Source organism: Taudactylus pleione, unplaced genomic scaffold, assembly GCF_031769625.1.
Source record: "Taudactylus pleione unplaced genomic scaffold, aTauple2 ptg000085l, whole genome shotgun sequence".
NCBI lineage: Eukaryota > Metazoa > Chordata > Amphibia > Anura > Myobatrachidae > Taudactylus > Taudactylus pleione.
In genome coordinates, this window is record NW_028284487.1 from 3,317,442 (window position 1) to 3,389,530 (window position 72,089).

The 72,089-nt window shown below is 46.3% G+C and overlaps 1 protein-coding gene across 4 annotated transcripts; it reads left to right on the top strand.

Moving 5' to 3' along the window:
* Window positions 1–9,721: 9,721 nt before the first annotated feature.
* On the top strand, window positions 9,722–58,679 carry LOC148529658 (transmembrane protein 272-like). 4 transcript variants are annotated; one of them, XM_088468413.1, is made up of 6 exons: window positions 9,722–9,788; window positions 47,516–47,545; window positions 54,526–54,585; window positions 54,692–54,868; window positions 55,387–55,541; window positions 58,491–58,679. In XM_088468413.1, the coding sequence occupies exons 2-6, from the start codon at window positions 47,521–47,523 to the stop codon at window positions 58,548–58,550; spliced, it is 477 nt and encodes a 158-aa protein (XP_088324539.1). In that variant the 5' UTR covers window positions 9,722–9,788; window positions 47,516–47,520; the 3' UTR covers window positions 58,551–58,679. The 4 variants fall into 4 exon arrangements, with proteins under 4 accessions (XP_088324539.1, XP_088324537.1, XP_088324538.1 ...); XM_088468411.1 differs by lacking the exon at window positions 9,722–9,788 and adding an exon at window positions 10,681–10,881; XM_088468412.1 differs by lacking the exon at window positions 9,722–9,788 and adding an exon at window positions 11,427–11,484.
* Window positions 58,680–72,089: the final 13,410 nt, after the last annotated feature.

The window sequence follows — 72,089 nt, forward strand, 5'->3', positions numbered from 1 at the left end:
TCCATAAAACCGCCTCCCAGCGTGACAAGCAGTTTGTGAACTCCACCGCTGCACCACGGTCGGCATCTCTGAACACATGCCGGGCACTGAGGATTCCTTTGCCGGATGCTTTTAGGAGAGGCCTCTCCCAAGATCTATGCTGCAAAGCAGCAATACGGTACCAGTTCTATCGGTTACACAGAAAGGGTCCATTGCTGCTTCAGGGATATACAGGGGGGGGCCTATGTTTTTTCTTCCCCCTGTATTTCCAGAACCAGGACCGACTCAGAGCCCAGTGCTGGTTGCGCTAAATACGGGGGACCCCTACGTCATTTGTCCTCTGTATTTTGGCAACCAGGACTGGTTCTCATAAGCCTGGTGCTGGCTGTACCTCATACGGGGGACCCCTACGTCGTTTGTCCCCTGTATGTAGCACAACCAGTACTGGGGCTCCAAAGGTTGTCTTCTAGGGGGCGGGGCTAGGGGGTGGGGCTACGTCTGTTTTTTTTTTTTTTTTTACAAATTCAATTTTTAACAGATGCGTAGATGTATCTCACTGCTGTATTCGTGCATCTGTGACTTATTGATTTGATTTTCTCAGGTGGATACGCACTACCAGTGAGCCCTCTGTCACCCACTGATGCCCCCTTTGCACTGCACCGCTGCCACTGTTCTGCACCACCGCTGCTGCCACTACCCCACATGCCTACAGCCATCTCACACTCTGCACCTCCCAAACCAACCTCCTGTGTGCTGACCCCTTTTCCACCTGTGTTAGTGTACCATTAGGTTTCCCTTCTCCCCTGCAGGTGGCCCGGTTTGCTCATCCAAACCCTGATAGTTACTACATTTTAAAAAAGCTATGAAATTCCATAGACAAAAAACCTTATGGTTTCACATGTCCCATTAAGGCTGCTTAGACATGCTCTGAAAATTCACAAAACCTATTGATTTTCTGCCACTCAAACTTCAAAAAGCAGTGAAATTATGATCATTAAGGCTGATGCCTTAATGGATGTGTTCCTTGTGCAATACAGATTTGGTATGCCATCACACCCTGTGGTTAACTGCAGGTTTAGCACTCTCACAGAAAGAGATTGCTGTTACTCACAAAATGGTGGAGCTGCTAATTCACAGAATTGTGTGCTCATTGGAATACACACATGCAGTCTATACAACTGAGGTTTGAGCAGTTATGTGGCTCCCACATCCCACTCAGTGCCCACAATCTTCCTATTTGATCACCAAAACAATCTCACTGGCTTCCAACATCCTTCTCACTGCATACATTTATCTCATTTAGAATACATGTTCAGCTCCCTTATTTTTAAAAATATCATACTCTGTCTATGCATGTACACTTTCTTCCCCTATATGCCTCCATGCTGCTATATATTCCCCAATCCCTACTGCTGTGTGGTCTCCCAACTGTGATAGTTTGTGTTCCCATATCCGCACCAATGTTTTTCCCCAGTCGCACCGTCCTGCATCCATGCCTTCTCCACAGCCACGTTGCTGTCTTTATCTCATCTGTGGAACTCTTTCTTCCTCCATCTGCAGTACTCTGGTCCTCCAACCGTGCAACTCTGTCTCCCCTAACCATCTGCACCACTCTGTCTTCCTTCCCATCCACACCACTCTGTCTTCCCCAATCCCTACTGCTGTGTGGTCTCTGAACTATGGTAGTCTGTGTTCTCTCATATGCACCAATCTGTCTTTCTCCATCTGTACTGCCCTGCATCCGTGCCACTCTGTTTCCTTCTGCACCACTGCCTTCCCCTAAGCCACGCTGCTGTCTTCCTTTCCTCTGTGGCACTCTTTCTTCCTCCATCTGCACTACTCTGTCCCCCCCAACTGTGCAACTCTGTCTCCTCCCCCCACCCGCACTACTCTGTCTTCCTGCCCATCCACACTAATCTGTCTTCCCCAATCCCTACTGTTGTGTGTTCACCTATTAGTGCTAGTCTGTATTCCCTTATCCGCACCAATCTGTTTTTACCCATCTGCACTGCTCTGTCTTCCCATCTCCATGCCACTCTCTTCCCCCATCCACATCGCTGTCCCCCCAAACTGTGCCACTCTGTATCCCTCCATCTGCACCACTGATTTCCACCCATCTGCATTACTTTGACTCCCCCCCCCGTCCCCCTCTGTACTCAGGGCTGCCACCAGAAATCGTGGGGCCCGGTACTGACTAAGAAAGCTGGGCCCCCGGGGGATTGCGCAGAGGTGGGTGGAGCTATGTATAATATGGGAGGAGCTACACAGGAGGGAGGGGTTTGGACATCAATTGTGCATAACCCAGTTTAAAAATTCTCAAAGGTTGGGGTGGGGAAGGCAGGATGGGTATGGGGGGCACAGGGCTGGGAAGGATGGACTGGGGGTGCACAAGGCAAGACCTTAATTGGGGGGCACAGGGCAGGGAAAGCTGGCTGGACAAGGGGGGAGGGAAGGCTAGGTACACTAGGGGGGAGGCACATGGAAGGGAAGGCTGGACTGGGGAGGGGGATAGGGCAGGGAAGGCTTGCTGCACTAGGTGGAGGGGCACAGGGCAGGGACTCCTACCTTGTTTCTTCAGCGGCCCGGGAGACAGAAGTGCAGAATATATGAATCGACAGCCGGGGAGACACAGCACCGCTGGGGGTATTTGAAACCCCCACTCACTCAACATCGACAGCACGCCCCCTTTGGTACGAAACTCAGAGCGACGGCTTGGCCGTCGCTAGCCGGGTATCGCACATGTGCACGACGGAGCCGGCTCCATCGTGCGCATGCGCTCTGGGCCACCATCGACCCGGTTGCGAGCGCTCAGCGCTTGCAACCGGGTCTGAATCAGGCCCTTAATGCGCTATGGGTGCATAGTACAATATAAAATACAGACTCCTGGTTCCACCTTTTATGAACGTACCTTTCATTTATGCTCACATAAGCCACTCTCTCTTTTTTTTATCCTCATTAGAATGGTTTTACTTTGTATGAAATATCTTTGTGTTTTTTACTATGTATATGTTTTTTATTGGAGATTTTATATACACTGCCCTATGTTTTTAGGGTCAGATCTGTGTTCTAAATAAAATCCCACTTTTTTATACTTTTACAACTAGTTTGAATATTTTGGTAATCTCATTGTCATGAATTGTTTTACACTTTGAATCACATTATTTATTCATATTTATATATGGATTGTATATTTTATTGCACTATGCACCCATAGCGCACTATAGTATTTGTATTTATTATATAGATATTTATTTATTTCAGTTGCTATGCACTTTAAATAATAGAATGTTACACACTGGGTTTTAGATTATTGTATTATATCAGCACATTGAGCGCTCTATATCAATTTTGATATTCACACATATATATTTAGATTTATTTATGTCAGGCCTTGTTCCCTTACTACATACAGCTGCATTGTAGTCAAGTCAGTAAAGAGGGCGTGATGTAGTCCCTCAGTAACAGGCTGTAACAGTAGACGGCACCAGGGACGGATTTACCACTAGGCAACCTAAGCGGTTGCCTAGGGCCCGGCGGGTCCCAAGGGGCCCGCAGCCAGGCCCCCCTGAAATCCGGCCCTGGAGAGCGCAACAGCCGGGGAGAGAAGGAGCGGAAGCAGTATGGTACTGCAGCAACAGCACGAGGGAGGGGGCGGGGGAAGGAAGCGGAGTTGCAAGCCTGGGCCGGCCCATCTCTTTCATTAGCAGGATGTGTAAAGGCAGCATCAGTGAGTCTCTCACTTGGCCCCCAGCCCCACCCCTCTCCCTGCGCTTTTAGGAGGCTTGGCCCTGCTGAGTTGCGGCGTGAGGTCCAGGGCCGCATTAAGGGCGGGCGCAGGAGGCTCATACTGTCGGGCTCCCCTCTTTCAGTGGGCCCCCCGACTCTGGCACTGCTGTCTGGGAAAGATTTGCTCATCCCCAGCCTCCACCACCCTGCGCTCCTGCCGGCGGTGGAGGCTGGAGACTAGCAGAATTTCCTCTCCGGCCAGTGCGATGTCTCTAGCACCTGACCTTTCAGTGTCCTCCGGCGGTGACGAATTTGGGATGAGACGTCTTATGCCCCAAGAAGAGGACTGGAGCAGGATGCTGAAAACTCTGGTGCAGCCAGACAGCTGGGACTCTGGGAGGATTTAGGTAAGTGACAAAAACTGTCAGGATATGAGATTGAGGAATCATCAAATATATAATTCCTAGGGCTGAGGGGGGTTCATTTTATTTATATATATATCTATATATATATATATATATATATGTGTATATATATATATATACTGGGGTGAGGGGGGTTCATTATATATATATATATATATATATTTAGATTGGCTGGGGGGTGAGGGGGGTTAATATAGTGGCTGGGGGGTGAGGGGGGTTAATATAGTGGCTGGGGGTGAGGGGGGTTAATTATATAGTGGCTGGGGGGAGAGGGATTCATTAAATATACAATGGCTGTGGGTTTTCATTAAATATATAATGAGGGGGCTGGTTCATTAAATATATTATATAAGGGGTGGTTCATTAAATATATTATATAAGGGGGGAAATCCTTAAATATATAATAAGGGTGGGAGTGATGAGTTGTTGGGAGGTGGAAATAGTCAAAATTGTAATATACGTGTATATATATATATATATATATATATATATATATATATTAGGGGTGTGCACCGGCCACTTTTCGTGTTTTGTGTTTTGGTTTTGGATCTGGATCTTTCTTCGTGTTTTGGATCTGGATTGGTTTTGCCAAAACCACCCTTCCGTGTTTTGGGTTCTGGGTTTTGTGTTTTGGATCTGTATTTTTTTTAAAAAAAAGCATAAAAACAGCTAAAATCACAGAATTTGTAGGTTTTTCTGCTCCTATGCTATTATTAACCTCAATAACCTTAATTTCCACTCATTTCCAGTCTATTCTGAACACCTCACACCTCACAATAGTGTTTTTATGTCCAAAAGGTTGCACCGAGGTAGCTGGATGACTATGCTAAGCGACACGAGTGGGCGGCACAAACACGTGACCCATCTAGGAGTGACACTGCAGTGGCAGACAGGATGGCAGTTAGAAAAACTAGGCCCCAAACTGTACATAATGCAAAGAAAAAAAAGAGGTGCAAGATGGAATTGTCCTTGGGCCCTCCCACCCACCCTTATGTTGTATAAACAGGACATGCACACTTTAACAAATCAATCATTTCAGCGCCAGGGTCTGCCACACAACTGTGGCTAAAATGATTGGTTTGTTTGGGCCCCCACAAAACAAGCTGGCAATTAATGTGTCCCTGCACAAACTGGCTCTACGGAGGCAAGATGTCATCCTCATCCTCCTCATCCACCGATTCCTCACCCTCTTCAGTGTGTACATCATCATCCTCACAAAGTATTAACTCGTCCCCACTTGAATCCACCACCACAGGTCCCTCTGTACGTTCTGGAGGCTGGTCTCCCTGGAAGAGCTGAACTTGACAGTAACTTTTTATGAACGCGCTGCAGGTGCCGTATAAGGGAGGATGTTCCTAGGTGGTTGACGTCCCTACCCCTACTTATTTCACCTTTACATATGGTACATATGGCAAGACAGTTGTTGTCCGGATTTGGATAGAAATATTGCCAGACCAAAGAGGTGGAATGTTTGGTCTTCTGCCCAGGCATGACCGTGATGGGCTTTTTCATCCCACGGACAACAACTGTCTCCCCCGGAGCCTGATTTAAACAAACCACATCACCATCAGAATCCTCCTCGCCAACTTCCTCCTCAGCGCCAGCTACACCAGTATCCTCATCCTGTTGTACTTCAACAGTGACATCTTCAATTTGCATATCAGCAAGTGGACTGTGGATGCTCCTTTCAGCACTTGCAGGGGGCGTGCAAATGGTGGAAAGAGCCACCTCTTCCCGTCCAGTGCTGGGAAGGTCAGGCATCGCAACCACCACCACACTTGGACTCTCCTTGGGGATTTGTGATATCTTCTTAGAAAGCACAGTTCTTCGCTGTGCTTTTGCCAGCTTAACTCTTTTGATTTTTTTAGTGGGAGGAGGGCTTCCATCGTCATGTGAAGCTGAACCACTAGTCATGAACATACTAGGGATCGACCTTAGCCGTTCCTTGCCACTCCGTGTCGTAAATGGCATATTGGCAAGTTTATGTTTCTCTTCAGCTGATTTAAATGTCTTTTTCAAGGTCATTTTCCTGAACTTTGCCATTTGGGATTGTATGTGCCCTCTACTATGACATTGGGCATCGGCCTTGGCAGACGACGTTGATGGCATGTTATCGTCTATGTCATGACTAGTGGCAGCAGCTTCAGCACTAGGAGGAAGTGGTTCTTGATCTTTCTCTATTTTATTTTTATCGGAGAAAGTTTGGTCCTCCATTTATGTTATATCGATTTGATATATACGTGCGGCTAAACACAGAAAATAATTTTTTTTTTGGTTTGGACTGGAGTGTACTTTGGGGGTTACAGCACCCTTTAACGGTCAAGCCAGCCGGCCCTTTACTTATGACACAGGCGCACGCTTGGCACTACTTTGTTGATGCACGTGCGGCTACTGCGCACACAATTCACAAACACAGAAAATAATTTTTTTTTTGGTTTGGACTGGAGTGTACTTTGGGGGTTACAGCACCCTTTAACGGTCAAGCCAGCCGGCCCTTTACTTATGACACAGGCGCACGCTTGGCACTACTTTGTTGATGCACGTGCGGCTACTGCGCACACAATGCACAAACACAGAAAATAATTTTTTTTTTGGTTTGGACTGGAGTGTACTTTGGGGGTTACAGCACCCTTAACGGTCAAGCCAGCCGGCCCTTTACTTATGACACAGGCGCACGCTTGGCACTACTTTGTTGATGCACGTGCGGCTACTGCGCACACAATTCACAAACACAGAAAATAATTTTTTTTTTGGTTTGGGCTGGAGTGTACTTTCGGGGGTTACAGCACCCTTTAACGGTCAAGCCAGCCGGCCCTTTACTTATGACACAGGCGCACGCTTGGCACTACTTTGTTGATGCACGTGCGGCTACTGCGCACACAATTCACAAACACAGAAAATAATTTTTTTTTTGGTTTGGGCTGGAGTGTACTTTCGGGGGTTACAGCACCCTTTAACGGTCAAGCCAGCCGGCCCTTTACTTATGACACAGGCGCACGCTTGGCACTACTTTGTTGATGCACGTGCGGCTACTGCGCACACAATTCACAAACACAGAAAATAATTTTTTTTTTGGTTTGGGCTGGAGTGTACTTTCGGGGGTTACAGCACCCTTTAACGGTCAAGCCAGCCGGCTGTTTACTTATGACACAGGCGCACGCTTGGCACTACTTTGTTGATGCACGTGCGGCTACTGCGCACACAATTCACAAACACAGAAAATAATTTTTTTTTTGGTTTGGGCTGGAGTGTACTTTCGGGGGTTACAGCACCCTTTAACGGTCAAGCCAGCCGGCCCTTTACTTATGACACAGGCGCACGCTTGGCACTACTTTGTTGATGCACGTGCGGCTACTGCGCACACAATTCACAAACACAGAAAATATATTATTTTTTTAGCACTTGGGGGGAGCACCCCTGATGGACAGAGCACCCCCTGGACAACACTACAGCACCCCTTTAGGACTGGGACACTGCACAGGACTTTGGAGTGGACACAGCCCCTATGGAGAACTGACTGCACAACACAGTCCAGCCAGCCCCTATGGACTTTGAAGTAGTGGACACAGCCCCTATTAACAACAGCGGCACAGCACAACACAGCCAGCCCCTATGGACTTTGAAGTAGTGGACAACAGCAGCACTACACTACACTACACTACACAGCCCTAACTCCCATCCTCCCTCTTCACTGTCCACAGCCGAGTGAGAAAATGGCGCCGACGCGGGTACCTTATATAGGATCCAAAACCCGCGAGACTCGGAAGGCGGGATGATGACGTTTTGCCTCGATTTCAGATCCGAGTCAGGCGGGAAAAGTCGAGCCTGACTCGGATCGGACTCGGATCGGGGGGGTTCGGATTTCAGAATCCGAACCCGCTCACTCCTAATATATATATATATATATATATATATATATATATATATATATATAAATAAATATGTGTAGGACCTGTGTTGCTGCCTGGTGGAGGCGTGTGGGGAGGAGGATGACACTCAGCTGGCACAGCAAGGGGAAGTGGTGCTGACAAAAGGGAGAGGGTCCCGCAGTCTTCCGGGCCCCCAGAAGGCTTAATCCGGCCCTGGTGACATCATTACGTCACTTCACAATTACACTTACTGACTGGGGAGAGGCAGAGGGTGAGCCACTTGAGGAGCCATGCAGGTCCACTGCAAAAATACAAACGGTCCCGCAGGTAAGTTAGAAGGGGGGAAGGGAGAAATATGTTGTGAGGGGATAGGAGGGAGGTTTGTGCTGTGAGTGCAGAGGGTGAGGGAGTCTGTGCTATGAAGGCAAATGGTGGGTCTGTGCTGTGGGGGCCCTGTGCTGTGAGGGCAGAAGGGGTTCTGTGCTGTGAGGGCAGAGGGGGGGGGGGTTCTGAGCTGAGAGGGCAGATGCAGAGAACTGTGCTGAGAGGGCAGAGGGGGGAACTGTGTTGAGCGGGCAGAGGGGGGGAATCTGTGGTGAGAGGGTGGATCTGTGCTGTGAGGGGAGGGAGCCTGTGCTGTGAGGAGAGAGGTGCTTTGAGGGGAGGGGGGCTCTGTGCTGTGAAGGAGGAGGGTTTGTGCTGAGAGGGGAGAGTGGTCTGTGCTGTGAGTAGAGGGGTGCTCAGATGGGAAAGGGGTCAGTGCTGAGAGGAGTTCTGTGCTGTGAGACAGGCAGTGAAGGGGGCAGTATGTGGTGCTGTGAAGTGGGCAGTAACTGGGTCAGTGTGTGTGCTGTGGGGGCTCGATGTGCTATAGGGGGGGGGCAATAAGTGAGCTGGGATGGATGTCAGTGTGCTGAGTGAGTGATTGCTGTGAGAGGGCAGTGAGTCAGTGTGATATGGACTGGCAATGAGAGCTATAGAGGGGGCAATCAGAGGGGTCAACTCAGAAAAGCTTAGCGAAAGCTAGCAAAAAAGTGTATTATACATAGCTGACTTTTCAAGGCTGCGGCAGACTTTTTCTTCAGGGTGCTGTACAGTGGCATGAATTGGGAAAAAAAGTATTGTGCTATGAACTGTTTGAGGGAGGTGGGGCCCAGAACCAGGATCTTGCCTAGGGCCCCATGAGGTCTAAATCCGGCTCTGGACGGCACACAGAGTGACAGAACAGCTGATACATTGTATCTGTCACTCACCTGGAGCAACAGCAGCAGCCACAGGTAGTAGCAAGGTTCTGGGTAGCTCATCCTGCAGCTTAGCTGGGACCACATTCCGAGCATCTGGGGCCACACTCTGATCTATCCGCATAGCTCCACAAAGGGGTAATTCCAGAAGAGAGGGTCCAAGGATGGGGTTTGGTCTCTAGGGAGGGGGCAACACACCCCAGTCTCACTCACTGTTCGCTGTCTCATTCACTCACACAGATTATCCCTTGTACAACTCTCACGCAGCTTAACCCTCACAGCTCTTCCACCTAACACAGTGTTTTTTTAACTCCGGTCCTCAAATACCCCCCCCAACAGATCATGTTTTCTGGATTTCTTTAATCATGCACAGATGAGTTAATCTATTTTGCTGGGTCAGTAATTATCCCACCTGTTTCCACAGACAAAAATCCTGAAAACATGAGCTGTTAGGGCAGTCCTCAAGTATCCCCAACAGCTCTCCCCCCTCACAGCTCTCCCAACAGATGTTTCCTTTCACATAGATCTGCTGAGGAGGAGGCAGCCAGGTCAGTACTGTGGGAGTCGGGGCTAGGCAGAGATGGGTGGGTTTGGGGGTGCGACAATGTGATCACGTCATCATAGCCCAGCCCCCTCTATGCAATGCCGAGATTATGGCATTGTGGAAGTGTGCGGCAGTGGCCCCAGCCCCCAGGAGACTTGCCACTTTACCGAGCGGCCAGGAGTGCCCCGGCGATTCCCGGAGAGTAGGCAAGTATGCTCACAGCTCTAACCCCCAGATCTCCCCTTATACAGATATGCCCCCTCACAGCTCTCCCCCCTAAGAAGTGGTTCCCCTCACACAGATCTGTCCCATAAGATCTCCACCCTCAGCTATCTCCCTAGCAGATCTCATACCTCACAGCTCTCACCCCTAACAGATCTTCCATCACACAGATCTGCCCCTCAACAGATCTGCCCTCATACGTAGCAACCGCATCCCCCAGCACCCATGGTAGCTACGTCCCTAATAATACATTAAGGAGCATTTGTAAAACTGTTTCATTTAGCACCTGAGATTGGACACAAAAGAAGGGGGATTACTGATAAAGACGCTGAGCTTATGGACAGGACCATCAAGAAAACATTTACAGAAAGTACAGTATGTAGCGGTTTGCAAAATAAAATATGGGGACACTTATCTTGCCATTTAGAGAACATTTATAGTACAGTATTGGTTTTAAAATCACAAAATTTCTGCCTATTTACTTTCAATGGCTTTTGTTTGCATGATGTTACAGGTGTATGTGCATTTATACATGTACCAAGGGTGATCATGTTTTTATGGAGAAACTAGTTTCATTTTTGTTTTGAAACTTTCTCTAAAGGAGATCTCCGCCCATAATTGTGATCATGTGATCACATGTCAAAGTTCTGTTATACATAGGAAGTTATGTTCCTCATTAGTACAAGGACAGGGTGTGGAAAGCAGCGCAGCTGAAAACAAAGCCTTGCAGATTCAGGAGGATTTTAAACTTATTTGCATATTTGAGATCACTGGCAAATAACCCCATTTGCTACAATAAGGAGGAGCCCCAGAAATATTGAACATATCACTGCAGACGCTCAAGAGCCTAGGAGAGAACTTCCCAACCTGAGAAAGTGAGAACTGAAGGCAATTTCTCTTTCACTTGCTTTGCTAACTTACCATGCAAATGCTGACTCATTTTAGGAACGTTTCAGTGGGAAATATGTGGAATAATCTATTAGACAATATGTAGTTTTGCTAAATATAAAATATATTTTAGAAATAGTGTTTATTTCAGCAGAACTGCTACCTGGGTATTAGCGACAATTGGAAGATGATCCAATTATACATTGAAATAATAATAATAATAATGGGATCATAACACATAGAGGTATATTTACTAAGTGGTGTGTTCTCAAAACTCAAACCAATCTTGATTTGCTTTAAATATTATTGCCCTTTCTGGTAGGTGAATTCCTGAAAAATGGGGAGGGAGTTGAAAATTCACTGCTTAGTAAATATACCCCATAAAGCCGTACCTACCAACATGACCCATTCCAGGAGGGACAAAATGCTCTGTTCCCAGACTTTCCTCTTCATTTATGATTGCCATTGTCCGTGGTGAAACGCCTTTCTTATCAATTAACTAGTTCAACACAGGTGACGGCAGTCTTACATTAAGAGGAACGTCCAGGAACCGAGCATTTTGTCCCTCCTGGAATGGGTCATGTCGTGAGGTATGTTATAAAGCTATACTACCACCTATAATAAATCTGTACAGGCCTGCAACCATAGGCACAGAAATTATTCTGAGATTGTACTTATGAATTTTTCAACGCTTCTGCTATAGTGGTCAATTGATACAAATATATCTCACATATGTATAAAAATAGCAATATTGGTTACTGAATATAATAAAATGTGTTTATTAAAAACACTTTATATATTCATCATGATAAAAGTAACCAAGCCTTACAGAATTGCAAATGAAAATATCATAGCTAAAAGTATCCAATACTAATGGTGGTTATATAAAAATGTTTGATGGGATTCCTTTTAGTCAACAACTTCATTAGAACAGGGATTCTCAGCCAGTATCATCAAGTACCACTAATACCCCTTTTCCACTAGCTCCAATAACCCGGGTTATTGTGCTGTGTGAAAGGGCAGGGTTGAAATAAACTGGGTTGAGTGAGTCGGCATTTCAACCCTGGTAACGAGAAGGGTTGACCGCATGTTCAACCCTGCTCATGATGCAGTGTGAACGGATAACTTGGGTCGATGCGACCCGGGTCCTGTTTTCTGCATAGGAAGAGACGGTGCTTGGAGATGAGATCATCCCCAAGCGACCGAGGGCATCATGGACCCGGGTCGGGCCGCCTGTCTGACAGGGGTCTCAGCTGGGTCACGTCCTGGGTGGATGCGTGAATATAATCCCGGGTACAACCCGGCAATCTAGTGGAAAAGGGGTATAACAGTAACAGGTCATGTTTTGAGGATTTCTGTCTGTGGAAGCAGGTGGGATATTTACTGACCAATAAAACAGATTCATCTGCATGACTAAAATGTAGTTAATATACCGGCGGCCGACGTTAGAATCCCATCACGGGCCTAAAGATAAGCGTCGAAATACCAACACCTATGTTTAGCCCAATGACGAAATCCCGACAGCCGGCATCCCGACCAAAGGTAAGCATGGCTTAGTAGCTGTTAGCCGTGTGGGGGGGGGGGGGGGTTAGTCTTAGGCACCCTCGGGGAGACTTAGGGTTAGGCACCCCCCGAGAGGGTTCGTTTTAGGCTAGGAGAAGGGGAGGAATAGGTTTATGCACCCCCGGGGTGAGGTTAGGGTTAGGTACTAGGGTGGGAGGTTAGCATTAGTCACCACTAAAGGAGGGTTAGGTTTTAGGAGGGGGAGAGGGGTAGGGATAGGGTACTTACCTGCCCTGTCGGGATCTTCTCCCTCCGGGCTTCCGGCTATTCAGCCACCGGGACTTCATACCCATTCCGACTAAAACATCCTCAAAACATGACATGTTGTTGGCACTTGGGGAGCAGGGTTGAGTACCCCTGCATTAGCACACTAAGGACATTTATCCGGCAGGTTTTTCATAAACTTTTGCAGACTCTACAATTTCTTCATAAACTAATATATCCAGACTATGTAACAGTCTAATGCAGGAGATTTCACGGAAATCTGCTGCAAAAGGCTTACTACTGCTGCATATCACAGTCCCTATTTTTTGTAAATGGGAACTACGGTCTGATCCCTATCTACCAAACTACAAAAAACTTTGCTTTTTGGAGTTTTACCCCATTGGTTTACACCATCCTCAGATGACATAAACTGCATTATGTTTATGGAGGTACCTAAGATCCCTCTCCTGCAGTCTCCGTCCGGCTCCATAATTTGACACCGTGCACAGTGGTATAATTACTAAAGTGAGAGTTTTTAGAAGTGGAGATGTTTCCCATAGCAACCAACCAGATTCTACTTTAACATTTGACTAGCACCTTCTATAAGATAGTAGCTAGAAACTGGTTGCTATGGGCAACATCTCCACTTCTAAAAACTCTCACTTTAGTAAATTTTCCCCCGCAGTGTCAGTTTCTATGAAGAAGTCTTTTGAGGATGTGTAACTTGCAAGGACAGCAGTTATTTCAGGTTACAGTTAGTATATAGTGTGGATAATCATGTAAAAAGTGCCACACATCTAAATCTTATATTTGTAATAATTTGCTGGTTGAAAAAAAAATTGGGCATTTATGGGAGCAAACCACAATCGTCCTTTTGCTCCCAAATGCTGGGAAACGGTTGTTCAGACAAGTTGGTTGAACCAAATAGAACACAGGTTCTCCAACTTTGTCCTCAGGACCCCAAACAGTGCAGGTTTTCCAGGTCTCTTCACAGAATCACAAATGAAATAATTAGCTCCACTTGTGAATTATTTCAAATGTCAGTGAGTAATGACTACACCTGTACTCCTGCTAGGTGACCTGGAAAACGTGAACTATGTGGGGTCCTGAGGACTAAGTTTGAGAACCACTGAAATACTGTACTTCAATTGTCGTTTGTTTCCATGCAATACCAGATTTTCATTCCAACTAAAACCCCTTTTACACCAGGGCAAAAACCTGTTTTTTTTTTGGGTCTACCCGGGTCGCAGCTCAGTGTAAAAGAGTCCTTGAAAAATAACCCAGGTCAAGTGACCCTACAATCTAACCCAGGTAGCTACCAGGGTTGGACCCAGGATGGACCCAGGTAATGGTACAGTGTAAACGGTGCAACCCAGGTTATCTGACCTGGATCATGCCTAAAATGAGCGGATTGGTGGTTGTCGAGCATTCACCTCCCACTTTTTATGACCTCACAGGTTTAGCAGGGCAGACCTGAGTTCAGTGTGAACAGGGCTGACCTGGGAGTAACCCAGATCAAAGGTGCAGTGTAAATGGGTCTGACCTGGGTTGGAACCAGGGGCGGATTGGGCCGCCGGGCCGTTTCCCGCTGGGCCGGTCCCTATATATGTCTTTAGGGGCCGGCGGCCGCCTGGCACGCTTCCGTCACTCACCACGCATATGATCCGCCCCAGCTGCCGCGATCGGAGCTGTCCAGCTCCGATCAGGCAGTGTTACAACCGCGCATGCGCAGCAGCTTACTGTGGAGGGCGCTGCTGAGTCCCCCTGCAAAAAAATGAAGAATGTCTCTAATAGACATCCTTCATCTCTATGGCATTGGCAGCAGCTGCGTGTCCACTCTGCCGCTGCTGCCGCCGCCCCCGCTGCTGCCATTTTCCGAGACCTCTCCACTAAACATCACCCCCGCCCACACTGACTACTCCCGGTCCGTCTGACACCCGGGCAGTCACAGCACTGACATCCGCTCCGCTGTGACACCAGGGCGGGCACCTGTATCCAGCACCTCCCCTTCTTTCTCCTCCTCACCATGACTGATATTACTGACGAGGAGCGAGCTGCCAGGCCTGCGGTGAGAATTAAAAGCTTGCATTGCACTACTGTGGTATGTACCTACCTATATACTGTATATGTACATCTGGTATTTGTATGTATGTGTTATGTGTGTATTTATGTATCTGTATGCATGTAACTATGTATATCTGGTGTATGTATGTACCTATGTATTTGCGCATCTTGTATCTGTATATGTGTTATGCTGGCCATACACGCTGCAATTATCAGGACGATCCGCCCGATATCGGCGGATCGCCGCGATAATTGTAGCGTGGGGGGGGGGCGACCGAGGGTTAAATATTGCTCGGTCGGGCATGCTGGATTGTCCAGCATGCCCGTCCGATGCAATATTTACCCGGTAACTGTCGGCCGCATCGGGCAGTGTATGCCCAGCGCAGCCGACAGACGGACATTTCCTGTGTTCCTTCCTACGGAAGGAACAGGGAAATGTCTCCTCCCCGGGGGCGGAGCGCAGATGTCGGGCTATACACTGTGAGATTTCTCTCACAGTGTATGCCGCGGACATCTGCGGCTGGCAGCCGGCCAGATAAAATGTCTGTCGGTCTGACAGGCATTTTATCTTGCCGTGTATGCCCAGCATTAGATATATATCTGGTATATGTATGTCTGTATGCATGTATGTACCTATAATATGAGCATCTAGTATACGAGTATATTGAGTATGTACTTACTGTATGTATCTGTATGTGTGTATATACCGTATGTACCTATGTAATGTGTATCTACTTATAAATATATGTGTATGTATGTAATACAGTATAAATAAACAAGAGGCAGCATGTTTTCTTTTAGGAAAGGGAATATATATTATGTATATGTGAATTTCTATGTATATGACTGTACAGTATATGTACCTATGTATCTGTGTATATACGTGTCCCTATGTATGTTAGGGCCTGTGTGTGTTTATTTATGTATACATGTACCTATGTAATAATGAATGAACAGCATAAATAAACAAAAGGCATAAATAAATAAACAGTATGTTTTCCACTCTAAAAGGGAGTATATTTGCACATGAGTATGTATGTATACGAGTGTATGTATCTATGCATAGGTTTCCGGGGAACAGCAGTACTGCGCATGCGCGAGTCACCAGGAAAATGGCCGCCGTCATATTCCCAGTGATTTTTTTTTTTTTTTGCTGCTCTGCAGCGCCAACCCGGTCAGAGCAGCACTCTGGAGACTCCGGACAGGTAAGTATGAAACTAAGGACCTCATTCAGAGTCGGTCGTTGCGGCCGCTCGGTCGTACGCAGCCGATGTTCGCTAAACTGCGCATGCGTAAAATTCGCAACGCGCGTGCGCAAACTAGCCGCTATGATCAGAAATTTCTCTCTCCTTGAACACAGCCAGGTCGTTAGTTTGAGTGACAAAATCAACTGTTTGTGGGTGGTAACAGGGGAAGGTGCTTGAAAACGGGGGAGTGGAGATCCGAACGCAGGCGTGCCTGACTATGCGAACGGCGTTTAGTGGGAGTGCATAATTAACAAAGTAGTGTCATGGCACATGTGACATGGGAGGTTTTTACACTGACCTGATCGTAGTGCTTAAGAGAGGGTATGGTCAGCCTTAAGCTCTGCGATCAGCTCCGATGGGTCCCGATGGTCGCGATTAATCCTTATATCCCAGGAGATGACGTGTGTTGTGATCGAGAAAGGGGCGTGATTTAGTCTTACGACCACTTCTTACCCTCGGTCGTTCAGCTAACGATCTCATCTTAGCGACGCAACTTGCGAACACTTCATTTGCATATCCAGCCCCTTTCCCCTACGACCGTGCGGCTGCAACGACCGACTCTGAATGAGGTCCTAAATGTGTGCAGTTTGGGCCCCCTTGGACCCAGGGGTCCATGTGCACCCTGCACCCAATATAGATATGCCCCTGCATCCATAACTATGCACAAGGGATGTGTGGCATATACTAACTGTTTTATGCTTGTGGGATGCACGTGACTATAGCACATGCGCTGGGGAAAGCAGGGGCTTTTGAGTGAAGCTTTGAATAGGGTGCCTAGAATCCTAGCACCGGCCCTGAGTGCACCACTCACAGCTCCGGCTCCGGGACAACAAGCAGCAGGCACACACACAGTACAAGACGGCACAGTAGCATCCTGCACACAGGAGCCGGCAGCCTAAAGTTTCTAACTGTCACAGTCTGTATGACAGTAAGCTGATGTACTATATTTAAAATATGTCTGCCTGTCTGAATATATATATATATATATATATATATATATATTCTCCTATCCACTTGCTATATACTGTGTGTGTGTATGTGTGTGTGTGTATATATATATATATATATATATATATATATATATTAGTAAGACATTATATATATATATATATATATATATATATTTATTAATTATAATACATATCTGTATTATATACATCACTGCAATGCTCTCTGCATTATTTGGTGGTGACTATGACTCGCTCTGCATTATATAGTGGTTGCTGCGATGTTCTCTGTATTTGGTGGTCGCTGTGATGCTCTCTGCATTATATGGTGGTTGCTACAATGTTCTCTGTATTATGTGGTGGCAGCTGTGATACTATTATAGGCTGGTAGCTGTGATGTTCCCTGTGTTATCTTCCATCAACAGACCCGCCCTTTCAAGAGAGCCCGCCCCCATTAGGGCTGCTTTCAAAAATTTCCCGGGCTGGTTTACAATCCCAATCCGCCCCTGGTTGGAACCATGTCTGAAAACCCAGGTCGGACCCGGGTTTTTGGTGGAAAAGAGGTAATAGTGTGTCCCTCCGCAATTACTCTCTGCTGTTATTGCAGTGAGAGTTACCTTGCGGTCAGCTTAATTGGCTGGTTGGAAAGATGATCTTTTAATGTTTGGCCAGTTTTAGTAGTCATTTATGATACAATGTTAATAATCCAATTGTTTTCTTTTTACTTTATTTTTTTTTTCTGTAGCTGGAATAGGTTGTTGCTTCTATTTCAAATGTTTGTTCTTGTGCGTTATCCCAACCTGTGGAGCAGGCTGGGATTTTTACATGTTGAAGACACAATTTTCTGTTGCAGATGTAGAATAGGTCTATTATAATCTTAGTGGAGCATCTGTACTGTCTGTTTACTAGTTCAGTCGCTGTTTGAGCTGCTATAGCAGTGTTTCCCAACCTCGGTCTATAAGGCATACCAACAGTCCTGGCTTTAGTGACATCCATGATGGTTAAATCAAAATAAGTGCAGTACTAATTAAGAGGACCGTGGTTGGGAACCACTGTGCTGTAGTAATAAATGGATGGTGACTGTGTTTTCTCGTCTTCCGTTTTCGTTAATTAGGCTAGCTGTCATTCAAAACTTTTTGAACTGTTGACCCATCTTCTCAAGTTCTTCAGGCAAAAAAAGATGCCCAGGACTACTGCTAAATAGCATTGGTCCCTTCCTGTTACTGCTGCCTGACGGGCTGCCAAATCACTGTGGACCTGGAAGAGAAATGGGACAAATCCAAATTCTGCGAGGAATGGTCACGTCCTTTCAGTAAAAATATAATGCAAAATTCGATGCTTGCCAGCGCGAAGCTGCACAGGTGAACATTTCTCCTTGTCCATAACTCAGTGGGTCCCCACAAGCAATGGCAGGCCTGGACATTTAGTACCCAGCCCCTCTCTCGGTTCTCCTGAACTCAGCAGCTTAAAGAGACTCCTTTAGCCATTTTCATCAGCCCCTGCCTCCAGTGGCACTTACAATCTATATTGCCTAACACGCAAGCGCACACACTAGAGTTTAGTTTTGCCAGAAGCCTACCAGCATGTTTTTGAGTAGTGTGAGAAGAAACTGGAGCACAATGGATGAAACACACAGGGGGAGATCATACAAACTCCACACAACCCTGGTTGTAATTGAGTTCATGATAACAATGTCATATTAAAATATTTTCAGTAAGTGGTAGTGCAGCTTTAAAATGAAAAGTTTCAATAAACATTTCTAGAAGGTGAAACGTTCCTGCCTGTACATCATTAAAGCCAGGTAACGTACTCTGGGGGAGATGTACTAAGCTCTGGAAATTGATAAATTAGAAAGTGATAAACTACCAGCCATTCAGCTCCTAACTGTCATGTTATGGGCTTTGTTTGAAAAATGACAGTTAGGAGCTGATTGGCTGGTAGCTTATCACTCTCCAATCTATCACTTTCCAGAGCTTAGCACATCTGCCCCTCTAAACTCAGGCTGCCAGGTTATCTTAACCTGGGAGTGTGGAATGAATATTCTCAATAGTCCACATATATGCTCAATGTCCACAGAGTAGGAATTTTTACATACACATTAACTAGTTGCAGTGCTCTTGAACCACATTTATGTTCAATGTTGTCTGACCTGACAAAACTGCTACAAAGGGACAAAGAAACACTGTTCTATAACCATACTTGCCTACTTTTGGAAACTAGTTTTAGGGTGATTCTAGATTAGGGGTGGGCAATAAGCGGCCCCCAAGCATGCCCTGACACAGATTTGCTATTTGGGCATACTAAAACTGTTGCAAGGCATGCTGGGATTTGTAGTTCAAACAGCTGGAAGGCCGCTTAATGCCCACTCCTATTCTAGATGGTAAGAGAGTTTGCATAGCACGCCGCTGAGGAGGCATGTCATGCTCCGCCTAAAGGGCATGTCTAGCTCCATCTATGGGCGTGTCCGACCTAGGTTTTCAGATATGGGGCCTGATTCAGGTTAGTTTGCACGGAAGCGATCGCACGCACCATAATTAATCCATTCGCACTGCCGTCGCAGCACAAGTTGCAGATGCCTACACTACATAATGCCGTCCCCTTACCCTCTACTAACATCTGTACTAATGTGCAAATATGTGAAATCATCGGTAACATTGGAGCTCCACACACACTTGTGGTTGCCGCAGAATTTGCTAAACTTCCTGCATGCAGTGAGAATTTATGCACTCCCTTGCAACAGCGTTGCAACGCACTGACACGCCTGCGTTCGCACGACCACCCCCCCCCCCCGTCACCACCCACAAACGGCACTTCCTATCAATCACTGAGTGCTGGGTCTGTGTACTGCATGTGATTGCATTCCCGATTGCAGCGCCTGGTTCACGCACGCGCACTGCGTCTTATACACATGTGCAGAATGCAAATATCGGATGGCTGTGTACGAGCGCAGCCTTGCGACCGGGTCTGAATCGGGCCCATGGTCCCAACCTAGGTCAGACCCTGTTTACACAGCACCATCGATCTGGTTTATTCTCAGGTCAGCCCCGTTCACACTGAACCTGGGTCTGCCCTACTAAACTTGTGAGGTCATAAAAAGTGGGAGGTGACTGCACCACAACCACCAATCAGCTCATTTTAGGCATGACCCAGGTCGGAGAACCTGGGTTGCGCCGTTTACACTGCACCATTACCCAGGTCCATCCTGGGTCCGACCCTGGTAGCTACCTGGGTTGGATTGCCAGGTCACTTGACCCGGGTTAGTTTTCAGGGACCCTTTTACTCTGTGCTGCGACCTGGTTAGACCCAGCAAAAACCCAGATTTTTGCTGTGGTGTAAAAGGGGTATTACTAAGTGCAGCATGCTGCCAGATGGGTTTTGTTTATGGATTGCATGTGCAGTCTCAAAATATCGCTAATTTACATGATGATTGTCTCAAAATGAGACTCTGGTTAACTGTTTTAATTACCTCCACTGTTACACAGTGGAGGTTATAGCACTGGCACACAGGGGTCAGTGTACACACACACATGGCCGACAAGAGCCGGGTCTAATTGCGGGAGGTGTGGCCACGCCCCCTTAGGAAAACAAAGAAAAAAATAATTTCAGCACTTGGGAGAGGGGGGGGTGGTTGGGGGGCGCTGTGTGCCCCTCAGCCCGGCACACTGCCAATGGGGGGCGCAATTAGCGTGATCGCTACCACCATAGGCATAGGAAATTGTGCCGACTGCGGCTTTAGCAGCCACGAGCAGTCTCCCAGTGCGCTGCTGTGACTAAAGAGGGAGAAGGAGCGGTGCCAGACCCAGGGGCGCCGAGAGGAGTGGGGGAGCGGGTACAGTTTGCCCGGGCTTCCAGAGGGGCCCGGCGGGGGCCCGGGTCTGGCGCCGTCCCCCCCCCTCGCTTCCTCCCTCCCTCTGCAGCAGCCCAGCACACAGCGTGTGCTGGGCTGCAGCGGGAGATTGCTTGCGGCTGCTAAGTAGCAGCCACAGCAATCTCCTATGCCTGAAGGGGGGAGCGATCACACTGATCGCGCCCCCCACTGGCTTTGCGCCGGGCTGAGGGGCTCACAGCGCCCCCTGCACGCAGCGCCGCTTCGCGGCGCTGCAAAACACTGTTTTTTTTCAAGGGGGCGTGGCCATGCCTTCTGAAATTAGGCCACGCCCCCTCTTTACCGGGGCCCCCGCGTGGCTCTCTACGTCCCTGGCCGGACCCGGGCCCCTGCAGCAAGCACATACTGTGACTCTCACACACACACACATGTGTCACAGGGGGAGAGGGATTTGCTACTGTCGCTGGAGACAGACGCTATGGTGTGTGGTCTCCATGCCTGCACTGGTGACTGGCTGCTCACAGGCTCTGCTGGTTGGCCGACGTTGCCCAAGAACCTGCGGTGCGTAGCCGGCCTATTTTGCATGCTTGCACCAAGCTCCACCCCCGTCACAGGCAGGCTCGTGCATGCGCGCTCCAGACTTCAGATGGGGCTGGGGGATTTGGAAGGCTTTGCGGGGCAGTGGGAGACTGGTTGGTGGAACAGAAGCGTCACGCTGTACGCGGGAGTGTTGGAAAGTATTACTATAACCTTCATCACTTTTGGACATTAAACGTTCCATATTCCAATGGTCTAACAGAAAACAGGCAAAAATTCTTTGTGGTATCTATATCCGAATTATCCATAAGAATGTCATCTAATTAAAGTTTTATTTCGCATTTGTTGTTTTTATTGTTGCAGTGAAGCAGAATGTAGGGTAGGGTTCCCTAACATAACAGAATAACTATATTTACTAATTTTCTGCGGAGACGGTATGTAGCTGTGGATTTATTTATCAAAATAACATTTATTTAGAGAGTTTGGGGATCTTTGTAGCCCTAGTGAATCTCCTTTAGCAAATATTCTAAAATTACTTGTAGTCACTACCAACCAATCTACCAGCTTTTTTATTTGAGCCTATTTTTCAGCCGCCCCCTTTTCCTTCGCAGCACACGTTATCTCCAGGAAGTGTATAAGACCATCGGTAACATCAAGAACCATCGAAGGCAAACACAGTGCTTGATGTAGACCCTACCGCATGCACTGCGAATGCTTCAGCTAAAAAAAGAGCCTGGTGATGTGTACAATGATGCTACACTGTAATTATGGACGCCCTTTAGTTGGTGTAAAAACGCCCAGCCACGCCTGTGCTAGTGCAAGCACACCCCGTATACACTGACCTGCCCCAGCCCCCACCCCCACACGCCCTGTCCTGTTACTCAAACTACCGCTCTTGAAATGTGCTAGAGAGCGTTTGCTTCCCGATCGCAGTGACTGGTTTGCGCATGCATATATTGACTAGAGATGAGCGGGTTCGGTTCCCAGAGAACTGAACCCACCCGAATTTAGCATATCCGAGTCGGATCCAAGCAGGCTCGGAGGTTCCCGCCTTACTCGGTTCTCGAAACCGAGGCAAAACCATAGAGACGGAAATCTCACGGTTCGCAAGCTTTCGTCTCTATGATCAATGTAGTATATACAGACCACGGGACAGATGCCATTTCACTCCGGCTCTGGAGACTGAACAGGGAGGGCGGGTAGTGTAGGGCTGGGAGAGGTGCTGGTGCTATCTGTTGTGTCCTGGGCTGGTGCTGATCCATTTTGGTCTCTGGTCATGGTGCTGTCACTGTCACTGTGCTGTCTCCTGAGTCCTGATCCATTCCGGTCTCTGGTCACGGTGCTGTCACTGTCTCTGTGCTGTCTGCTGATACATCAGGGCTTTCTGCTGTGTCCTGGGCTTGTGCTGTGTTCATCTCTGGACCCAAGTTCTGGACTCCAAACAAAAAAAAAGTCAAAAAAAAAAAAAAAAAATCAAATTGTCTTTTATTATATTTTTCTGTGTGTGCATGGGTGTTCGGCTGAACCACATTAGTGCACAAGATCCAGCGACTCCAGTCATGCTCAATCAAAAAAAAACAATACAAGTGTCTTTATATAGTTATATTTTTTTCTTCTGTGTGTGCTCGTGGGTGTTAGGCTTATCCGCAGTAGCGCACAAGAGCCAGCCAGCAACGCAAGTTGCAACCTTGTGCTGCCTGACTACAGTCGTGCTCCAAACAAAGCTCTGGGGCCAAGTTCTTCTGGAGCTGACAAAAAATAAAAATCATCATTTGTCTTTTTTTCTAATATTTTTGTGTGTGCGCACGACTGCACGTGTGTGAATTTTGTAACCGCACCTTTGCTACACTATTGGTGATTGTGACACTGCTTCTAGACTGCAGAAAAATTATGGAGGGCTGTCACATGACAGGAGAGCAAGGCCAAGAACCACATGTTGTAGCTGCCGCCAGCAGTGCAAGAGCGTCAACTTCCTCGACCTCTAGGAGGGCCCATGCCCCAGGGCTTAAGTCACGCCATCGATATGGTAAAGCAAGTTTTACTGAAATTAAGAAAAAAAAAATTAACAGATATTTGCCTTTAGATAAACAAAAAGTTGGCAATATGCCATTCACTACACGAAGTGGAAAGGAAAGGATAAGGCCTTGGCCCTTTCTTTATGAAGACTGCTGATAGCCCTTCTAGTAGTGGTGGTGGTGGTCCAATTAAAAATGTGAAAGTTGTTAAGACCGCTTCGGAAAAACCAACTGTGTGCCCTGAGAAATCGAAATCACAAATCCCAGAGGAGAGTGCAAGTGTGTCCGCGGTTGCCATGTGTGAGCCCGACCTAAATAGTGTACTGGAGGATCCTCCAAGTTCCAACATTTGTGTGCCCTCTGTAAATGTGGGGAAGGGCAGTCAACATCTTGCACACGTAGTCATTGAGGATGCTTCTGTGGAATTGCACATGGAGGAGGAGGATATTTTGGTGGATGAAGGTGCTAAGGATGATGAGTATGTGATGATGAAGATGTTGGTGATGAATATGTTGATGCCGAGGATGTCCTTTGTGTAAGTAAGGCAACAGCTGTTGCCCATGGTTTGAAAAAGCCAAAGCCCATTGTTGTCATGCCGGGACAAAAGACAAAAAAATCTACTTCTCACGTGTGGAATTATTTCCATCCTGATCCGGACAACAGTTGTCAAGCCATATGTGCCCGTTACCATGCAAGAGGGAGGGACCTAAACCACCTTGGAACCTCCTCCTTGTTACGTCACTTGGCGCGCATTCATCAAATATCAGAGTGTATGTCGCCAAGTTCCAAAACTCACCTACCTGCTCCCTCTCTGTGAGATCCAATCGCCTTCGATCTCCAACACCAACATGTACATCCTCATTCGTGATCGGAAGTAATTTAAAAAAACAATTGGCTATTAAACAGTCCTTTGATAGAGGAAGTAAGTATAACAGCTGTCACCCAGTTTCACAGCGGATCACTGATGCCATGACGGCTGTGCTAGTATTAGATGGTGAAATAATAAAAAATAAGGATGATAGTGTGGAGGAAGTGCAAAAGGAGGATGAGGGGGAAATTTGTATCCTATCTGACGATAATGTGGATGTTGATGATAAGGATGTGGTTTGCGTAAATCAGCCACCAGTGGCAGCAGTTCTTGCTAATGATAAAAAGAAAGTCAGAAAAGCAACGTCTTGGGTGTGGAATTATTTTAATCTAAATTCTGACAATAGTGGTGAAGGCATCTGTTCCATTTCTGAAGCCAAAGTCCGCAGAGGAAGGGACGTTAACCATCTAGGCACCTCCTCCCTGTTACATCATTTGCAGCGAGTTCATGCAATTTGTTTAACAAAATTATAATTTGTAAATTAATAGCAAGCAGTCCAGTATCAGCTACCAGCAGTTTGGGCCGTCACATGCAATCTCCACCACCAACACCCTCATCATCAACCTCCTCCTTAATAATTGAAGGTAGTCCTTCCAAAAAATATTTTGTGGGGCCAAACAAACCAAGGAGTTCAGCCACGAAAGTGTCAGTCCTAGTGGCTAAAGTGCTTAGTTTGTTAAACCGTGCATGTCCTTTTTAATATCCCACATAAGAGTGGGTGGGAGGGACATTTCCATGTTGCTCCTCTTTCCTTTACATTTGGCACAATTTGGGGCAATGCCGACTGACATTTATTATAGTTTATTAAACTGCCATCCAGTCTGCCACTGCTGTGTGGTAATGTTTCATAGATATCCTATATTTTTTTAAACTGCCATGCATTTGTGCTGCTGCTCTGTTGCTTACTTTAGCTAGCCAGCTCGCTGCAGCCTTTGGCCTATATTGGTGAAAAATAGTGAAATCAGTATTGTGAGCTGTGAGGTGGTTAAACATGCCTAGAAATGCCTGAAAATCATTGTTATTAAGGTTAATAATTCTGTAGGAACAAAAACAGGCCCAAATTATGTGGTTATAGCTGTTTTTATGATTTTTTTAAAGAAAAAATCCAGATCCAAAACACGAAAACAAAACCGGGAGGGAAAAAAATCCAAAACCAGATCCAGATCCAAAACATGGGGGTCGGCACACATCTCTAATATTGACGCTTGCGCAGACGGCGACAATCGCCCATAGCGAGCGATCGCGGCTTAGCATACGGGTCTGAATCCGCTCCTGCATGAGCAGGTTATTTTCCTGGCCAATAGATTATGGATACAGGATCACTCATTGTCAGAGCTGTTGAGTAGTTTGACAGACTCTCACTAGTGTAGTGCAAGGCATTCTTGCTAGGCAATCACCAACAAACCACTGAGCGTTTGGTCATTATGTTTATTTTATCCTATTTAAACGTAGGCATGTGCAGCATATTACATTAGGGGGTGCACCACCGTAAAAATCTTTCTAGCTCTGCTTATGGTGTCAAGAACCAGTCAGGGTGCTAGTCTAGCATTACCTTTTAAAATCATCAATTCACTTCTTATCATAATTAAACCCAATCATTCAAATATCATGTCCCACACAATATTCCCACATTATTCCACATCTTGCTTATCCATGACCTTTCAAACGGCTACTGCTCTCTTCTACTGCAACAGATGTGTACACTTTGCATCATACTTGCCTACTTTCAGGGAGATTACAGTCGGTTGTAGTAATATGAGCCATGCTCCCATGGGCGGGTCTAGCTTCACCCATGGGCGTATCTATTGCCACTCAGGGGTGTCAGTCCTATGCTATGTGCAGGATCTCTGTCAAAGTATAGCTCCAATGTGCACAGTTAAGTGTCTAAGGGGTCTGTTTATTAAGCTTTGTTAGGAAATAAAGGGGTCTTTTAAATAGGGAGATAACACACCCGAAAAAGGGCCATGGCCGCATGGGGAAGGGCCAGGGAAGAGATAGGAGAGGCTAGGAGATGCTGGGGATAAAATAAGAGGAAGCTACAAGCAAGAATGATAATAAACAGAAAATTGGCAGGCCCAAACCGTGCCCCCTGCCCTCGGGGCCCTGTGCCTTGGCACAGGTCGCACTACCCTAGTTACGGCCCTGGTCCTAACTACCATGTCACAGGCTGTTTTAAAATGACAGTTGGGAGCTGATTGGCTGGTACCTTATCTCCGTTCACTTTATCTCCTAACAAAGCTTAGTAAATAGACCCCTTAGTCCAAAACCACTCCTGTGACACTTCAATAATGTGAACCAAGCACTTGCCTATGGTAACTAAATGTCAGTGGTAGCTGGAGGGAGAATATACAATAGCAAAATATGCAATGAAAACATATAATGAGTAATAGGATGAACACGGTGAATAGTAAGGTGGATAAAAACAGATTAACTTTTATTCAACTCGGTGTAATGGTTAGCATTACTGCCTCACAGCACTGAGGTCATAGGTTCGATTCCCACTATGACCCTAACTGTGTGTAGTTTGTATATTCGTCCTGTGCAGGGCCGGTTCTATAATTACGCATGGTACGCGGCCGCGTAGGGCGCCACACAGTGAAAGGCGCCGCGGCCGCGACCATGCTGATTTATAACTTAATTAAATACAACCAGCAGCTGAGGCAGACCGCGGGCAGACTGTGTCACTGTGACACAGCTGCACCGCGGTTGTAATGGGCGGCCGTCTGATGGCTTGTATTGGTGCGACGTGACATCATGACGTCACATCATAGGACGCCGTGGCTGTTGAGTCCACTGTCCAGTGTCCACCTGAGGTAAGGGGCGGGCGTTTTGTGAATGGGAGCGGGCGGCAGGGGCGGATTGGAAATTTAATTTAGCGGGCATATTCCCGGCTAGCCTGTGAAGCCGACTCGACAGCCAGCCGAGGCAATTTTTTTTGCCCCGCCCCAATGCATGACAGGCAGCTTGCCTGCACTTGGGTAGAGCGGCCCGCGGAGGAGCTCTTAGCATCATGAGGCTTTCAGGCCATGTCTAGCAAGACGCAGCTCTTTCCCAGCCCCATCACTCTGACGGATGGTGAGTCAGCTGCACCAGAGAATGGAGGAAGCAAAGGAATGGATTGGCTGCTGGCAGTCGTCCCTACACACACAGAGCAGCGCATACAGCCCTCACACCCAGCTAGAGGCAGGTAACCGGCTTAGGGGTTCGTGGGCACTGGACCCAGGGGTGCTACTTCTAAAAATGATAAGTCTCTCCATCCTTTGCTGTGCATGACATCCTTTGCCCCCACCCTCCACCTGCGTGTGACAGCCTAGCCCTTTCTGCAAGTGACAGCCTGCCTCCCCCTCTCTCTCGCGTTAGCCAGCCTCTCTTCCCTTTTCATAATTCAGTGACAGCCCGTCTCCCTCCCCTGCGTGGCCGTGTGATGACCTGCTGCCTGTCTCCCTCTCCGTTGTAAGTAACAGCCTCCTCCTCCTGTGTGTGGCAGCCCGTCTCCTCTCCTACCCCTGTGTGTGACAGCCCGTCTCCTCTCCTACCCCTGTGTGTGACAGCCCGTCTCCTCTCCTACCCCTGTGTGTGACAGCCCGTCTCCTCTCCTACCCCTGTGTGTGACAGCCCGTCTCCTCTCCTACCCCTGTGTGTGACAGCCCGTCTCCTCTCCTACCCCTGTGTGTGACAGCCCGTCTCCTCTCCTACCCCTGTGTGTGACAGCCCGTCTCCTCTCCTACCCCTGTGTGTGACAGCCCGTCTCCTCTCCTACCCCTGTGTGTGACAGCCCGTCTCCTCTCCTACCCCTGTGTGTGACAGCCCGTCTCCTCTCCTACCCCTGTGTGTGACAGCCCGTCTCCTCTCCTACCCCTGTGTGTGACAGCCCGTCTCCTCTCCTACCCCTGTGTGTGACAGCCCGTCTCCTCTCCTACCCCTGTGTGTGACAGCCCGTCTCCTCTCCTACCCCTGTGTGTGACAGCCCGTCTCCTCTCCTACCCCTGTGTGTGACAGCCCGTCTCCTCTCCTACCCCTGTGTGTGACAGCCCGTCTCCTCTCCTACCCCTGTGTGTGACAGCCCGTCTCCTCTCCTACCCCTGTGTGTGACAGCCCGTCTCCTCTCCTACCCCTGTGTGTGACAGCCCGTCTCCTCTCCTACCCCTGTGTGTGACAGCCCGTCTCCTCTCCTACCCCTGTGTGTGACAGCCCGTCTCCTCTCCTACCCCTGTGTGTGACAGCCCGTCTCCTCTCCTACCCCTGTGTGTGACAGCCCGTCTCCTCTCCTACCCCTGTGTGTGACAGCCCGTCTCCTCTCCTACCCCTGTGTGTGACAGCCTGTCTCCCCCCCCTCCACCATCCCTTTTGTGCAACAGTCTGTCTCCCCCCTCTTCCCTGCTAATGACAGCATGACACCCCCTACCTTCCCTGCATGTTATCATGTACCCTCTCCCCCAGTGTATGACAGCATTTGATATTTTCTATCTCTGACCCCCCATATGTCTCCTTCCCTTTCGTTGTGACAGCGTCTGCCTCCTCCCCTCTCCCCTGTGTTGACAGTAATGGTGCGTACACACTGGGCGATTAAAGCGGACGACTGAACGATAACGATATCATTATCGTTCAGTCGTCCACTTTATCGTCCATTTTTTACAGAAAAACGATGAACGATACCGACGATGCGCGTTCCCGCGGGTCGTTCGTCATTATCGTTCATCGGGTTAACATGCAGGCCAACCTGACGATGTCGTCGGGTTGCTACATGTTGGGGTATGGGGGAGAGCCCGGCGCTGAACGATATCGTTAATGATATCGTTCAGCGGGTGTGCTCAATGTCATGAACGACATTGAGCACACCCTGTCGGGGACACACTAGTGTGTACGCACCTTTAGTCTCTTCCCTTCCCTCTGAGTATTGTGACAGCTGCTGTTTCTTCCCCTCCCAATGTGTTGTAAGTTTTGGGGTCTATTCACTATCACATAATTTCTTCAAAAGCAGGTGATCATGCACATTTTCACCTACTTTTGGAGAAATACATTTTTGGAGCCATTCATCATAAAGGTAATGGAGGAGATATCACTGATATCTCCTACTTACCTCTCTCTACCGATGTGGCCACTGTCCCCATAAACTAGTATGGGGACCTAAATTCATCATGCTCCGAAAACACAATATATTCGAAGTCTGGCAATTGCCATCTACAAATGGTCTTTGCTCCCGCACACCCAGTCCTTCCCTATGGGAAGGAGTCCCGGGTTGTGAACAGGGATCCTTTCAGATCCCTCCTCCCCTGTCTAGCTCCTTCTGCCGGATGCTGGGGCTTAGTGTGTCTGCGTGAACTCTAGTTCACGCAGCTGCCTAAGCACTGCTGAGTCTTCACTGCTCCAGACCCCGATAATTAACAAAATGAATAGACCCCTGTGTCTCTTATCCCCCTCTGTATTGTGGCTAGTGCTAACTACAATCCTGCCTATATTTGTGTTGGACCCCTCCTACATTTTATTTGGTCCACCTACATGAGGCCAATTTCAGAGTTTTTTTTCCAGGGCCACTTTAAGTTCACAATTCGCTCCTGGCGGGCGTGTATGGTTCCGTAGAAAGCGGGGAGTGGAAGTATGCCTCCATGACAGGAGGAAGGCACGTTTGGCACACTTTGTGTTTGTGTTTGTAGGGGGAGTGCAGTCACACTTTAAATTTCTGTTTATGTGGTGGGTGCTGTCACACTGTTCCTGTGTGTTTAGGGGTATGTTGTCACACTTTTCTATGTGTGTAGTGGGTGTGCTCTCACACTTTGTGTGTTTAAGGGAGGGGGTGCAGTCACACTTTGTGTAGAGGGGGTGGGGGTCCTGTTACACTTTGTGTAGAGGGGGTGGGGGTACTGTTACACTTTGTGTAGAGGGGGTGGGGGTAGTATCACATTTTGTGTATAGGGGATGGGGCTATGCATTACTTGTATATGACAGGGGCTATTTCGATCTTAATTTATGTAACTTTAAACAGTTGCACATTTCCATATTGTTATGAGTGTTCATGACATGTTTTTTTATTTTTATATAAAACTGGTCTTTTGATCTAAAGCAGTGATTCCCAACCTCGGTCCTCAAGGCACACTAACAGTCCTGGTTTTAATGATATCCATGATTGAGCACAGATTGTTAAATCAAAATAACTGAGGTACTGATTAAATCACCTGTGCTCAAGTATGGCTATCCTTAAAACCTGGACTGTTAGGGTGCATTGAGAACCGTGGTTGGGAATCCCTGATCTAAAGATTCACCTTGTGTATTGTCACATTATTATCCAGAACCTGGGGCATAACTGGGGCACCTTTATCAACTACTTGCATCTTTTGTAGCTATGTGTTACAGAGCAGGATGTAGTGCCAGACCCTACATCATTTATCCTTACCTCTCATTTACATGAAGTTAAGGGCCTGATTCAGACCCACTCGCGAGCGGCTGTCCGCTCGCAAGTGGGTCGATGGTCTGCACTGAGCATGCGCACGACGGAGGGAGCTCCGTCGTGCGCATGCGCCAGACACGACGAGCGAAGGAAAGTCCTTCGCTCGTTGTGTCCGATCAAAGGGGGCGTGCTGTCAATGTTGATTGACAGCACGCCCCCTTTGGTGGGCGTGCCGGGGGCGTGCCTCCCTGACGGGGGCGTTCCCACGGGAACGCCTCCCGTCAGAAGCCGGCCCACTGACATCACTAGTGATGTCAGTGGGAGTGATTTTGGCTCTGATAGAGCCAAAATCACTCCGGAGCTTGCGGTTGAAAACCTCAATCGCAGGCTCCGGCTCGCAATTTCGATGGTCGCGATGGTCTCGACCATCGCGGCCATCAAAAAGCACGTTCGTATAGCCTGTGGGTGGTGACCCACAGCTATACGAGCGTCCAGGAGGACGCTCCATGAAAATGGAGCCCGGCCCTCATTCAGAGCGTGCGCTGTGCTCAGAGCGTACGGCTCTGAATGAGGGCCTAAATTTTATAATTTTCTCAGCTTTACCTGTCTCCCACCCACAATGCCTAAGGCTACATCTGGCATTATTGGAAGTCTTCTGAAAATGAAACCCATAAATCTAATTCTAGTCCATATAGAGCTAGATTATTTCAAATTATACAATTATTATCAAGTGAGCCTGGAGTCCGGGACCAATATTTGATCTAAATTTAAATCACACAATTACCATACATATAAGGGGTGCCAAAATCTGTATTCGCTTACCAAAAAATTTAGGCTTGGGCCAGCCCTGTTCCTGTGCTTGAGTGGGTTTCCTCTGGTTACCCTGGTCTCCTCCCACACTCCAAAAATATACTGGTAGGTTAATTGGCCCTCAACAAATATTAACCCTAGTGTGCAGGGCATACTTGCCAACTTTTGAAAACTAGTTTCAGCGAGATTATATTTGTTAGTAGAATGCGCTGCGCGGTGCGCCATTGAGGGGACGTGTCATGCTCCGCCCCACATGTGTATCTAGCTCCGCCTATGGGTATATAGATTTCCACTCAGGGGTGTGTCCTGTATTGGTAGGTAAAAAGTGTAGTACTAAGAGCAGCTGGGCAGGGTAGAGGGGTATGGAGGGGCAGTAGAATGCTGGTAGCTGATCTTAGTAGTATTATGGTGTAATAGTTTAACATGGGCACCAGCAAGGTGATAATTATAGTTCCAGCAATGACTCTCTTGCATGGTGAGGTGATCCCTGGCATTGGTGGGGAGGGGGGCATAGGGGGTGCTGGAGGGAGCTGGCAGCTGACCTCAGTATAGTTGGATTTAATAGGTCTAACATGGTATAAGCAGGATAACAATCACAGCTGCCAGCACTGCCTCCTGCTGGGTGAGGTGATCCTGGCATGGGGGGGGGGGTTGTATATAGGATGCTTCCTCTCAGTGTTATTGGGGGTGTAACAGTGTGACATGGGCACCAAAAGGGTAATAATTACAGCTGCCATCAATGCCTGCTGCTTTGCAGGGTGAGGTGACCCCTAGCATTGGGGGGATAGAGAGGCAGTCACACACATATTAATACAGTCACACACTTCCACACGTACTGTCACACACACTTATACACAGTGTCCCCCCTCCCTTTTAGTCCCTTACACAGTGCACACTTTCTGCAGTGCTCCTCTCCCTCATACTGCTTGTATCCTGCTGCAGTGTCTGTAGACCCGCCCCCTGCCGTGTAGCCACGCCCCTCCTGCTCCGAATTCTTCCTTTCACTTTTAAATTGTTGAAAGATTCTAAGTTGAATAATCAAAGGTTGGTGGGGCCCTGGAACACTTACTTCCTTTGCTCTGCCCTCCCCCTCTCCCGCTCAATCCGTCTGTTATAGCTGCAGTACTGCTCTCCTGTCCTGCTCCCCATCACCTCCCCTGCCCGGTTATCTCTATGCCAGCCCGCAGCGCAGCTCCCATCACAGGTCACACACCACCTGAGCACTACTACTATTACTTACTTGTTTAGGCAGGTGGGAGAAGATGTAACAGCTGCTGTCCCCGCTGTAGCAAGTGAGAACTGATGTCTCTCCCTGCACTGACAGTCACACAGGCGGCTCTGCTTGCTGGAGGAGGCGGCCAACATTACCCACAACCCTGCGGTGCAACTGCATGGCCAGGCAGGCATACTCCTAGCGCGAAGGGCTGAAATAGTCATGTGACTCATGTCCTGTCCCTGACACATCCGGACCTGCGCATGCGCAGTCCGGGTTTCACACACAGCTGTGGGGAATGCGGGGGATTCATTAGTTTTGCGGGGCAGCGGGAGGCTTGTCAGAAAAACGGGAGCCTCCCGCAAGATGCGGGAGGGTTGGCAAGTATGGTGCAGGGACTAATGTGAGTGGCCAAATATTCTCTGCAAAGCGCTGCAGAATATGTGTGTGCTATATAAATAACTGGTAATAAATAAATCTTGATAAATACAGCTGTATATTAGCATTTTAAGTACACTATGGTTCGTGTGGCTGTATATGGTATTTAGCGATCAGCTGTGAACAGGAAGTATGATGTCCCTAATGCCCAGTTTGTATCAGAATGATCCCGGCCATGGTGTGTAACAATGTGAGGAACCAATGAACATGAAACAGTAACATAGGATGGGGTGAGGGAAGGTGACCAGACAGGGACAAGCCCGTGTATAGAAGGTGGCAGGGGCAAACACAGTATTTGAACGGGGGAGTTACTGTATTTGCGGTGTGTATATATATATATATATATATATATATATAATTAGGGGTGTGCACCGGCCACTTTTCGTGTTTTGGATCTGGATTGGTTTTGCCATAACCACCCTTCCGTGTTTTGGGTTCTGGGTTTTGTGTTTTGGATCTGTAGTTTTTTGAAAAAAAGCATAAAAACAGCTAAAATCACAGAATTTGTAGGTTTTTCTGCTCCTATGCTATTATTAACCTCAATAACCTTAATTTCCACTCATTTCCAGTCTATTCTGAACACCTCACACCTCACAATAGTGTTTTTATGTCCAAAAGGTTGCACCGAGGTAGCTGGATGACTATGCTAAGCGACACGAGTGGGCGGCACAAACACGTGACCCATCTAGGTGTGATACTGCAGTGGCAGACAGGATGGCAGTTTGAAAAACTAGGCCCCAAACTGTACATAATGCAAAGAAAAAAAAGAGGTGCAAGATGGAATTGTCCTTGGGCCCTCCCACCCACCCTTATGTTGTATAAACAGGACATGCACACTTTAACAAACCAATCATTTCAGCGCCAGGGTCTGCCACACAACTGTGGCTGAAATGATTGGTTCGTTTGGGCCCCCACAAAACAAGCTGGCAATTAATGTGTCCCTGCACAAACTGGCTCTACGGAGGCAAGATGTCATCCTCATCCTCCTCATCCACCGATTCCTCACCCTCTTCAGTGTGTACATCCTCATCCTCACAAAGTATTAACTCGTCCCCACTTGAATCCACCACCACAGGTCCCTCTGTACGTTCTGGAGGCTGGTCTCCCTGGAAGAGCTGATAATTCATTTTGATGAACATCATCTTCTCCACATTCTGTGGAAGCAACCTCCTACGCCTTTCGCTGACAAGGTTCCCGGCTGCACTAAACACTCTTTCGGAGTACACACTGGAGGGGGGGCAACTCAGGTAAAATAGAGCCAGTTTGTACAGTGGCCTCCAAATTGCCTCTTTTTCCTGCCAGTACAGGTATGGACTGTCTGACATGCCTACTTGGATGCTGTCACCGATGTAATCCTCCACCATTCTGTCAATGGTGACAGTATCATATGCAGTGACAGTAGACATGTCAGAAATTGTTGCCAGGTCCTTCAGTCCGGACCAGATGTCCAAACTTGGTCCTGCCTGCCCTGCATCACCGCCAGCGGGTTGCTTAGGATACCTAAGTTTTTTCCTGGCAGCCCCAGTTGCGGGAGAAAATGAAGAAGGAGCTGTTGACGTGTCACGTTCCGCTTCAGCTGACAGTGTGTTCACCAGCAGGTCTTTGCACCTCTGCAGGCTTGTGTCGGCCGGAAAGAGAGATACCACATAGGCTTTAAACCTAGGATCGAGCACGGTGGCCAAAATGTAGTGGTCTGATTTCAACAGATTGACCACCCTGGAATCCTGGCAAAGCGAATGAAGGGCTTCATCCACAAATCCCACATGCCGAGCGGAATCGCTCCGTCTTAGCTCCTCCTTCACTTCTCCAGCTGCTTCTGCAAAAGCCTGATGAGGGGAATGACCTGACTCAAGCTGGCAGTGTCTGAACTGACTTCACGTGTGGCAAGTTCGAAGGGCTGGAGAACCTTGCACAACACGGAAATCATTCTCCACTGCGCTTGAGTCAGGTGCATACCCCCTCCTTTGCCTATGTCATAGGTGGATGTATAGGCTTGAATGGCCTTTTGCTGCTCCTCCATCCTCTGAAGCATATAGAGGGTTGAGTTCCACCGCGTCACAACCTCTTGCTTCAGCTGATGGCGGGGCAGGTTCAAGAGTGTTTGCTGGCGCTCCAGTCTTCGGCACGCAGTCGCTGAATGGCGAAAGTGGCCTGAAATTTTTCGGGCCACCCAAAGCGTCTCCTGCACGCCCCTGTCGCTTTTCAGAAAATTCTGCACCACCAAGTTTATTGTGTGAGCAAAACATGGGACGTGCTGGAATTTGCCCAGATGTAATGCCTGCACAATATTGGTGGCGTTGTCAGATATCACAAATCCCCAGGAGAGTCTAAGTGGGGTAAGCCACTGGGCGATGATTTCCCTCAGTTTCTCTAAGAGGTTGTCGGCGGTGTGCCTCTTACTGAAACCGGTGATACACAGCGTAGCCTGCCTTGGAACGAGCTGGCGTTTCTGAGATGCTGTGACTGGTGACGCTGCTGCTGTTGCTGCGTAAGGTGATACATCTACCCAGTGGGCTGTCACAGTCATATAGTCCTTAGTCTGCCCTGTTCCAGTTGTCCACATGTCCGTGGTTAAGTGGACATTGGGTACAACGGCATTTTTCAGGACACTGAGGACACTTTTTCTGATGTTTCTGTACAGTCTCGGTATCGCCTGCCTAGTGAAGTGGAATCTAGACGGGATTTGGAACCGGGGACACACTACCTCCAGCAATTGTCTAAATCCCACTGCACTAATGGCGGATACCGGACGCACGTCTAACACCAACATAGCAGTCAAGGCCTCAGTTATACGTTTTGCTTCAGGATGACTGCTGTCGTACTTCATCCTCCTCGCTAAGGACTGTTGAAGGGTCAATTGTTTAGTAAAATTAGTGGTGTTCCTACTTCCTCTCTGGGATGATGAACGACTCCCAGCAGCAGCAGCAGCGGCAGCAGGAGGCATAGCAATGCAGGATCCTCCGGAGGAATCCCGGATAGGAGAGTCAGTCATGCCAGTGACATGGCCTGCAGGACTACTTCCGATCCTGACTAAGGAGGAAATTGATGAGGAGGGAGTTGACTGTGTGGTTTGCAGGCGCTTGGATACAACAGGACAACGGGATTTAGGTGTCCCTGGACTGCTTACGGTCTTAGCCAAAGATTCTGAACTTGACAGTAACTTATTATGAATGCGCTGCAGGTGCCGTATAAGGGAGGATGTTCCTAGGTGGTTAACATCCCTACCCCTACTTATTCCACCTTTACATAAGGTACATATGGCAAGACAGTTGTTGTCCGGATTTGGATAGAAATATTGCCAGACCAAAGAGGTGGAATGTTTGGTCTTCTGCCCAGGCATGACCGTGATGGGCTTTTTCATCCCACGGACAACAACTGTCTCCCCCGGAGCCTGATTTAAACAAACCACATCACCATCAGAATCCTCCTCGCCAACTTCCTCCTCAGCGCCAGCTACACCAGTATCCTCATCCTGTTGTACTTCAACAGTGACATCTTCAATTTGCATATCAGCAAGTGGACTGTGGGTGCTCCTTTCAGCACTTGCAGGGGGCGTGCAAATGGTGGAAAGAGCCACCTCTTCCCGTCCAGTGCTGGGAAGGTCAGGCATCGCAACCACCACCACACTTGGACTCTCATTGGGGATTTGTGATATCTTCTTAGAAAGCACAGTTCTTCGCTGTGCTTTTGCCAGCTTAACTCATTTGATTTTTTTAGTGGGAGGAGGGCTTCCATCGTCATGTGAAGCTGAACCACTAGTCATGAACATACTAGGGATCGACCTTAGCCGTTCCTTGCCACTCCGTGTCGTAAATGGCATATTGGCAAGTTTACGTTTCTCTTCAGATGATTTAAATGTTTTTTTCAAGGTCATTTTCCTGAACTTTGTCATTTGGGATTGTATGTGCCCTCTATTATGACATTGGGCATCGGCCTTGGCAGACGACGTTGATGGCATGTTATCGTCTATGTCATGACTAGTGGCAGCAGCTTCAGCACTAGGAGGAAGTGGTTCTTGATCTTTCTCTATTTTATTTTTATCGGAGAAAGTTTGGTCCTCCATTTATGTTATATCGATTTGATATATACGTGCGGCTAAACACAGAAAATATTTTTTTATTTTTGCTGGAGAGTAGTGCACTTTGTGGGTTACACCAGCCTTTAAGAAATGAGCCAGCCAGCTCTTTACTTATGGGACACAGGCGTACGCTTGGCGCTGCTCCTTTGTTGATGCACGTGCGGCTACTGCGCACACAATTCACAAACACAGAAAATATATATTTTTTTGGTTTGGACTGGAGTGTACTTTGGGGGTTACATCACCCTTTAACGGTCAAGCCAGCCGGCCCTTTACTTATGACACAGGTGCACGCTTGGCACTACTTTGTTGATGCACGTGCGGCTACTGCGCACACAATTCACAAAGACAGAAAATATATATTTTTTTGGTTTGGACTGGAGTGTGCTTTGGGGGTTACATCACCCTTTAACGGTCAAGCCAGCCGGCCCTTTACTTATGACAAAGGCGCACGCTTGGCACTACTTTGTTGATGCACGTGCGGCTACTGCGCACACAATTCACAAACACAGAAAAAATATTATTTTTTTAGCCCTTGGGGGGAGCACCCCTGATGGACAGAGCACCCCCTTGTCAACACTACAGCACCCCTTTAGGACTGGGACACTGCACAGGACTTTGGAGTGGACACAGCCCCTATGGAGAACTGACTGCACAACACAGTCCAGCCAGCCCCTATGGACTTTGAAGTAGTGGACACAGCCCCTATTAACAACAGCAGCACAGCACAACACAGCCAGCCCCTATGGACTTTGAAGTAGTGGACAACAGCAGCACAGCGCAGCACAACACTACTCTGCACTACACTACACTACACAGCCCAGCCAGCCCTAACTCCCACCCTCCCTCTTCACTGTCCACAGCCGAGTGAGAAAATGGCGCCGACGCGGGTACCTTTTATATAGGTTCCAAAACCCGCGAGACTCGGAAGGCGGGATGATGACGTTTTGCCTCGATTTCAGATCCGAGTCAGGCGGGAAAAGTCGAGCCTGACTCGGATCGGGGGGGGGGTTCGGATTTCAGAAATCTGAACCCGCTCACCCCTAATATATATATATATATATATCATGTATGTATATTATGTATGTATCTCTGGATAGCCTGGCACTCCGGATTACTTGAACAAAAGTAGGGTATCTTCCCAAAACAACACAAATACCCGAAGTCTTTAAATAAAGAACGAGCAGAGGTGGATTTAGACCTCCTGGGGCCTTAAGCAAGAGACCAGTTTGGGGCCCCTCTCCCTCAAATGGGATGCAGTCAGGATACCGGCGGGTGATATCCCGACACTGCAAGCCCTACATGGGACTAAAGATAGGCGTCGAAATCCCGATGCCTATCATTAGCCTCACTACTAAATCCCGACACCCGGCATATCTAACAACGGTAGTTGGGTGTCTTAGGGTCTAATCACGGGGTGGGGGGGGTTAGGGACCCTGGGGGGACTTAGGGCTAGGCACCGCCCCGGGAGGGTTGGGAGTGGGGGAGTTAGGGTTAGGCACCACTAGGGGGGGTTAGGGTTGGGGTAGGGAGAGAAGAGGGTTAGAGTACTTACCTGCTCCAGTCAGGATTTCGATCCATCAGGCTGCCGCTGTCTATATTTCATCCTGCGGCTAAAGAGCCGCCGGCATTACATACTGATTCCCCCTCAGACAATCCATAGCATTATATGCAATATTTGAAAGCTTTAAACATTACAAACATTGCAAATATTAAGTCAGCATGGATCACAATTGCAAGCACATACGCAGATCGGTATACACTGCACTGCACGTTCGCTGTGATCATTCACGCACAAAGGAATCCATTGCAGAGTGCGTGACAGGCCGTAAGCGTTTGGAGGTGGTGACGGGGAAGTGGGCGTACAAATGCAGGAATGCCTTTCTGTTATAATGCTTTTGCATCAATTACCCACTTCAACGTCATACGCATCTTGAGTACTCACTGCATGCGATGAGACTTGCAGTTTCTGAGACAGGTCAGAGCTGCTGTAATTGTGCGTGATGGGCCGATGTTATCGATGTATATGCAGGACTGCGAGGTATTACAGATGTGAGAAAGCAGTAGTGGGTGTCTCTATGCTGGCTGAGCGGTTACAGACATTAGCATATTTACACAGCAGCACTGCGTGCGATTACAGAGCTGCGATCACAATTCGTACTCAATCAGGCCCATCGTCCGCCATAGATAAAAAAACACACACTCATTGTCCGCCAAAGGAAAAATTAATTGTCCCCACGGGAAAAAAAAATTAACATACATTAATTCATTACCCCACAGAAAAAAAAAACATACATTAACTCTTTGTCCCCCACCCCTCCCAGAAAACTGAGTGACCTCACCTGCAGGGAAAGTTGCAGGAGGAGCTCCATAGTGACCCATATGATCAGTGACTGGTCATCCGGTCCCTCACTTGCCATCAGCTCACCGGCACACAACAGCAGCCTCAGTAATAAGTCACTTGCTGCATCTAAACTGTGTGCGCGGGCTGGACAGCGCGTGGCAGTGTGACCTATGACGACATGCTGCCGCCTATAGATCACGGATAGCCTGCGTCTGATCTACACAGAAGAGCCCAGGGCTGCCCAGGCCAGGAATTTGTATAATGGGAGGCCCAGCCATGATCCCTGCAATGCGGTCGCGGATTCTGGAGGACATGGAGGCTGGGCATACCAGATATGTCCCGCAGTCGCACTACACACCTGTTCGACCGCTGCGGCAGGAAACTGCTCTCGAGCTGGCTATGCTGATTGTAGCAGGCAGTGGCACCCATCCCCAGGGGTGCCGAGATGGGGGGGAGCGGGTACAAATTGCCCGGTCTTGCTGGAGGGGCCCAGCGGGGTCCCGGGTCCGGCACCACTCCCCCCCTCTTACATCACACAGCAGCCCAGCACATGCTGCTGTGTGCTGGGCTGCCCTGGAGACTACTTACGGCTGCTACAGTATGCTGGTGGGGGGAGCGATCAAGCTGATTGCGCCCCCCACTGGTTATGCGCTGGGATGCGGGGGTCCACTGCACCCCCCCTCGCCAGCCACCAGCAAACATTTTTTTTACCTAAAGGGGCGTGGTTACGCCTTCTGCTTTTAGGCCACCCCCTCTTTTTACCGGGGCGCGGCTCTTGACGGCCCATCCCTTAATACTTATTGCTACTCTCAGGGCCATTAGTGATCACCTTATATATCACTGTGTGTGTCCCTCACTGATTGTAGCACGCAACGGTCACTAATGGCCCCTGGGTGTAAAAATAAGTATTAAAGACTGGTTACTACTGCCTGCCACCTCCCCCCCCATATAAGAGCAGGCCCCCATCTTCTATACAATCAGTGCCGCCCAGCCAGGGCCGGATTAAGGTTTGCGGAGGCCCCGGCGTAACTAAATTCTGGGGGCCCCTACTAATAAAATTTTCATGGCCCCCGCAGCCACTTCTATGCCCCTGACCTAGGAAGAGAGAGGGAAAAGGGAGGAAGAGAGGGGGGGAAAGGGAGAGGGAGAGAGAGACAAAGAGAGGAGAGAGAGAGAGACAAAAGGCGAGCGACAGAGAGCGAGACTGTGCGAGCACACACACTCTACCTGCTTGGCTTGCTTGCTTCATCATGTTCCTGACAGGGGCGGACATGTCACTGCATTAGGCCACGCCCCCTACCCGTACACCCACGAATCACAGCAATATCAGTCATGGGGGCGGAGCTTAGATCGTCCAGCAGTCATTCACATTGCTCTTTATCCTCCACTGGTCCCGACTCCTCTCTCCGTTCACATGACATCATACGCTCGTGCGTCATGAGGTCACATGCACAACAAAACACAGAGACTGGCTTGCACCCCGGAGGGGCACCAGGCAGGCTGTCAGCGCAGCAGCCAGAGTCTCTTTAGCCAGCCAGCGCGACGCTTCTGCTCACACTTACGATTGGAGATCTCTCAGAAATGCCCTGCATACAGCCCTGGCCACGGGCCCCCTGTTACTCGCCAGGCCCTAGGCAGGTGCCTTTATTGCCTAGCGGGAAATCCGCCTCTGAGAACGAGTCGGCACTCCAATTCATCAAATAGAAAAAGGTGTTTGTATTCAAAACATTACAGTGGTAATGTGAAAATCATCGACGTTTCAAAGTCATTTAGACTTTTTCTTCAGGATGTATCACTACAAATATATCAAACAAGCATGTTGTTTGATTTATTTGTAGTGATACATCCTGAAGAAAGTCTAAATTACTTTGTTTTCAAACATTACAGTAGTAATGTGAACATCAACGTTTCAAACACCTTTTTCTATTTGATGAATTGTAGTGCCACCTCGTTCTTTGTTTAAGGACTTACAGGGGTATTCAATATGGGTGTTTTTTGCGTTAATATCACTTGTTTTAGTTTTACACTGTATTCAATATCAAAGACTTATCGCAGTTTTGAAAAGTCTTTGATAAAAAACGGTGATAACTTTTCACCATTGAATAGGTGTCGAAAAAAAGTGCTGAATTGGGGTTTAGGGGTGCAGGCTTAAAAAAAATAGCCTGCACCCCTGAGATTGACATCTAAAAAACTGTGTCAAAAAAAGTTTAAAATAAAAATAGGGACACCCCAAAAAATTAATTAAAAAATTGGGGTAAAAAAAAAAAAAATGGGAAAAAATTGTTAAACAATAGGGAAATAGGTTCTGGGCTATTCTGCAAGTATGCGGCAGGTGTTTTCTAGAATAGAATTATAGCGGCAGGTGCACAAATGCAGAATTTTTAAAAACTTACTTTAGGGACACCAAAATATGCTAGTACCCATTTTCATGTACCCCAAATTTGATGGGACCACTTAAAAAAATGAAAAAAATAACCTAAGTGCTCTTCTGCATCACTTCTTCAATGTCGGGAAAAAAGCACCTGCTGCGGCTATTTAAATCCCCGACTTTCAATTAAAGGCTAAAACGGGGGTATCCATAGTGTTCCCCCATGTTTTTACAACTTTAGGGGGGTCTTACAATTATTTTAAGGAAAAATTCGTAAGTTTACGCAAATCCAACTTCGGAGTTTCCCGTTTTCGTTAATTTTATATTGAATACAGGGATAAGCGGGAGCGCGCACCAGACTTAACGCAGAAAAAAACCTCCGATATGAAACGTTAACTTCGGCAGTGAAGTTAACGTTTCATATTGAATACCCCTCTTTGAGTATATATATATTGTGGCAGTATCACCAGAGTTGGCACTGGTGAGCAGCAGATTCTGTGAGGGACAGTGGAGATCCGCCCACACAGACTAGAAAAGCATTGTGGGAAGATGTATAATGGCTTCCGTATGACCAGAGCCCAGGTGAGTCTGCTGGTGGACACAGCCAGACAGTCCAGGTGGGGCTGCAGTGTGAGTGAAGCAGACCAGGTGGTCAGGATCATACCTGCAAGGAGGCAGGCAGATCCATATACCTCTGACACTGTCCTTGTGAGAGGCAGCAGCCAACAAGCTGAGAAAGCTATACCAGGCCAGGAGGCCAGTGTCCAGTCCTGCATGTGGCAGGAAGGATCCCAAATCTCAGAGACTGCGAGAGACTTTCATGCAGATTAGCTGCTTCTGTAGAGAGGGTTCAAGAAGTGAGCTAGCGCCCTAAACAAGGGCTAGGTTGTTTATTATTTTTTTGTTTCCTGATCTCACATGCTGGAAGTAAAGCATCACTTATATTTAACTGGAATGCTATGTGTGGACTCTAATTCTGCACCTACTCACTGAACCACTGACCCCAGTCTACCGAGCTAATTAACTCCAAGTATCACAATATATAAATATATATATATATATATATATATATATATATATATATATATATATATATAAACAAGACAATCAGTGCGCTTCAATAAAATGAATACCAAATGTCCTTGAGACAAGAGAAATGTTCTGTTTCAAACAAATGATTGCGTAATAGTCACTTAGAATTCCTCCTATATAGTGAAATAAAGCCTTGTTTGTTCGTTATATGCTGTACACTTGCGGTGATGTGATGTAAGACCGCCCTTTCTGGTATGCTTAATTGGGAAGATTGCAATAAAAACTGTTATACTTTTAAAGCACTATGTGGCGCCCTCTTTCACTGTTTTACTATATATAATATATATATATATGTGTGTGTGTATGTGTAATAAATATATATAAAAATTATAATTTGGAAATATGCCACGACTCTGATTTTGATGCTACAACAGGTCTATTGTTTTATTCTGCATTCAGCAATGTTTCGGATGCAGCATGAGCATTTTTCAAGATCTCATGATGCTTTTTACCATGAGAGCTTGAAAATGAAAATAGGTCATGCTGGAACTTAAACATATGCTACTTGTCAGGAGGATGTGCTTGCAACAAAGTTTCAGAACCTGACTTGCTGTGTGACATTTTTAACAAAAGGTAGGATCTACAGTATATTTTCTTAAATCCTGGTTTATTCAGTGCTTTGTATTGTCCTTTCAGCTGGCCTCTACATAACATTGGAATGCCCAATAACTAAGGAGGTTCCAATAGGTGACCAGCTCCCGAATAGTAATACATTTACACAGTCCACATCCTTCTTGTGATCAGTGAGATGTGCAGCCAGCTATTCGCTGTAGGATGCACTGGGACAGTTCTTAATTTATAGTCCAGATAAAGCCAGATGATACACTTTCGGCTGGCATGAGACACTCCGGACAGACACTCTGGTTGTGTTTGTCTAATGCTGGCCATACACTAGTGCGATTTTGTGCCGATTGCGCAATTTTAGACGCCTCTTATCAGTGGCAAATGAAGGATTTCTAGAGGGGGGTTTCCAAATGCTTGATTTTAGAGTGAGTGTGACCAGTCCATGAAGAGGGTAGAATTAGTATTTAACCAGCTGTAATATGCGTCATACATAGTGTATTGTGTGTCACAATTCCAGCATATAGAGGACCAGCAATCACAGTAAGTCATTAGATGTGGCAGTAGGACCATCCTGCCTGAGCTGAATGTTTTTATTTTAGATGTGAGCACCATTCCAGAGTAGTAGAGCAAGTCCGGGAGAGCAGCAGAATAACCTAGCACTGCCCTGGACATATATGTACTTATTGGGCTCTATAGCAGTGCATCTCTAACAGTGAATGTTTTCCATATCTCCTAGTTGGTGCACAGTTTATTTATTACTGACTGATGCATGTTAAAAGATCTACAGGTGGTGCTAATTATTTCATTTGTGGTACTGTGAAGAAAATGCAGCACTAGTAAAATTCTATTACATTACTATTGCTATTGTGGTCATGGTGTGGGCTGGGGAGGGGGGTTTCCAGCTAGATGGAAACCCCCCCTGCGTTTGCCTATGCTTATAATGCATTGTGTGCAAATCGTGCAGTATTTAGTTATGACTACAATCCGATGCGCGCTCCCATATCTTATGATCAAGCATGCAGCCCATATTATCCGTCATAATCAAATGCGGATTGTGCCGTGTATTTGCTCATTCGATGCATTGTGCTTCTGACTGGTGTCAGTTGAGTGACATTTTCCTCTATTGAAATCTATGATGACCGCATGTTCTTAGTGAGGCACACGATCGATCGTATCACGACCTGTCGTATAGGGCGAATGATCGTACGTGAGATCGTATGTATATCGTGTGTCAAAAAAGCACCAAATCGTGAGGCCGGGACTGCCAGGGAGCAGCCGGGGAGTTCAAGGGAAATCGTATGCTGAATCGCATCTTATGCTGGTCGTACTAGTGTATGGCCAGCATTACAGTTCAATGTTTGTTATGCTGCTTAGTTAGATAGGAGGAAAAGAAGGGAGCCAAAGGGGAAATCAAAGATGTCAGGTGCTCTGGTGGTACACATCGTTACATACAGTAATATGTTCAAAAAAGATGAGAGGAGAGCTCTACATCTAAACTTACATTTTGTCACACTTTACTTTGTTTTTTTACATAGATGCGCACAGGCACTGGCACAGCAAAATATAGATCAAGACATGTCCTGCATTCACTCTCCCACTACCTCAAAAAACAGGCAGCAAGAACTGCTGGGGCTCTGAGTCTCTGACTGTCCACACGCACAGCCTTTCTAGTTCACAGGACACTGGCTCTGAGTCTCTGACTATCCACACGCACAGCCTTTCTAGTTAACAGGACACTGGCTCTGAGTCTCTGACTATCCACACGCACAGCCTTTCTTGTTCACAGGACACTGGCTCTGAGTCTCTGACTGTCCACACGCACAGCCTTTCTAATTCACAGGACACTGGCTCTGAGTCTCTGACTGTCCACACGCACAGCCTTTCTTGTTCACAGGACACTGGCTCTGAGTCTCTGACTATCCACACGCACAGCCTTTCTTGTTCACAGGACACTGGCTCTGAGTCTCTGACTGTCCACACGCACAGCCTTTCTAATTCACAGGACACTGGCTCTGAGTCTCTGACTGTCCACACTTCCTGTGCAGGACTGAGCACTAAACGGAGGGAAATCATGAACTGACTATAGCACCAAGGGAGAAGTCTGTGACGTCCTCTCCTCCATGCTCCGCCCCCATCATCAAGCATGCGTAGTTGGCTTCCCGACTGGGCAGTGGGGAATCCGGGGGTTTTATTTCATTTTCTGGGGCAGTGGGAGGCTCCACATTGAAGAGGGAGTCTCCCTCAGGATGCGGGAGGGTAGGCAGCTATGCTTTGCATCTTCATCTCAGTTTCTTAAACTTTGTTGAAATCACAAACTGAATGTGAAGTAAGCTTTGCTGATCTTTAACATACAAACTTGAGGATTGCAGTTCATTTGAGGACCACTGCAGTTATTGTGTTCCTTTCATTTCTTGTTCTTTCATTTTCCTTGTTCTAAAGAATGAGACGTCGCTCACCAGCTGCCAATGACTTAAATTCCTCAATCACATCATTGTCATTTTCTGACAAAGCCAATTCTTGATCAATGTACAACAACATGAGTGAATCAAGGCGCTGTTGGGACATAGGGCGTGATTCAGACCCATTCGCTAGGCTGCGTTTGCACGCTGCAGGTCATAGCGATTTGGAAGCGATCACTCAGAACACACAGACTGCCCGCTACTTTGAGTGACAGAATGTGCCATTTGTGGGTGGTGACAGGGGAAGGTCCAGGAAAACAGGGGAGTGGTGGTGCGAACGCAGGTGTGTCTGAGCATCAAAACGGCATTCTTTGGGCATACATAATTAAAGAGAAGCGTCATTGTACACGTCACCTGATTGTTAAAATCACTCCAGCACTCGCAGTGCATGCGGTAGGGTCAACCACAAGCACTGCATATGGTTCTCGATGTTACTGATTTGTTATATACACTTCCTGGAGATGACGTGTGCTGCGAAGGGCAGGTAGGTGTCATTAGACTGGCCTGCGATCGCATTGCCGCCGCACGCTAAGACATAAAGGGCATCCTTTGTTTTGTTTTACTGTGCGAGCGCAGGATTTGCATACTTGGCCCCCTGACGGCTCCGTGCGAATGCGTCTGAATCGGGCCCATAGTACATAACAGCAGTTTACTTACAAAAGTCACTCACACACACTGAGAGCCTGAGACCATGCACAGTACTTCTGACAGCTGCTGCCTGAGTCAATGCCTGCCAGTGCCAAGTAAGTGCCAGTGCGCCACAATTGAAGGATGTGTAATCCTCCTAAGAGGAGCAGCATGCTTCTCCACCTCCTCATAGCCTAGCACAGGAGGAGAGACATAGTGGGCGGGCATGCACGTGGTGTGACCACATCGCGCACATTCTCAGAAGGCACTGGGAGGTGGAGCAACAGTGCCCATGTTTAACCCGGTCAGTAATCAGTCCTGACCAGGCGCTAGGTGCCGTGGGGGGGGGGACACACACATTAATCGGCGGTGATCACTGCAGACGTATGTGAGGGGGCTGCCTGACATTAGGGTGTGCCTGTGCACACCAGACAACCTCTGTGCGCAGGCCTATGTATTAAATAATCTCTTTAGGAACTTCAGAAAGTATAGGGCCTGTTTCAGAGTTGCATACAACTCTGTTCTGCTAATGGATCGTCTAATTTTTCGTACTGTGTGTTGGAGCCTGCTTTGAGCATTACGTGAGATTCACAGTCGTATGCATCATCACTTAAGGCTGAATGGGTATAACTGGGTGGCAGCTGGTGACTAGCATGTAGGGTAAGTGTGCTTAGGGTGTGCTGCTGGGTGTCGCTGGAATTGTGGACTCAGTGCCGTAACTAGGGGTATGCGGTGCGACCGCGCCGAGCAATGTGGGCGACACCGCTGCTCATCCACGGCTCCTGTAACCGGGTAGCAGGGCTCCGCAGACAGAATCTATGCAGCAGTGCTGCCTGGAGATTTTATTTGATACCTGTATAAATGTGTCTTTATGATCTTTAGAGGGTGTTAGGAGCTGCGTCTATTCTTGCATCGCTATCTCCTGCTAGTATCATTGGTTTGTCCTTACACCCTTATTTTTGTATCCTACAGAGACCATGGCAGAACCTACAAAAACATCAGGTGAGTCAACGTACTATGCTCTTATATTTTATTACTGGTTATATCCAGCTACTCTAACAACTGTCTACCTGGATGAAACGTGGAAATGGAAATTCTGTACCTTTTCATATTAAGGATTTAATCTTATGGTCTTGTGGTAGGGTCACTATGCCCCCATTCCCTAGTAGAGTCAGTGAGTGATTGCAGCTGGCACCAGGTTGTCCTATTTTATAAATAATTGGTGCTTTGTTTATTTGTTTAATTTAATAGATCCATATATCCGTGTTGTACGATCATATTTTCAAGGAAGTTACAATAATAACGTGAACATTAAACAGAAACAAATAACAAAATTTAATCTTATATAGAGAGGAGTGAAACTTTATATGAATAGTTTCATGACCAAACTGACTGTTTTAGTAGCCCTGACAAAGCGAGTCTGCGAAACGTACGTCGGCTGTTAAGCTGCGTATGGAGAGACCCATGGGTCTCTATATTACTGCACATGAAGCACTTTAATTGAGATGTTAAATTACCCTGAGAGGGAGCTGATATATGTGTATATTAGGTGTAGATGCTATAACACCTGTTGCTTATCCATGTGAATAGTACTATACTACTTCATATGAGGTAGATGTTACAACTTCTATTCTGTAATAATAAGATGACAACATGATTGAACCAGCCTCATATTAACCTCACACGATAGTGGTATATGCCAAAAGGGAGTTTATATAAGAGAACCTATTAATAAGGACAATTAATTGGAAAGAATACTCCACACAAACTGTTCACATAAAGAAGTTAAGGCCCCCATATCTCAGCAATTGATTGCAGCAATCGTGCAATTTGCAATCGATTGTGTATAAAAATCTTTCCCTATTTCAATCGATTGTGGCAATTCTATACTTTATATTGTAGAGTTTAATATTGTTGTTGTTATTAAATAGACTAAATAAAAGTTATATTTTATTAACTAATCTCCTTCGTGCACCACAGATGACAATTTTTTTTATCCTGTTTTCTGTTTCATAGCCCTACAAAGTTCCAGTCCTGCAATCTCTGAGTTCCACTTTTGATTTGCCATTCTATATGCTTAATGCCAAGTCCTTTATCCACCCTATAATTTAACCTGGCCAAGTCTAGTTAGAGAAGAGTGGTTTGGTTCTACTCAGTTACGTTCAGATTTAAAAAACAGCATCTCATTGGCTATCCGGCTCTCACGTGTTTTGGATAGCCAATAAGATAAATCCGAATTTGTGCTAATTTAGTGAAAGGAACAGAGTAGAACCGAGCTGCTCATCTGTAGTTTTAGTCATGGGCAGGACTGGTGTCTCTCTGTAGGGACGTGACAAAAACAACAACAAAAAAAGATAATCCGCCCTATGCTGAAAAGTGCATTATTTTATCCTGCCTTCTACCTAGCGGATACAGCTTCTAGTGGCCATACTCAAGGTGTTCAGTCCTCAATATATGCTTCCTTTTGAGCTATATAATTAGACAGCATAACCACTCCCACTTTTCAATAATCCAATCTAGATGTGATTGGATGTGAAGATCTGAAGAATGGTGCTTATTGTAGTAAAAGTAGAATATGACTGTAATAAAACCTAATGTTTTGTGATTACGATATGAATAGATGTAATGCAACCATAACTGAATTGTCAGCAGCTCTACGGTGGCAAATGTGAATCAGGATTCCTAAAACCAATGCTGTGTTGAGGGGAGGAATATATGCACCAGTTCAGTGACCATGTGGAAATCTAAGATGGATGCCTCCGCTAACCCCTACTCAGGGTGCATTTGTAACTAACTACGGAGGTCTGAGAGTTCACTTAAGCTGACTGGCCACGGGATGGATCTTATCCAGACTGAAACAAACAATGCTGAAGGCATAATATTAAGATTTACCTTTTTCTTTCTTTGTGTGTCCTTTAATAGGTAATATACAGTATCTTCATTATATTGCCTATAGTAGGAGCAGGGGCATAGGGAGGGCTTCCCTCTCCCCCTGCACCTCACACTACCTGCTTCTCCCACCCATCCCCTGCACCTCACACTACCTGCTTCTCTCACCCACCCCCAGCACCTCACACTACCTGCTTCTCTCACCCACCCCCAGCACCTCACACTACCTGCTTCTCTCACCCACCCCCTGCACCTCACACTACCTGCTTCTCTCACCCACCCCCTGCACCTCACACTACCTGCTTCTCTCACCCACCCCCTGCACCTCACACTACCTGCTTCTCTCACCCACCCCCAGCACCTCACACTACCTGCTTCTCTCACCCACCCCCAGCACCTCATACTACCTGCTTCTCTCACCCACCCCAGCACCTCACACTACCTACTACTACCTCTCTCACCCACCCCCTGCACCTCACACTACCTGCTTCTCTCACCCACCCCCAGCACCTCACACTACCTGCTTCTCTCACCCACCCCAGCACCTCACACTACCTACTACTACCTCTCTCACCCACCCCCTGCACCTCACACTACCTGCCTCTCTCACCCACCGCCTGCACCTCACACAACACCCATGATGTGACATAGGATAGGACTAATATATTTATATTTATATAGTGGTGTCTTTTGTGTTTGTGTTACATACATATATATCAGGCGTGGCTAAGCATTGTGACAAACCTGTGCACTATCTGCCCGGGGAAGCCTGGGGTATTGCCAGTAGTATTTCTGTATGAAATACCCACCCCCTCCCTGGAACACTTGAGGGTGAGGGGTAGGGCGCCATAGCACGCACATGCTCCGGACGTCCTGGCTACACGCTACTCCTCTGAGTAGGAGAGCTCAATAAACTGATAGTAATAGTTTACAAACCCCAACAATCTCTGCCTAGATTTTCAGGGATAATCAGGAGTCTGAATTCAGATATAGGGGGCCTGATTCAGAGCTGTACCAAATTGCACACAGTACAGCTGCAGGGAAGTGGCTGTTCAATACCGTACAACTAATATGCTAATGCAGCTGGTGACGTCTGGTGTAAATAGAGGCCTCTGAGTGCTGTGTCCTAAAATGCAGCATCGGATCTTCTGTGAGACCATCGGCAATCTGAGTAACAGGTTACTCAGATTGCCCCTCGCAGCTCCATTGCCGAGGGCAGGAAAGCTGTGTCAGAAAAAGCAGACCCTGGCCTCAGCACTCCCAAAAAAAACCAGGGCCGTAACCACCTCAAACGGCCGTAGTCTGTCAATCAGGCTGCAGCTCAGGGGGTATCGTGTGGTAGGATGAAGTACCTGTTCTGCACATGCGCAGCCGCCCCACAACGGGAGTCTGAATTAGGCCCTATGTACCTAACAAATGTTACCAATAGCAGTTAAAACATATTGAATTCAAGCTTGGCTTATAATCCATTTTGACAAAGGTATTGGAGAACTGATTTTTATATGGCTATGATAGATGACAGTCACATGGGAAATGTCAGCTGAGTTACTTAAAGGCTATAAACTGGTACAGGAAATCTGACCATTTAAGGAAATGCTGAAATAATAAAGGAGCGTTGCATAATCCAAACAACATTGCAGGACACTTACAGTGACAACTGCAAGTGTTTAAATATGTTCTTCCACTAGTTTCTCTTCTATCCGGATTGGCAAACACACACTGCCGCTATCCCTTACTGCTTGGTTGCTATAGCAACTGCATAGGGGGCTTTGTTCATAGAAGTCACCAGATTAGCTACCTGCTTTTCAAATGCTGCAAAGCTAACTTGGACAGTCCTGTTATTTATTAGGGCTATCCTATGACCTGTCCCATATGTGACATTCTGAAAAAAATCTGTAGCTGTGTATCTTTCGAGTTTTTAACATAGGTTAACAAGTTAATTATAGCTCTCTCATGGGGTTTTCTTTAAAAAAAAAATAATTTGGGCTTTTAATACAAAGAATTGAGCTGAATTATCAATTAGAAGTTTCCTTTGCCCCGCACGTGACATGGAATGGTCTATTACATGACAGTGTCCTCACCCTAATACGTTCGGTGAGCATGGGCCAAATTTTCCTCCATGTTCCTTTCTGCAATTTAAATTGTCCATTGCTCTCTTAATTGGGCTTGTTTTATAAGCACCAGGGATTCTGGAGTCATGGAGAATTTCATAAATATGGACTTTGCCAGCAAGAAACTGTACAACCACACTTGCACCTGAATATCAGGGCAGTAGCCATAGGAGCTGTGAGTGGATGACCTGTAACACCAGCATCAGTAACCCACAAGACTATCCTTGTGCTGATGTCTGTCAATTCTGGTCACTGGGAGCTGATCTCATATAGGGGGAAATATATCAAACCTTCCAGAGAAAGTGGAGAAGTTGCCTTTTTTTTTATATATTTAAACTGACCAAATTTCCACTATCCCACAGGTTCTCAGACTCTGCCCTCAGGACCCCAAACAGTGCATGTTTTCCAGGTCTCCTCACAGTATCACAAGAAATATAATCAGCTAAGGACCCCACACATGTGACCTGTGTGGGGTCCTCAAAGGCAAACGCAGGGGGTTTCCATCTGCCTGGAATGCCCCCTCCCCAGCAAACACCATGACTACAATAGAAATAGTAATATAATAGAATTTTACTAGTGCTGCATATTCTTCTCAGTATCACAAATGAAATAATTAGCACCACCTGTGGATCGTTTAACATGTATCAGCCAGTATTAAATAACCTGTGCACCAATTAAGAGATCTGGAAAACATGCACTGTTAGGGATGCACTGTTATAGAGCCCAATATGTACATATATGTCCAGGGCAGTGCTAGGTTCGTCTGCTGCTCCTTCAGGCTCCCGGACATGCTCCAATAGTCTGTAATGGTGCCCACATTTAAAATAAAAACATTCAGCTCAGGCAGGATGGCCCTACTGCTGCATTTAATAGCTTACTTTGATCGCTGGCCCTGTATATGCTGGGATTATGACACATAATACACTTTGTATGACGCATATTAAAGGTGGTTAAGTACTAATTATGCCCTCTTCATGGACTGGCCACACTCACTCTAAAATCAAGCATTTGGAAACCCCCTTCTAGAAATCCTGCGTTTGCCACTGGTCCTGAGGACAGAGTTTGAGAACCACTGCACGATCCTCTTGACCCCTGAGCTTATAGTTCATGCTGATTTATACGCTTATATGCAAGATATTTTGAATGTGAGTGAGCATTTAACGATTTAGAAACTATGGGCCTGATGACTATGGCAAAAAATCTGCTTAAACATTGGCATTGCGTACATCTCTGAATCAAGCCCTATGTTCTAAGTGGGGATGTATTATGGGGATATTCTTTATATCTTTCTTTTTGAGGAGAACACCAAAAATAGACAATAGGGTACAATGGGTAAAGCAAGTCTATTTCCAGACTTGCAGTATCAAGAGCCCTCAACAAGTGCTGCAGATGTAATCTCCCTGGGACAAGTTAAAGTTTCTTTGTCCATCACCATGGGCATCCGGGTGGGGGGTCGGGGGCGCAAGGGAGTAGCTTGCACCCCCCTACCCCCATACATGTGAAAGGAGCGGCGGGCATGGATGGTCAGGGGCTGTGCTTTATAGCAATAGGATGCACAGCCCCTGGACCTCTTGGAGGAGGAGTGTAATGTGCGGTTTTTAAGTTAAAAACATAAAATCGTTCCGACGCCCCTGTTCATCACTAACACGTTTCAGCATGGGAATATTTCACTTATATGTAGATAGCTTTGTGTGTCTAGCACATACAGCTATAGTGACCTATAGCTAACAGATTGGCCTTCAGTGGCCACTTTACACCTATCCGCAGTTATTGCACTTTTAAGATGCTAATTAAAGTCTGGAAACTGTATTAATAATCAGATGAATGATTTCTTATGGTATCATCCTGATAATTGCATTTTAAAATTTTTATGTTGTGTTTCAAAACTCGGTATGTGCCATGAGCTATTTCTCATGCATTAACCCCTCGCTACCTGTCCAATAATTTGTGTTTGTAAAAGTGACACCTGAACAAGGCCTATATTGGTAAGAAACTTACTACAATCTGCATTTGTAATGCAGATTGTAGTGTGATAATACCGACTGAATTCGCATTGTGAATTCATGCAACATCACAGGGATTTACTACAAATCCCTTGCAGGGACAGAGCTTGCTATAAAGCTCTGTCCCTGCGAGTCCCCTACGCACACTTGTCATGGTATTTTTTGCGAAAATACCATGATAAGTACCGACGCATTCACCGACCGACCATCGGTAAGCCCTGCCCTCTGTGATAAGCCCCGCCCCCACAATTGCGGACCATCACGCGACCCCCCCCTCCCTCCCCCGCGACCCCCCCTTAATTACACTTACCTGCAGTCATCGGTGTTCCGGTGATGTCCTCTGTGGCTCCAGTCAGCTGACATCCCATACTGCACTGGTACCTGGTCAGGTGACGACCAGGCACCAGTGCAGGCTGGGAGACCAGCTGACCGGAGGGGAGACATCACCGGAGCCCCGACCACTGGTCCCTGGACTCAGGTAAGTTTTTTTTTTTTTTTTTTTTAGCGGAGATCAGTGTGTGGTCTGTTTAGACCACACAGCTGATCACTGGGGTCGGTTCCGGGCTCTGCTCTGCCCGTTAGAGCAGAGCAGGAGTCCGGTAACCGGGGGAGACCCTGGATAACGCCACCTCCAGGTGGAGTTATTATCACAGGGCTTTCCCTGATATTTTTTCACATTTTATTTTTAGTAACTTTGGCCAGATCACATTTCCCATTACAGTTATGGGAAATGCGATCTGCTTACTATAAAGAAGTGATAATTAGGACTTGGAGTAGAATTTTACGAATTCTACTCCAATTGTAGTAACTTTAGGTGATACTAAAATAATGTGAAAAGGGTGTGAAAACACCCTTTTTCACTTTATTTTAGTAAAAATAATGTTAATAAATAGAGCCCTATATTTGATAGCTAGCTTGTTATTCTAGTAGGATGTTTTTGTTGTTGCTGTTATTTTGTAACCCTTTCATTTAATTTCAGGTTCCCAGATATTTGTTCTGATACTCTGGACAGCACTCAGCATTGCCATGATTGTTTTGGGTAACTATTAAGCTTCATATTCTGTTTTGCAGTAGTTGTAGCATTTATTGTAAAATAAATTATCTGATTTCAACAAAATGTTTCCTTTACTTCGTTGTACCTACAGGCTCCATATACATTGACCAATGTCCAGTACAGCCGTACATACCAATCTACCTTATCGTGGCTGGAGCAATTCATTTACTTGGATTCTTGCTGTTGCCGCTGAAGGTGGTTGCTGAGAAAGTGATGTATGCCGTAGAGGGACTTATGGGCATGTTTTCATTGTGTTGGTTTATTACAGGTAACGACATTAAGAGTTGACCATATTCTAAAATTGTGTTAGAGTTGAGGTTGCCTAAAGTTCATCCATTGCTCACATACCTATGTAATAGTGGCAAATGGGTCCATGAATAAAAAAAAAACTTGCATGACAATTGGAAGCCATCAGTGCTCACAGGTTGAGCGACCTGTGGCATTTTGTTCCAATGGGAAGCTAGTTGCTTAGTCCCATCTCTCTAGACAAACATAAAACTATTCCATGGTCATCGAAATGGGTCACAGTCTTTGAGCCTAGTACAACAAGGATATTATTACTGTGCATAGTGCCCCCTAGTGGGAAGGCTTTTGTGTGCTAATTGTCCAACCTTTGCTTGAATTAAATCAAATGCAAGAAAAATCCTGAAGTAACAAACTACTGTATACTTGTTTTGAGGAAACTGATTTGGGGTTTCCTATTACCTATCCAGTAATGATTGTATGTTCTTTTCATGACATAACCAGGAAGTAATATATTGTTGTTTTGTTTTTCTTTCATTTTAGGAAGTGTCTGGGTGTTTAGCATCTACCAGAATGATCATAGGGACTGTAATGATACCGTTTACAAATTTGCATTTGGGATCCTTATTTTTGAATATATATTTTTAGCTTTTCTTGTCGTAATGGTCTGCCTATGTACATGCTGCATCGGTCTGCTGGTAAGTAATTGGGAAAGATAGATTATTAGACACTTCCTGTTAATGGTAATATCACAGCCCTGGGATGTCATATGCTGACATATGTGCCATGAAAATGATCTTCACAAATATAGCAAGATACCTGGCTGTAATGTAATAATTCACATTCTGGGATTGCTGAAGATCCAGGAGGTAGATATTCCACCACTCTGCAGATGATACTCACAGAATTATATTGCTAATACCCCTTTTTACTGTATTTATATATCTATCACTTATACTGTAATGATGTATCTATCGATCATTGGAGGTTTGTGGAGAGTGGTTAGCTGTTGGTAAATGTTACTTGCACATTCTATAGGCCATTGTGGTTAGCATAGTGTCATGAATAGGTTTTGAATTGTGAGTCTAGATTACTTCAAAATCAATGTTGGGTTCTTCCATATTCAGTGGCCCTGCTTGATCCTGTGAAAATTGTCATCTTCAAATCGTCCATATATAAATTCTGAGGAATACCTATCTCCGCAGTGGGAAATTGGAGCTCCATGTGCCTAAAGTACACATCTAGAAAGAAAACCTACTACATACAATATAAGAGAACCTAAATGTATATATGCTAAATGCAGGCTCCAGTGTGGTGGGTTCTAAATCTATAGAGCAGGGGTTCCCAACCACGGTCCTCAAGGCACACTAACAGTCCAGGTTTTAAGTATAGAAATAGTTGAGCACAGGTGACTTAATTAGTACCTTAGTTATTTTGATATAACCATCTGTGCTTAAGCGTGGATATCACTAAAACCAGGACTGTTAGTGTGCCTTGAGGACCGAGGTTGGGAATCACTGCTATAGAGGTTGCAGATTAGAGCTGACACTCTAAATGAAAATGTGTCACAAGCGATTGCTTGTTTTATGTATACTCAGTTTCTGAGTTTATTACTTTATAATTACTCCCACCAAATATATCTATGACAAGACAGAAGCTGGTTTTACTGATTCGTCTTGGTGGTCACCTTAGCATTTGTATCTATCTACAACAGTGGCATACCTAGAATGCGTGCAGGGTCTGCGTTAAACACTGGTCCCTGGTTCCATTGGGTACTCATACCACACGCCTTGCACTTTTATATTATTCTTACCTCTTGGAGTCTCACGGCGGTAATGGTGCTGCACAAATCACCAGGATCATAGCATGGTTTCCATGTTCCCGGAGAGCTGTACATGAGCAGCACACTGGCCCCATCCTCTCTTAAGCCACCCCTGATCTACCAAATCTGCTGGTGCTACTCTGGCACCAGACACTCGCTGACATGTGGATGCTACTGTAACTGCAAACCTGTTGTGGGAAAGCATTACAGCGGTAGCTATTACCTGTTGCTCACAGAATGTCTTCTGAGAATAGGGAAGAATCTTTAAGAATTATACTGTTTATTGCCCAAGAGAAAAGAGTCCCATACATTTTTGCCGGTAGATTGTGTAAAAACCGTTGGCAGTTTCCAACCCTCACGTAAGTTCACATAAAGGCAAATAAACACTAGAAATATTGTATGATGCAAATGTGTGATGTGATAAAGGTGGCCAAACGGGGAGACAGGGTAGACTGCACAAGCCAACCAATCAGGATTAGATTTCAATGGGCCAATGGACAGGAACTTCACACTCATTTGCAGTTGGTTTCTCCCCTGGTTCACAGACAGACAGACATTTTCTCCTTCATATTGAACTTTCACCACATCATTGTTACATATTAATGATTAGTATCAGGGAATAGCTCTGGTTCCAACAAACAATAAATTATCTAAAATTAGGATTTAAACACTATTATAGGAATCTGGACTGATTCACTCCAAGGATGTAATTCTGTACATGGGCTGATATACGTATGTAGTTTTTACACACAGGTGTGCGCAAAAGCCGGTACAGGTTATGACACCCTCATTGGGTCATAGACTACCCTGTCCACCTCTCCTAACTGCCCAGGTGAGTTGTCTATATCCTGGTGATGGAGGAGGAGTGGGGGAAGGGGGAGTGCTGAAGCTGAACCTCTTGTTCCAAGCTCCAGCTCATGCCTATGGGAGCAACTACGGCCAAATTCCTTGAGGAAGTGGCTCCAAGTAAAACTGTTGGAAGCTGCTCCGGGTTCCATTCTTTACACTTCTTACATGGGGAAAAAAAACAAACTCTTCTATGGAGACCACAATTTCTGCAGACCTTTCCATGTGCAATGTTGAAATGTAACTTAATATTTGTGAGTATTTTTTTGCTATGTTCAATTGGGAAGCCTAAATTAACACTAAAGGATTGATTCAGAGTTGAATGCCGAAGTGGCTGCATCTGTCGACGGGTGCCCGTCTGCGCCTTTATGCAAATGCCGCTCCAAAGTCCTTCCCTTGTGTACATCCGTGTGTCTGAATGTGCAGGTCTGGGATGCCCACTGTCAGATTCCATACATGCAATAATACTGCTTGGTGCATGTACAGTCGGTCACACCATCAAAATCTACATCAGCCCAAAGGCAGATATATAGTTTGAGTCAGACTATGGCTTACTATGTCAGTGGCTGAGCATCTGTGTATGCAACCACTGTCCCCAACACTCCCATAACATGCCCATAAGATGGATCATCTCAGTGCGGGCGCTAAGCCACCTCCCTGGAAAGCCCATCGCTTTTTTAAAAAGATTTCGGTGCGTCTCAGTTGCAACAGCGCCTTTGGGTGGACACTCTGTGTAACGCGAGCAGTGCCTTTGGGCGGACACTCTGTGTAACGTAGGCAGTGCCTTTGGGCGGACATTGTGTAACGTAGGCAGCACCTTTGGGTGGACAGTCTGTGTAACGCAGGCAGTGGCTTTTGGACGGACACTCTGCGTCTGGGCTGCCAGTTAAACTTCTATAATAATACTGTATGTGCCATGTTTGTCACCAGTATTTCTGTGCCAGTAATAATAAAGCTACTTCATGTTTTTATATTTCAGTCAGCAAGTGCTGGTATAGACAGAGCAGAAGGAGAACGTCTTCGTAGTAATGAACCCTAAGAAGAAACACTGGCATAATGTACATGGAGCTGGTGAATAATGCAGCTTGCATGATGAAAATGAAAATCACACATATGGTGTATATAGATCAATTCATGTTTATTGAAATAAAGTTATCTTTTGATTATAGGTTTCCTCTGATGTGATCAACTTAATTTACCATCTATATAACTATACCTGAAATGTAGCTATAGATGCACTTTTGGAAACAAAAGGAAGATAGAACGTGACAAGCCTATAATACCCATGTATTCAGAGCTGGTTGGTAATTGTAAGCCTGGGGGGCTTACAATTACCAATCAATATTTTTTTTAAACCATGAGTTGCGGCCTATCTAAAGGGTCATTAGAGATGGGCATAACTAAAGGCAAAAGACCGTTCAGCAGAAGAAATTGGGTGACATTGGGGTCAATCCGTGAAGGGTTCGATTTCCCATTGCTACAGTGTTAAACGCCGGCAACGGCACCTGAACTCGTAGCCCTCGCGGCCCGCTCTGAGCCCGAGTTTGCACACACTTGTGCGAGTTCAACCTGCTGTAAAGTCCAGCTGTTGCCGTGATGGATCACACCAGCGAGATCATCGCGGAAAATTGGGTTGACCCCCAAAGTCTGAAAAAGTTCTCGTTTTCAATTTGCTCTATATATTAATGGGAATAATCCCCTTGAGGGAGCTTATTTATCATGCATCAAGACTGTACGTCTTGTTCTGGTAAAGACCATCCATAAATGGAGTTACAGTACATGAACAGTAGCCTTAAAAAAGAATCTTTATTCCTACTATAAAGGATTCTTTTAAATGCAGTACTGTATGTCAGAGTTGCCTACCCTGCCCATTTTCACGGGAGTCTCCCGAATAAAGGTGGGAGCTCCCGCTACCCCGTAAAGTAGGTTGAATCCCCCCGCATTCCCTCTGCCCTGTCTAAAAATCCGGACTGCGCATGCGCGAGTCCGGAGGTAAAGGGGACGGGGCCCGAGCTTAAGACGCAGGGGCGTACTCACCGGGTGCAGGGAGGCAGGAGTGTGGCTGCTGCTGGCCCGGAGGTCTCTTGTGCACGCCTTCCCCTGCTCACACACTGCTGCTCCCAGCATTCTCTGGCCAGCCTGTGATAACAGAGGATGGAGGGGGGAGGAGCCGACACCGGAGGACACTGAAGACAGAGGAGCTGCCTGAGACTGTGAGTGTTAGAGCACACTGCAGCTCCTGACAAATGTATAACTCATGTCAGTGCCGTGGGGGAGGGAGGGAGATCTATTACTGTGTGTTTGTATGTGTGTGTATAGTAATGTGATGTATGTGTATGTGTGTGTGTAGTAATGTGATGTGTGTGTAGTAATGTGATGTGTGTGTGTGTGTAGTAATGTGATGTGTGTGTGGTAATGTGATGTATGTGTGTGTAGTAATGTGATGTATGTGTGTGTGTGTGACTGTGTGTGTGGGGGGGTGAAATCTTCATATGATGTGTGTGACTGACTGGGTGTCTGTGTGTGAGAGACTGTGTGTGTGAATCTATTCATGGGATGTGTGTGAGACTGTGTATGAGACTGTGTATGAATCTATTCATGGGATGTGTGTGAGACTGTGTGTGCGTGACTGAGTATGAATCTATTCATAGGATGTGTGTGTGACTGTGTATGAATCTATTCATGGGATGTGCGTGAGACTGTGTGTGACTGTGTATGAATCTATTCATGGGATGTGTGTGTGACTGTGTGTATGAATCTATTCATGGGATGTGTGTGAGACTGTGTGTGTGTGACTGTGTGTATGAATCTATTCATGGGATGTGTGTGTGACTGTGTATGAATCTATTCATGGGATGTGTGTGAGACTGTTTGAATCTATTCATGGGATGTGTGTGAGACTGTGTGTGTGGCTGTGTGTATGAATCTATTCATGGGATGTGTGTGTGACTGTGTGTATGAATCTATTCATGGGATGTGTGTGAGACTGTGTGTTTGTGTGACTGTGAATCTATTCATGGGATGTGTGTGTGAATCTATTCATGGGATGTGTGTGTGCGACTGTGTGTGTGTGTATGAATCTATTCATGTGATGTGTGTGTGTGTGAAACTGTGTGTGTGTGAATCTATTCATATAAATGAATGTGTGTGTCTGGGGGGGAATCTATTACTGTCAATATGGCAGGGTAGAGCTGTATTAATGTCAGTGGGGGAGCTAGGGTGTCAACTTATAGGAATAAATACGCCCATAGGTGGAGTTAGACATGCCCTTTGGGTGGAGCAGACCACGCCCCCACAATGGCGCGTCGCATTCTGCAGCCATCTACAATCTCCCTCAAAGTCATTTTCAAAAGTAGGCAAGTATGCTGTATGTTTTTTTTTCTATTTAATAAAAAGTGAACATGCCAACTTCAACGCCGGAAAAGCCGGGTCACTGCAGACCCAGCTCTGGTGTGAATGTCGCTGACTCAGGAATATCTTGGGTTGGAGCCAGGGAAGTTCCGGGTCTGATCCGGATTGGAACCCTGTTGCAAACTCCGGGTAAGACCCGGAACTTTGGTATAAAAGCGGTATTAGTCATCACAACATAAGATTTAAAAATGGCAGCTAAAGTAGAAGTAGAGTTACAGCTTTAGTGAGAGTGGTGTCCGTATAATTAACATAATGTAAGTTAAATATTATGTAAATTTTAAATATTCTGCACAATGTTTTTATCAGGGGCGAATAATACATCGCCCTTCCTTCTATTTTACTGTAAGGCCCGGTGAAATAGTGTTCTGTCCTAATAATACCATTTAGTTGAAGAATATTTTAGATTACAGCACTCCCTCCTGTCATCAATACAGACCACCTGTGACGGATTGGAATTATAAAGTATATACTGTAAGACAACCCAAAGGAGTGTACATTCTATAGAATCCATCTCTAGCATAGTTAACCCCTGGCTAACATTCACCTTGCCTTATACCCCACCTTACCTTTTAAAGCATGCCTACCGCCTATATGAGTTAGAACAGGGGTTATATATATATATATATATATATATATATATTATATATATATATATAGGAAAAGGTTTAAGCGCTTAATGTTGGCTGAGCGGACAAACACAAATGACATTCATATGTTTATATTCTTTTGGGATAAATTGTGAGAGTTTGAGGCTTGCTGGTAACTTGCCAGCGCTTCTATAGGTGATAGTCAGTGTATTAGTTCCCATCCTAACTTTCCCTTACTCTACCTGAGAGTGACCGGTAGTAGCAGCGATCTTCTCCCTTGCACGGGGGTGCCTTCTCCTTCCGGATCCAACTCTGCATGCCGCGATGTAAAGATGACAGCAGCTGCTGGTTGCGGCGATCTTCTCCCTCGCACGGGGTGCCTTCTCCTTCCGGATCTCACTCTGCAAGCTGCGCTGTGAGGATGACAGCGGCAGCCGGGTAACGAGCGGGCTTGAAAGGATGGGAACTGCTCCACGTGACCTCACACTCTCCTGCTCCTACGCGTGTCAAGGATAGGAATGAGGCTGCTTGTAGCCTCTATTTGTACTATTCTTTATTGAACAATTGATTTAAAACAGGAAGTCTCAAAAATGAAACTTCCTCCTTCTTTTTTAGTGGTTTCCATAAAAATGAAATAAAATTCATTTGAAAACATACATTTGTCATTTGCTTATTTCTGCCAGTTATCCGCTCATTCTAAATTATACATATATATATATATATATTAGGGGTGAGCGGGTTCGGATTTCTAAAATCCGAACCCCCCCGAGCCCCCCCGATCCGAGTCCGATCCGAGTCAGGCTCGACTTTTCCCGCCTGACTCGGATCTGAAATCGAGGCAAAACGTCATCATCCCGCCTTCCGAGTCTCGCGGGTTTTGGATCCTATATAAGGTACCCGCGTCGGCGCCATTTTCTCACTCGGCTGTGGACAGTGAAGAGGGAGGGTGGGAGTTAGGGCTGTGTAGTGTAGTGTAGTGTAGTGCTGCTGTTGTCCACTACTTCAAAGTCCATAGGGGCTGGCTGTGTTGTGCTGTGCTGCTGTTGTTAATAGGGGCTGTGTCCACTACTTCAAAGTCCATAGGGGCTGGCTGGACTGTGTTGTGCAGTCAGTTCTCCATAGGGGCTGTGTCCACTCCAAAGTCCTGTGCAGTGTCCCAGTCCTAAAGGAGAGCTGTAGTGTTGTCCAGGGGGTGCTCTGTCCATCAGGGGCGCTCCCCCCAAGTGCTAAAAAAATAATATATTTTCTGTGTTTGTGAATTGTGTGCGCAGTAGCCGCACATGCATCAACAAAGTAGTGCCAAGCGTGCGCCTGTGTCATAAGTAAAGGGCCGGCTGGCTTGACCGTTAAAGGGTGCTGTAACCCCCAAAGTACACTCCAGTCCAAACCAAAAAAAAAATAATTTTCTGTGTTTGTGAATTGTGTGCGCAATAGCCGCACGTGCATCAACAAAGTAGTGCCAAGCGTGCGCCTGTGTCATAAGTAAAGGGCCGGCTGGCTTGACCGTTAAGGGTGCTGTAACCCCCGAAAGTACACTCCAGTCCAAACCAAAAAAAAAATTATTTTCTGTGTTTGTGAATTGTGTGCGCAGTAGCCGCACGTGCATCAACAAAGTAGTGCCAAGCGTGCGCCTGTGTCATAAGTAAACGGCCGGCTGGCTTGACCGTTAAGGGTGCTGTAACCCCCGAAAGTACACTCCAGTCCAAACCAAAAAAAAAATTATTTTCTGTGTTTGTGAATTGTGTGCGCAGTAGCCGCACGTGCATCAACAAAGTAGTGCCAAGCGTGTGCCTGTGTCATAAGTAAAGGGCCGGCTGGCTTGACCGTTAAAGGGTGCTGTAACCCCCGAAAGTACACTCCAGTCCAAACCAAAAAAAAATTATTTTCTGTGTTTGTGAATTGTGTGCGCAGTAGCCGCATGTACATCAACAAAGTAGTGCCAAGCGTGCGCCTGTGTCATAAGTAAAGGGCCGGCTGGCTTGACCGTTAAAGGGTGCTGTAACCCCCAAAGTACACTCCAGTCCAAACCAAAAAAAAAATAATTTTCTGTGTTTGTGAATTGTGTGCGCAGTAGCCGCACGTGCATCAACAAAGTAGTGCCAAGCGTGCGCCTGTGTCATAAGTAAAGGGCCGGCTGGCTTGACCGTTAAAGGGTGCTGTAACCCCCGAAAGTACACTCCAGTCCAAACCAAAAAAAAATTATTTTCTGTGTTTGTGAATTGTGTGCGCAGTAGCCGCACGTGCATCAACAAAGTAGTGCCAAGCGTGCGCCTGTGTCATAAGTAAAGGGCCGGCTGGCTTGACCGTTAAAGGGTGCTGTAACCCCCGAAAGTACACTCCAGTCCAAACCAAAAAAAAATTATTTTCTGTGTTTGTGAATTGTGTGCGCAGTAGCCGCACGTGCATCAACAAAGTAGTGCCAAGCGTGCGCCTGTGTCATAAGTAAAGGGCCGGCTGGCTTGACCGTTAAAGGGTGCTGTAACCCCCAAAGTACACTCCAGTCCAAACCAAAAAAAAAATTATTTTCTGTGTTTAGCCGCACGTATATATCAAATCGATATAACATAAATAGAGGACCAAACTTTCTCCGATAAAAATAAAATAGAGAAAGATCAAGAACCACTTCCTCCTAGTGCTGAAGCTGCTGCCACTAGTCATGACATAGACGATAACATGCCATCAACGTCGTCTGCCAAGGCCGATGCCCAATGTCATAGTAGAGGGCACATACAATCCCAAATGGCAAAGTTCAGGAAAATGACCTTGAAAAAGACATTTAAATCAGCTGAAGAGAAACGTAAACTTGCCAATATGCCATTTACGACACGGAGTGGCAAGGAACGGCTAAGGTCGATCCCTAGTATGTTCATGACTAGTGGTTCAGCTTCACATGACGATGGAAGCCCTCCTCCCACTAAAAAAATCAAAAGAGTTAAGCTGGCAAAAGCACAGCGAAGAACTGTGCTTTCTAAGAAGATATCACAAATCCCCAAGGAGAGTCCAAGTGTGGTGGTGGTTGCGATGCCTGACCTTCCCAGCACTGGACGTGAAGAGGTGGCTCTTTCCACCATTTGCACGCCCCCTGCAAGTGCTGAAAGGAGCACCCACAGTCCACTTGCTGATATGCAAATTGAAGATGTCACTGTTGAAGTACAACAGGATGAGGATACTGGTGTAGCTGGCGCTGAGGAGGAAGTTGGCGAGGAGGATTCTGATGGTGATGTGGTTTGTTTAAATCAGGCTCCGGGGGAGACAGTTGTTGTCCGTGGGATGAAAAAGCCCATCACGGTCATGCCTGGGCAGAAGACCAAACATTCCACCTCTTTGGTCTGGCAATATTTCTATCCAAATCCGGACAACAACTGTCTTGCCATATGTACCATATGTAAAGGTGAAATAAGTAGGGGTAGGGACGTCAACCACCTAGGAACATCCTCCCTTATACGGCACCTGCAGCGCGTTCATAAAAAGTTACTGTCAAGTTCAGAAACTTTGGCTAAGACCGTAAGCAGTCCAGGGACACCTAAATCCCGTTGTCCTGTTGTATCCAAGCGCCTGCAAACCACACCGTCAACTCCCTCCTCGTCAATTTCCTCCTTAGTCAGGATCGGAAGTAGTCCTGCAGGCCATGTCACTGGCATGACTGACTCTCCTATCCGGGATTCCTCTGGAGGATCCTGCATTGCTACGCCTACTGCTGCCGCTGCTGCTGTTGCTGCTGCTGGGAGTCGTTCATCATCCCAGAGAGGAAGTAGGAACACCACTACTTTTACTAAACAATTGACCCTCCAACAGTCCTTAGCGAGGAGGATGAAGTACGACAGCAGTCATCCTGAAGCAAAACGTATAACTGAGGCCTTGACTGCTATGTTGGTGTTAGACGTGCGTCCGGTATCCGCCATTAGTGCAGTGGGATTTAGACAATTGATGGAGGTAGTGTGTCCCCGGTTCCAAATCCCGTCTAGATTCCACTTCACTAGGCAGGCGATACCGAGACTGTACAGAAACGTCAGAAAAAGTGTCCTCAGTGTCCTGAAAAATGCCGTTGTACACAATGTCCACTTAACCACGGACATGTGGACAAGTGGAACAGGGCAGACTAAGGACTATATGACTGTGACAGCCCACTGGGTAGATGTATCACCTTACGCAGCAACAGCAGCAGCATCACCAGTAGCAGCATCTCAGAAACGCCAGCTCGTTACAAGGCAGGCTACGCTGTGTATCACCGGTTTCAGTAAGAGGCACACCGCCGACAACCTCTTAGAGAAACTGAGGGAAATCATCGCCCAGTGGCTTACCCCACTTAGACTCTCCTGGGGATTTGTGATATCTGACAATGCCACCAATATTGTGCGGGCATTACATCTGGGCAAATTCCAGCACGTCCCATGTTTTGCTCACACAATAAACTTGGTGGTGCAGAATTTTCTGAAAAGCGACAGGGGCGTGCAGGAGACGCTTTGGGTGGCCCGAAAAATTTCTGGCCACTTTCGCCATTCAGCGACTGCGTGCCGAAGACTGGAGCGCCAGCAAACACTCTTGAACCTGCCCCGCCATCACCTGAAGCAAGAGGTTGTGACGCGGTGGAACTCAACCCTCTATATGCTTCAGAGGATGGAGGAGCAGCAAAAGGCCATACAAGCCTATACATCCACCTATGACATAGGCAAAGGAGGGGGTATGCACCTGACTCAAGCGCAGTGGAGAATGATTTCCGTGTTGTGCAAGGTTCTCCAGCCCTTCGAACTTGCCACACGTGAAGTCAGTTCAGACACAGCCAGCTTGAGTCAGGTCATTCCCCTCATCAGGCTTTTGCAGAAGCAGCTGGAGAAAGTGAAGGAGGAGCTAAGACGGAGCGATTCCGCTCGGCATGTGGGACTTGTGGATGAAGCCCTTCATTCGCTTTGCCAGGATTCCAGGGTGGTCAATCTGTTGAAATCAGACCACTACATTTTGGCCACCGTGCTTGATCCTAGGTTTAAAGCCTATGTGGTGTCTCTCTTTCCGGCCGACACAAGCCTGCAGAGGTGCAAAGACCTGCTGGTGAACACACTGTCAGCTGAAGCGGAAAGTGACACGTCAACGGCTCCTTCATTTTCTCCCGCAACTGGGGCTGCCAGGAAAAAACTTAGGTATCCTAAGCAACTCGCTGGCGGTGATGCAGGGCAGGCAGGACCAAGTTTGGACATCTGGTCCGGACTGAAGGACCTGGCAACAATTTCTGACATGTCTACTGTCACTGCATATGATACTGTCACCATTGACAGAATGGTGGAGGATTACATCGGTGACAGCATCCAAGTAGGCATGTCAGACAGTCCATACCTGTACTGGCAGGAAAAAGAGGCAATTTGGAGGCCCCTGTACAAGCTGGCTCTATTTTACCTGAGTTGCCCCCCCTCCAGTGTGTACTCCGAAAGAGTGTTTAGTGCAGCCGGGAACCTTGTCAGCGAAAGGCGTAGGAGGTTGCTTCCACAGAATGTGGAGAAGATGATGTTCATCAAAATGAATTATCAGCTCTTCCAGGCAGACCAGCCTCCAGAAGGTACAGAGGGACCTGTGGTGGTGGATTCAAGTGGGGACGAGTTAATACTTTGTGAGGATGAGGATGTACACACTGAAGAGGGTGAGGAATCGGTGGATGAGGAGGATGAGGATGACATCTTGCCTCCGTAGAGCCAGTTTGTGCAGGGACACATTAATTGCCAGCTTGTTTTGTGGGGGCCCAAACGAACCAATCATTTCAGCCACAGTTGTGTGGCAGACCCTGGCGCTGAAATGATTGATTTGTTAAAGTGTGCATGTCCTGTTTATACAACATAAGGGTGGGTGGGAGGGCCCAAGGACAATTCCATCTTGCACTTCTTTTTTTTCTTTGCATTATGTACAGTTTGGGGCCTAGTTTTTCTAACTGCCATCCTGTCTGCCACTGCAGTGTCACTCCTAGATGGGTCACGTGTTTGTGCCGCCCACTTGTGTCGCTTAGCATAGTCATCCAGCTACCTCGGTGCAACCTTTTGGACATGAAAACACTATTGTGAGGTGTGAGGTGTTCAGAATAGACTGGAAATGAGTGGAAATTAAGGTTATTGAGGTTAATAATAGCATAGGAGCAGAGAAACCAACAAATTCTGTGATTTTAGCTGTTTTTATGCTTTTTAAAAAAAAAATACAGATCCAAAGCACAAAACCCAGAACCCAAAACACGGAAGGGTGGTTTTGGCAAAACCAATCCAGATCCAAAACACGAAGAAAGATCCAGATCCAAAACCAAAACACAAAACACGAAAAGTGGCCGGTGCACACCCCTAATATATATATATATATATATATATATATATATATATATATATATATATATATGTATGTGTGTGTAAAAATTGTATGTGTAAAATAAGATTTATGTATCGATATTTAAAGAAAAAAAAAAAATTATAAAAATGCTTTTAGCTCAATATCTATATTGAGCCCGTATGGATCCAAAATTCTCAAGGCATATATCCATTTCCTCTCGTTTTTTTTTAATAAAGTTACTATGTTCTCACCCCTCCAGTTTGGGGTTACTTTTTGGATGCCCCAAAATTTCAAACCTTTCGGATTCCTATTGTGATGTTCATTAAAATGTGCTGAGACACTGTGGGACATCAATCCCTTCTTGATATTATTAATGTGTTCGTAAATTTGTGTTTTTACTTTCTCTTTGTTTGTCCCACGTATTGTGTGCCGCACGGATATTCCAATAAGTATATGGCCCCCTCTGTTTCACAGGAAATTGCTTTGTGACCACCCTGACATTTCATGCTGAGTACCCTTTTTTATCATGCCTCGTTACTCATGTGTTCATGCTGCTACATTTTTATGTCTTTATAAAAGATATCACTCTTGCATTTAAATTGGATGTGCTGGCTCTTATTTTGATTCCAGTAATACTATATATGTGCCATGGATTGGCTTTGCCAAAACCACCCTTCCGTGTTTTGGGTACTGGGTTTTGTGTAGAGATGTGCGCCGACCCCCGTGTTTTGGTTTTGGATCTGGATCTCCCCTGGTTTTGGATCTGGATTGGTTTTGCCAAAACCTCACCTCCGTGTTTTGTTTTCGTGTTTTGGTTTTGGATCTGGATTTTTTCTTAAAAAATAAAAAAAACAGCTAAAATCACATAAAATGGGCCTTTTTTTGTTCCTACAGTATTAATAACCTCAATAACATTTATTTCCACTCATTTCCAGTCAATTTTGATCACCTCACAGCTCACAAGGGGACCAGGAAGTGTGCTTTCCAAAAATAAATAATCAAATGACTTTAATAATTCTTTGCAAATCTTCTATAAACTCGCATTTCCGAACCTATAGAGGTACATAAAACAAAACATAGCTCAAACTGCCGTTGTTCCCACTGTCCACTTAACCATATGAGATATATTGTGAACAAGCGGAACTGAGCAGCAAATGCTAAATTTCAGACCTAAGGTTTAAGTATTACGTTGTGCGGCTGCACCATGCCTGCTTGCTGGCATTTTTTTTTCATCCCAGAAGGGGACCAGGAAGTGTGCTTTCCAAAAATTAATCTTCTGTTCTGTTTCCCAACCTGTAAAGGAACATTAAAAAAAACAGAGTTAGTTAGTGGCCTTCAACTTGCCATTGTTTCCACTGTCTTGGACTGGAGCAACCATGGCGACTGAATTAGTGTCATAAGGAAGAGGAGGCTGCAAACTGGGTGTCATGTTATGAGTTGACCATATGGGGTATGTTGCTGTTAAGGGATCAGGCTGGTTATCAGTGGACACATTATTATAGTTGTTGTTATTCTGGGTTGTCATCTCCTGAAAGGTGTTTACCAACAGACAGAGACTACCTACCTATCAGTACAGGCATAGACAGTTTTTGAGGAACAGAGCTCTGATCTATGGACGGAAGCCAAATAGGTAGGAGCCCCTGTTCCAAGTCAAACATTTGAAGCCATTATTCTCTCCACATCATCTATGATAGAAAAAAAAAATGCCATTGGGGACATCTAGCTCCTCTTTCTGTTCCCTGCTTACCCTTTTTGGACAGTAAGACCAGCATGGATGGTTTGGAAGAAGGCCTAGCAACAGATGGGGATGGTCATTATCAAGACCTGGTCCCCCCAGTGGGTGTAGTCTGGGAGGTATTAGTTGGCTTGCAGGCAACGGAATAACAAAGGCCTCCATGTCTGTGCTTACTATTCCTTTTTTCATTTTGCCATTCAGGTAGGAATAAACTAGTGGGCTACAGAACTATTACGATCCTTTAGCAATTGCTAGGACCGAGATGGAGGTATTGGAGATATGTGGCACAGCGAACAACAGTCCCAAGCAGAAAATTAGGATCATGGCAGTTTACTTTATAAATCATATATGGTGGACCAGGAGGGCCAGTACAAACACAACATGTCAATGATGCAATAAAGAGCTGAAACAATAGGATAGTCAAATAGAATATACTGTAAACTTACAGTCAAAACTCAAGTTGTTAAATGGCTGGGAGGCCGAGTTGACAGCGATGCTTGAAACGTGATGTTGAAGCAGGATTGCTGGATGGCCAGGAGGGCCTAGTAGACAGCGATGCTTGAAACATGATGTAGAAGCAGGATTGCTGTATGGCCTGAAGGGCCTAGTAGACAGTGGTGCTTGAAACGTGGTGTAGAAGCAGTATTGCTGTATGGCCTGGAGGGCCTAGTAGACAGTGATGCTTGAAACATGGTGTAGAAGCAGGATTGCTGGAGGGCCTAGTAGACAGTGATGCTTGAAACGTGGTATTGAAGCAGGATTGCTGTATGGCCTGGAGGGCCTAGTAGACAGCGTTGCTTGGACCCAGGGTACTTGGGTCACTTAGAAGCCGGTGAGCAGAATACACGCAGCATGTACAAATTATAGCTGGAAGTCTGGATACACAGAGAGCAGGTTGCATAACCAAAAGTTCCACATGAAAGCTCTATAGCCGACAGGGCGGCGACAGTCCAGGAAGTTCAAATAGGATCAGCTGCCAATCAGGCAACACTAGGAGGAAACATGTGAAATCCTCTGACGTCTGGGTCTCCTAGCAACCGACAACCTAGAAGCATGGTCAGGAGCAGGAGGAATACTGGCAGGAGGCAAGTCCTGGCCCGGACTTGTAACAAGAACACAGTGACAGAATCACTGGATGTCTTAGTGCATTCAGGCCAAATACAATCCATGAATTCCCAGACAGATTCCGGACAGATTAATCCTTTGCTTGTAATAATCTTTGGCTATCTATAACACCCACCTTTGCCAGAAATTACCAGACACTTTGAAGGCTGTAACTTTGACCTGCTTTATAGAAAACATGTGAATGAAACCTTTCCATACTGCAGAACATGATGGAGAAATCCCTTGATGATCAGCACCTAGAGAATCTTTTTTCAATGTTCTCTGAGGCCTCTCCTGACTGTGAAGAAAGATTCTCCACACTGTAGTCTTCCATTGTGACTTTTTAATGGTGATTTCCATCTCCATCTCATCTGAGATCCATCTCATCTGAGGGTTGCGTTTTCCCCATGCAAGTGAGACAATTCACATCTAGAAGGTGACTCTTGTGTTTAGCCATGATTAATACAAAAAAACCTTTTTGTAACCCAATAACTTAAAAAAAAAAGTTTTCATTGCAATATTCATGCAGCCCCTTGCCAGACAGCAGCACAGCACCCCTTCACAGCTATGCTGATGATAGGTGTGGCTGACACGCGCATAAAAAAATTGTTTATTTATTTTGGGCAGAAGACCCTCGACAGAAAGGAGCACAGCACCCCTGCGCAGCTACGTCGATGACCGTGACAACCAGGTGTAAAATTGATAATAAATGAATTAAAAAACAATTCATTGGTTGCAGCCACTGGCTGTTAAAATTGATAATAAATTAATTAAAAATAATTCATTGGTTGCAGCCCCTGCCTTTAAATTGATCATAAATTTATTTAAAAATATAATTGGTTCCTAAACCAACCATAACATTAATTTAAAATGTGAGGCAGCAATGCCCCAATCAGCACGTAATGGAATGGAAAAAGGTGCAAGATAGAATAGTCCTTGAGCCCTCCCACCCACCCTTATGTTGTATACGCAACAGGACAGTTTAACAAACCAATCATTTCAGCGTCAAGGACTGCCAATTGTGGCTGAAATTATTGATTTGTTTGGACCCCCATAAAACAAGTTGCCAATGTGCTTTCTACATGGAAAAGAAAATAATCCCATACACAAACTGGCTTTACATTACAAGTTGTCATCATCCTCATCCTCGTCCTCCCCATCAGTGTGTACATCCTCTTCTTCACACAATATCAATTCATCCCCGCTGGATTCCACCATAAGTGCCTCTGTCATTTTTTTAATGTAATTGTTGGTCGAGGTCTTCCTCGTAGAATTTGTAATTCATTTTAATGAACATCATCTTTTCCACATTTTGAGGAAGTAACCTCCTACGCCGATCACTGACTAGGTTACCAGCTGCACTGAAAACTCTTTCGGTGTACACACTGGAGGGTGGGCAACTTAAGTAATGCAAAGCCAGTTTGTGTATGGGACTCCAAATTGC

Coding starts and splice junctions, on each gene's coding strand:
- LOC148529658 (XM_088468413.1), top strand. CDS start 47,521: ATGGCAGAACCTACAAAAACATCAG. Junction 54,586..54,691: donor CATTGCCATGATTGTTTTGG/GTAACTATTAAG, acceptor TTGTACCTACAG/GCTCCATATACATTGACCAA. Junction 55,542..58,490: donor CATGCTGCATCGGTCTGCTG/GTAAGTAATTGG, acceptor TTTATATTTCAG/TCAGCAAGTGCTGGTATAGA.